Below are 72,089 nucleotides of genomic sequence, written 5' to 3' on the forward strand. Positions count from 1 at the left end.
GTCATCTCTTGGATGCAAAAAAAAAAAAAGTGTCCTCTTTCAATGTTTCTAACCAATGCTCGTCTGTTTGCTCTCATAGTGATGGTTTTTTGGGGTATATCACGGGTTGGGAGTGCTATCCTGTTAACAGAAAATTGTTCTCACTCCCAGTCCATGTTATAGTATTTCTACGTTCAAAATGTTCCGACACAAGTCAGAATACTCCATTTCTAAAACCTTAAATAAATATGTATACAACTGAGAAAGATGCGACGCCTTTCTTCAACATTAATATTCTGAACTGTTTCTTTAGTTGCTGTTCAAAATTCCTCTGCCCTGGGCCGGTGCTCTGTAGGGACAGTGAGAGTAAGGCTGTGCTTTTTCAAGGAGGGCACCCCGCCGGGAAAGAGGTGGTAGGCAGGGAGAACTCGGGACATCTCAAGCACTGGAGCATTGAAGCAGGGTAGTTTTGGGAAAGAATATGTACACAAGTTGAAGAAATGGGAGCGGCTTCCCCAGCCGTTCCTGCACCCCCAGGACAGTTTCATGGACTCAGCGTATCCACACCACGGTCTGAAGACTCTGGCTGTGAACTAAAGCAGTTTTTGAAGGGTAAAAGATTGAGAGGCAATGGGCTGCCGGATATTCCAAGAAAGATACACTGTTTTCTGCTGGAAGAGGGTGAGAGTTTCCTAGATGGAGAACAGAGTGATATCTTCGAGTGGTCAAATGTGGTTCACCATCTGAATTTCTCCAAGTCTTGCTGATGAGAGATTTTAAGGCATCAGTACCATCATTAAAGTGTTTCTGTCTCTGTCTTTCTCTCTCTTTTTTCATAGAACGTGGTGGTGATCTTATTGATAAATACACATAAAACTTTTTTATTATTTTAAGTCAGATGTCGCCATGCTGTTTTTTAAGAGTTTTTGATTCAAGTTCCCCTAGTATGATTTTCCTGGGGGACAACTTCAACCTGTATCAGTGGGACACCTAATTATTAGAGTATTTAATTAAGCATTTCTTTCAGGGACTTTTTGAGGAACAATTTAACATTTGAGAAACTCCACCTTATTTCTATCTCTAGAAGTGAACAGCAAAGACATGTTGACAATTATCACAAAGACCCAGATAGACCAACCGTTACAAAAATTATTTCCATTTATTCCAGCCTTTAAAATAAAATATTCATTTAATATGATACTCACAGAGGCAATAAAATACATAATTTAATCAGCTTCTCAGACTCATTTAAAAATAGAGTGCTTTCATTTTGAAAAGTTCAGCTATTTTTCTTCCATCTAGCACAAGAAAAAACCCCACAATTCACAAGATACGGCAACATGTTAGAGAGCCAGATTCCGTTGTCTGTATCTTGATCAGCATGGAGGGAAAAGCTGCTTGCTGCGCCTGCTGCGTCCAGGCCCTTGACTTCGGGGGTGTTGAAATGATGATATGAATTCACAGTGTGTCTTTAGTGCACCTGCCTGTGTTCCATTTGAGGACAGTGTAGGAGGTACTTGACAGATAGACTGAAAGTTCTCGTTTTGTACTGTTGGAAGGAGATTGTTTGGCCTCCGTAATAGGAAAATCTGGACCACCTCTCCTCTACGATCCTTTAAAAAAAAATCCCTAGTTTCTTTTAATGTGTTTCTTTTAACGCGTTTGTCTAATGATGGAAAAATATAGAAGCTTTACTCAATGGTAAATGTGAACCTGGTATAAAAAGGTACAAGTGCCACATTTTAAAAGAACATGCCTCCTCCCTGTCTTGGAAGAACTAAGTTAAGCGTTGACGTTCGTGTTCCTGTAACGCTGAGGGGCACCAGCAGGACCTGAACTCACATCATCCAAATGCAAGAGGCTCTCTGAAGCCAACGCAGTTGAAAGGGAGTCTATGAGGCAGTGACAGTGTCCGAATGGAAAATGGAACTAAACCACTTTGAACTGGATTAAGAATGCTCCGCCTCTTGCCGTGGAGTGAGGGGAGGGAGGATAAATCAGACCTGTCATTGAGAACCCAACCCTCTCCAGCTGTTTCTCTTTTGCCATAAAACTGTTGCCATTGTTCAAATCCTCTCTGCTTCCTCTTGATACACCTACTGACAGCATCTTAGGAGCTCACTTGGCAATGCACTTCCGCCTTCTGGGCCCTGGGCATGTCCTCTTCATCCTCGAACACTGTTTAATGCTTATGTCTCCCATGGCTCCCTGACCTCATTCTTCTGCACATCTAATTGACTCTAGTCTTGCCCTTCAACCAAATTGCTGTTATTTGTACTTTTCCGTGTATTTTCCTTCATCTCCCATTGACTGGGATTCACCCACTAGAGTCATCATGTTTCTTCCAATACTTCTCTTGTCTTTGTGTCTCCTGCCTTTGTGCCTCCTGCCACCTCCCTGCTCTGAGGTGTGAACCAGAGAGCTGTCGTATTAGCTAATGTGGACCTGCGACTAACAGGCGAGCCTTGAGGCAATCTCTCTCCAGGGCTGAAAGAGCGTTGCCAAATACAAGCCATTTGAAATAATTCTGTTTTTCCTAAAAAAAATCAAGTGGGCATCATTGGACTCAGGAGGCAGAGCAACGGATGTACAAAATCCCTGATGGGATCTGGGCTTGATTCTAATTTGGTTATTAAATTCTCAGTGTCTCCCATGTCAGCTTTAGCCTGAGGTCCAAGAATACTTTTTGGGCTTATTTCAAAGACGGTGTGTGTATATATATATATATCTGTCACATGAAAGATCTGGACCAGTCACTTGGTAGCAAAACCAATATATGGATTCAATTCAAACTTAAATTTTTTCTTTAACTTTTTTTTTCTGACAAATATCCCATCAAAACAAATAATTAAATATTTTTTATAGCTGAAGCATGTTCTTTAGAGTTCTTCTTTTTGGTCCACTGGTGTTTACTTTTCATCTGGTTGAAATGCTTCATTCGCCTTGCTGAAGGATGCCTTAGGGAGTGGTTCGATGTCTTTGCCGTCTGGAAGTTCCACATTGTTTTTTCCAAAACATTTCTTGTGTGCTACATACACTAGAAAACAATACACAGCAGGTTAAGCAAATTTCATAATAGGAAGCTGCAGACTTACTTTGGACAGTGATTATAATCTATGACTCAAGAAGCAGTTTGTATTTTGTGTAGGCGGGAAGTTCCTTAGGGAGCACCACCCTCATTTTTATTTCCACGGCCGCTCGTAAGTGGGATGGCTACACTTCAGGAAGACCTGGCCCACAGCTAGGGGATATCTGCTCACCTAGCCTCCGCTGATCAGCCCTGCAGGTGGTACTCACCAATAATGACAACAGGCATCTATTCTGTCCCTTCCCTCTCCAGCTAACGTATCAGTCCTCAAACAGGCTACAAGCTAAGCTGCAGTGTCGGTACCTTGGTCTAAAGGTCTGTGGGGGAGGACTTGAGCTGGAATAACGGACTTTCCCAGCCCTCACTCACTCCTTCCCACGATGGGGGAGCCTTGGCTGAGGGGTGATCAGCCCTCATCTCTTCCACGAAGCTGCTAGTCTCTGGGGGCGGCCATTTCTCAGTGTATTTCTGAGGTCAGCTCACCTGGCCAGACTGGCCTGCAGTCTATGTGTATCTGTGGATGCTACGTGCACAGTGGGAGGCCACGGAGCAGGACGATATCAACAAGCCCACGTGGTCACAGTTTTGAGCCATATTTTCTAATTAAGTTTTATCTATAATAAAAGTGCAATTTTGTTATCTAAATATCTGATTTTTTCCCCCTTCTACCTCTGATCTGGTTCCAACAGGGGAGGAGAAGGTATTATTTATTGGAACCCTCAGACTCCAATACCTCACACTTAAAATTGGTATAAAAATACTGCCTATCTCATGGGGCAATTGTGAACACAGATGAGCTAAAATGGTACAGTGCCCACCCCTGAGAAAGCAGTAAGGGCTCAGTCAGCACTAACGCTCGCGATGATATGCAGCTGAGAGAGACGTGATCTTGCTTCCGAGATCTGAACATTTCAAGGTCAATACCTCCTTGGATGGCTCCTGTACATCTACCAGTATATTTGTTTTGGTTTTTACATTAATTTGCTTTAGTTTTTTCTTTCTTTCTTTTTTTTTTTTTTGAGGGGGGAGGTAATTAGGTTTTCAAATTTATTTATCTTTAATGAAGGTACTGGGGATTGAACCCAGGACCTCATGCATGCTAAGCACACACTCTACCACTGAGCTGTTCTCTCCCCACTCAGTATATTCACTTAGAAGCCACTAAGCTATTGACTCTATTCAATTGAGCTTGTGGTTCATGAAAATATCCCTTTTATTATACTTTTATTATAAACTGTTTTAAGCTTGAAATCCCTCAGTTTATCACCAATTTTATTCAACCAAACTATTCTCCTCTCTTCTTTCCATCTTCCATCCCTCCCTCCCTCCCTTCCTTCTTTCCTTTCCTTGTTCCAAAAAGAAAGCATTTAGACTTCTAATCCTTTCACCAAAATATGTTTCCTGGAATTGCACATCCTTAGTAAATATGCCTCCTTGTTCTCATTCTTGCTGCTGAAATTGTGGGAAAGGGTAAGACTGTTGCCCACTTTCCCATCATTCCTTCAATTTTATATATTAATTCCCTTTGAATGAGTTATTTAACTAGTAAATCTACTTAATTGTCCTCGCTCTCAACTACTTTCTCTGGCTTGTCTGGTAGACACCATTAGCTAATTATTTGGGAAAGTCCCAAGGTGCACCAAATTGGGTAAATCTCCATGATACAGGAAAATGAGGTAATTAATTAGGCCATGCAACCCTCTCTCCTGCACAAGTGATAAGTCAGTGGAACGTTTCTAATGGATCCAGAGAGCCCTATACTAGAAAGGAAAACTCTGCTTCGAGAATGACATTCAAGACCGTAGCACAGAGAATGAACAGTTCCCAAGGGCAAGTGGAGTACCTGATGGAGCTAAGTGTAAAAACAAACCTTATTCTAAAAAAAGCTGTACCTAGGGTCATTGTGCCACTTAAGAGTCACATTATCTTTTCATTCACTTTCACTACAGGATCCCCATTAAAATGTCGTGAAACTTAAAGAAGTTTTGTTATTAAAAAAGCCCCAGAATTTGAAAATAGATTAACCATCACCAGTCCTTAGAAAGCAAAATTAGAGAAAAGTTTCAAGTAGGTGAAGGCCATTAGGTGGCAGGGGCTCGTGGACCAAAGCTATATGCTACGTCCCAGTAAAATGAAAAGCCAGGTTAGCTATTCCTAGCACTTGAAATAAAAAATGTTTGCTTCAATTGTTTCAATTGTATGGTTATTAAAAACTATATACATACACAAGTACATGCATGCATATATCTATCATCCAATATAACTTAGCCTGATAAATATCCTTTTATACCAATTTTCTGAGAAATATCCTATATATACTAAGCATACCAAGGTGATGTTTGAATTAAAAATTGACCAGTTCAGGATTCTTAGAAGCAGGTAGGAAGGGACACAATAAAATGGCTCTAACAGGTTAATATGCCTCCTTAATTATTGAGAAAAAGAGAGTCAGTGGAGAGAATCAACCTCCATTATTTTTCACTTAAAAATACTCTTTACTAGAACCTTTTGGTAAAATTATAATCTTCTATCAGCAGTTGGCATGTCATGAGAATATTATGGGTAGCGTTTCCTACCCATTTATTTCACTGCCAGGAAAAGGGAGTTTGGTTTAATGTGTACAATTCATTAGCAGAAAAGGGGAATTAAAAGATGTCATATTAGCAACTCCAGGATTTCTCAAAGAACATCACAGTGAAATGTGATTATAGGTGTTCCTTACGTCCTAAGAATAGACCTGCCACGACCAACTGGAAGATGCTGTAGATGAGTGGGAAGGTGAAGATGACGTTGAGCTCCTCAGGGGTGAAGGACAGCTGGACGATGGTAGAGCACAGCTGAGCGTTCTGCATCCCTGTTTCCAAAGCAACCGTTCGGCACCTGAAAGAAATGTTACAAGAACACACGTTTTCACTGGTCTGTTTTTGGTGGTGTTGTTTTGCTTTGTTATTGTAGAAAATTAAAAGCAGATAGGAGAACAAGTACCGAAACATGTCTGAATACACACGTCTACTTTTCATGTATATATTTATTAAACTCTATAGTTTTATTTATATTCAATAAATATGCATTAATATATTATCAGATAATACATTATAATACAAACATTTTCTCTTTTTCACTACATATATAGAGATAAAACTCTTGCCCTAGTCATCTTTATAACTGTTATGATAATAAGAAAATGGATATAAACCCCTGTAAAAGTTTAAAAGTCTTATGTAAATAAAAGCCATTATTATCGTTTCTCTCCTTTTCACATTAAAAAAAAATTGGGGATTATAATGTTTTCTTTTGTCCAGAGGAACAAAAATCACCAAGTAGCTTATTTTGCCCTATGAGCAGTGGAAGCTATCAATGTCATCTATGTCTATATGCATAACTATGTATATATATATATATATATATATACATACACACATATGTATGTATGTTATATTTAATATATTGGATAATATTTATTAATAAGTAATATATAATTATTCAATATAATATTGAATAAATTTATATATCTATTTATAAAATAAAATTATGCATTAAAAGCAGATACATATATATATATATATAAATTTTAAGAACTCTGAAAGGAGAGGCTCATTTATGTTAATGTTCCATAAACAGCAGAGGGGGATGATTTCACTTTGTTCAATTAGGTCCTTGGCATCAGTGCAGAGCAGAGCAGGGGCTGAGAAAACACTCAAAATAGAGTATTTGCTATTGTTTTATTGTTAAATTGGTTTTGTTCTTCTGATTAAATCTTGATCAAAAATCTGCAGAGTAGTTATCATTGTCCCCATTCTACAGATGAGGAAAATCAGAGAAAGAGAAAGAGCCTGGCCTGGGTCCTACAGTGGGTGAGTGGTGGGTCCCAGTGCCAACCCCAGTCAGCCTGACTCAGCCACACCCTTCCCACCGGCCTGCGCCTCTCATCTTGTCCCCAACCTCACACGTGCACCAGCTCCTACACCTGATTTTCCCTCTGCCTACTGATTCCAACATGCTAGAAGCAGGAACGCCTTCACCCTGTCCCAAGCCCGTACACGCTAAAACAAGTTCTGCTCTTCAGAACTTTTTGGATTGTGAGTGCGTCCTGTTTCTGGCTGGAGGAATCCTTGTATATTACAGGACCAACCTGAATTCAGCTCTGGCTGGAGTCACTCTGCTTGGAGAATTAAGGACAAATGAGCACAGAGGAGCCCAACCTGTACTACCCAGGAGGAAGGGCCAGGAGAATTTGAACAAGAAAGAGGCAGTCCATATTTTCTTTCCAGAGGACTTGCATCTTTCAGGAATGAATGAGTCTATTTATAATGATGTATTCAGAAACAGAGTGAACGTTATTACAGGTGAAGAATTGTGAATTTGTCCTCAGTGTTTACAGCGATTATGGGCTGAACTGGATCTTCTCAAATGCACACGCTGAAATCCTAACCCCCAGCGCCTGAGAATGTGCCTTATTTGGACATAGGGTCACTGAAGGTCTAATTAGTTAGGACAAGGTGTGGTGGACATACGCTGATTCAATATGACTCGCGTCCTTCTGAAAAGGGAAAACTTGGACACAGAGACTTGCATAGAAGGAGGGCGATGTGAAGAGAAATAGAGAGGAGATGGCTTTCCACCGGCCAAGGAGAGAGACCTGGAGCACATGGCCCTTCGTCCCTCAGAAAGGATCAGTCATATTGACATTGACCTTGGACATCAAGACTCCAGAACTGCTCAAGCCACTCAGTTGGTGGTACTTCATAACAGCAGCAAACGAACACAGCAGCGATTACAGAAGGAAGTTCCTCGTCTGATTTACCAAAACACCATACCTGTTCCAGGGCTGGCCAGCTATTCTAGCCAGAAGAAAGCCCAGGGAGTAACCGGCGAAGGGAAATATGATTCCTATAACCCAGAGTTTGGGCGAGATGATCCAGGCACTCTGGTACAGGAAGCCTCCGACCACGGCTATGAGCACGATCAGAATGATGCCTGTGATGGACCCGATCTAGAAGGAAGACAAGCAGATGCAACAATCGCATGTCAAAGCAAATGCAAAGATTCTTGTAGGAGAAGAAGTCTAAGCATCTCCTTCCCTCTGGGGAAGTGATGATTAGTGACCTCCCTGTGTACCCCGTGCCTGACGCCAGGGTAGACCCACTGGAAACGCTGGTGCTTGTCCCACGTTTCAATTTTTAAGAAAATTAACAGGACATGGAGGGGCTGTACTCAGTTAACCTGAAGAAGATATTCTAGCTCAAAATTATCCTTGTCAGAAAGGAAGAAAACCCACTCCAAGAAGACGTGGCTGCCAGATTCAACTCCTCCTGCCCTCCTTCCTTCGGTAAGTCACAAAACCTCTCTGAATCTTTGATTTTTCGTCTGTAATTGAGGATGAAATCTTGCCTTAGCCACCTTTTATGATTATAATGGTGAGAAAATGGAGATAAAACCCTATAAAAGGTAAAAAGGCACAGGCAAGCCAAAGCCACTGTTATCTTTTTCCCCTTTTGACATTAAAAAGAATTAGAGATTTATAACTTTTTTTTTTTGTCAAAGAGACAAAGAACACCAAGTGGCTTATTTTGCCTTCTGAAACCTATCTATATTATCCATCTCCATCTCATCTGGCAAGGATACAGTTGATAAAAGGGAATGAATGGTTACTAATTACATATATCATCATTTATATAAATGCAGTTATATATATTATTATATATAGTTATATATAATTCTATATCTATAAATATGTGTGTGTATATATGTATTCACATGTATGTGTGTATGTGTGTGTGTGTATACATACACATATATATAAAATCTACCAATTGCCGGGCACTGAATTGGCCATATGGATACAGAGATAAGAAAGATATGACCTATTTTCTAAGACAGCTGTCTAGATATATTTTGGAATACAAACCCACATAACAGGGATAAAAGCAAAGTGCTGTGGGTGTGCAGGGTAAAAAATCCTGCCCTTGAATTCGGGCTCTCCAAGGGTGGATAGAAACTTGCTCTGAGGATGGGACAGAGGAGGGTGCTCTAGAAGAGTGAGCTGCGTGTCTGATAACTTTAAGCCGCCCTAGATGGGGCATTATCATCCAATGTGAAAAACCCGGTCCAGTAGATGGAGAGACCCACCGTTTACGCGCGGACACTGCGGAGCATGTGACGATGCTATGCTATGACTGGGGACACCTACCCTGAGTATGATCTTGGCTTTATCGGGCCATTTGTGATTAACAAATATTCCAACGGAAACAGGAACAACCAGAGCGACCAAAGACGTACCTAAAAGTGACAGAGAGCAATCTGATCAACAGAACACATAGCACAGGGAAGAGGAAAGCAAAACAGCCCGCAGAAGGTTTAGGTCGTAGCTCTGTCTCTCTTCTTAAATACATGAAACAGAATTCAAAAAACAAACAACAACCCCCAACCCCAACTCTACTTCTTTACCTACTCCAGTAAATAATTCAATATTGCTGCTGGAAAATTGATAATGTTGATGATATAAATCCTTTCCCTAAATCCTGGATTAATTTTTTTAGAAGAATCCTTATTCTACCAGTCAGTCTCTTTTAGTTTCGATTTGTCAGAAGCTTGGCTTCTCTGGTCTTGGGATCATACGTTTCCAAAGTCTCTGTGTGTGTCTGTGCTCCGGTGGTGTATAAAGAAAGACGGTATTTTACATCTGTCTGTTACTTCATGGTAGTAGAAAAAAAAGAAAAAAGTTCAAAATTCTCCAGGCATTCTGTGGGCTAATGACTTCTGGTTAAGATTGAGTTGGGTTATTTAAATCTGCAGCAGAGAGGTGGGAGAAAAGGTTGAAAAAGCATGCTTTAAATTTTCCGTGAGATAAAATATTTGGCGACCTCTCGAGTAATTATAATTCTTTGCAGGAATGAGCTCACCCAGCCAGATGAAAGAGTCATACTTCAGTTTCACTGTGTTAAATTTACTGCTGTTCTCATGACATGTGGTTTGTTTCTCCATATTATTTAACACTCATTTGTCCAATTGCTGCTTTTGTGTAACACAGCACCAACAACTTCTAACTTCTCATGGGCTGTTTCTTTGTCAAATATCCTTTTAAAGCAGTAGGAGAAAGTGGAATTGAATAATGAAATTCTGAGAGTGGATGTTGCTTGGTATTGGAGTAGATTGCACTAGGACTGGGAAATGGATTCCAGATTCCAGGGCCATAAATATCAATTTAAAATGAATATAATAGTGATGAAAACATAACGTCTTTGTAGCCTCTGGCCCTCCTGGCAAGATACGGTCAGCAATTACTTTTTCCCAGAAATTACTCAATGAGATTAAGTAATAGTTAAGATACCAAGAGGAAGAAGAAAAAGAAAGATCAGGGAGGAAAAGGTGAGGAGAAAATGGTGGAATAAAGGATGTGAAATAAGGACATGGATGGATGTACTCATAAGAGCCCCCAGAATAACCCCCTTTGGGTATTCTTACCTCCTGCTACTTTGAGAGGAGAATTTTTCCCCTGGGTCTCCAGCCTGTTCTCCAAATTGTGAAGTTTGTAGTCCTTAAATGAAAACCATCTTGATACAGATTTGTTGTACTGTGGCCGCTTAAATCTGGGTACCAACACTGAGACTGGACTGTGAGCGTGCTTAGGTTTTGGTAGTGTATTTGTAATGTATTGGAGCTGTGGAAAGTCAGCTCAGTTTCGTGTTTGGCCCCTCTTTGCCAGGAGTCTTTATCTCTTTGGGGCAGCCCAAGGCTACAGGATAAACACACCAGCAGGACTGGCTGTTGAAATCCATGGTGGAATTGTATTTCCTCTCTTGACCAGATGAGACCAGATAGTCTTTCTGGGACACGATGCTGACTGGAAAAGACACTCTTTGCCCTTCATCACCCTCAGAGTGTGTGGCTTCTGCCTGAAGAGGTGGGTTGTGGTGATTCTTTACTCCCGAGTGGGCTAGAGATCTGCCTGCACTCTCTGTGGCAGGTGCCTGTCTATTTAGATGAGAAAGCATCTGCTTAGAGTTTCCACAATTTGAGCACCACAACTTGGTCTTTAATCAAGTTTACAAAGAATATATACAGGTGGGAAGAAAGGTAGAAAGAAAAGAGAGAAGGAAAGAGTGGGAAAGGGAGTCACACGGTGCAACTCAGAGCCGGACAGACTCGGAGCTGGACCTGATTCACAAAGTGTGAGAATTGTGAGGATTATTGATGCCTCTGAGCCTTGCTTTCCCCATTTGTGAAATGGGCAGAAAGATGTCTCCCTCATGGTGCTGTTGTGGGAGTCAGATGGTGACGTGGATACACAATTCGTGGTCCTAGACACACTCAACGGCAGAGTGGGGAAGAGAAGAACAGCAACTTGCTGCGGTGTATTCAGTGGTACCAGCTGTGTAAGCTGCCTGCTCCTCTGTCCAGATGTCATCATCTGAGGGGGCTCAGCGGCTGTTTATTGAATCACCTGAACATGGTGTGCACTGTATGGAAACTGTGCCAAACAGCCCTGCCCCCGGAGCTGAGTGGAGAGCAGACTAGAGGGCTATTTCCGGCTCCCTGTTCATCTTGGACAAATTCAACCCTTACCCTGAGCCTTAACTTCCTCAGTGAAAAACATCTTGTGAATGAATCAGGTTTTTTTTTTCTACATTAAAGGACTAGGAAAACCAATAGTGAGAAGGTTAGGTAGGAAAATAGGCCCTGGGCAAAATGGTGAGTTAAGCAGAGTTAATATCTTTGCTTTTCAACCTTTCATTCAAAAATGTCTTATCTCTTCCTCATTTCTCTCCCTTTCTGTTTTCTGTTTTCTTTTCTTTTTGTCCTTAAACTCTTGCATGATGATCTTTTCCTCCTTTGAGGTACTAATTACTCTTTCTCATTCTCTTCTTTTCAAAATTTATTCATGTTAAAGGATGTGTTATCAGTCATTCACACTGTAGTTAGAATTTCTCAATACTGCTTTGGGGCATTTTCTAGGAGGGAATGAATATCCAGAGGAGGCTATTTGAAGGTTTAACTTTTTTTCTTAAACAATAAGTAATATAGAGTTAAAACTCCTCATTCAGCAAACAACTTTGAGAGGCCTAAAATAAACACTCCTCAAGCAAACTGCACCCTTTAACTTGAAGGAGAGCGTCCTCCAAGGGAGCAGACTGAGAGTTAAGCAGCTTGAGGCACAGGCAAGGTGGTTGCCCAGGGTCGCCTCATAATCTGCTTGCATGAGATGATTTCTGATATGGAGTTCCCTGGGGTCTGTAGAAGGACCTTGTGAGGGGAAATCCCGTACTGAACAAGGTGTGCCAAGAAGGACCACTTTTTTGGAGGAGGGGGCGTGTCTAATGGCGATGGTAGGCGTAGAGAGAGGAGAGACTATCTGAAAATACTGCAGCACCGATTGTCCCCGAGGAAGGTTCCCTTGTCTGTTCTGATTCAGTTGTGTAGATCCTGATGCATGTTTTTATCACAGAAACAATCCTTCTTAGAAATGGAAGTGATTTGAGATGCCATCCAGTCCAGCTTCCCACACCAACAGGAATCCTTTCACAAACATCTTTCTGAGTCATCATTTAGTCTTTGCTCACGTGTTCCCTTCCACGGGACACCTGCAGCACAGCCCCCCGAGAAGACACGTGTCTCTAAGGTTAGCCTTGGGAAAAAGACGACCTAGCGTGTCCTGTACCTGGTGATGGTACCACGTACTAGTTCACCTACCTCTCACCTTTGGTGATCACAGGGGTTTCGGCAGACCAGGAACTAGCTTGTCCTGTCCTTGACCCCATGTTACACCAGTGACTTAATCTCCTACCCTCGTTTGTTCTGCCAGAAATAGAAAAGAGCCCTTTTGGGGTGGGGGTGGCCATCTGGGAGCTGAGATGAGTGGAGATAGAGTTATAACCAGCACTTCTGACTCCCAGGACATGATCACAGGCTGCACCAGCAGATCGACTTCTGAGTCAAGAGTGTCATAAACAGGGTGTTTCATCTGGAGGTCTCCTGTTGCCACAGTCATCACTGCTTACCGGGTGCCCTATTTTAAAATCATTAGCGAGATGGTTTTTGTCTTTCTTCAATTTGAGTGTTCAGGAGCAAACTTGTGTCCCCCCTAGACTAGTTGTGCTCTGCGTTAAGGGAAGGATGGAGCCTCCAGAGACTCCCACCTCCTAAGGTCCAGATGGCTGTGCCCAGAGGTCCCTTCCGTTGCTCTGTCTCCCTGGTGCTTTCAGTGGAGGACGAAACCGGTTCTCCCATGGGGTCAAGGTTTGAATTTCAGAGTCTGCCAGCCCTCACTCAAATACAGGCGAGACTTGTCCTGAAAGCCAAATGGGGCACGAACTACTGCTGGTGTGAGAGGTAAAGGCTTGCTGGGTCTGAGCCTGGCCCGAGAGCTGGGCAGGGACGAGCAGAGAGGAGGGCGGCGATGCTTAGAAGCCAGGGGCAGGAATGACTCACCTATGCTATCGTAGGGAATGACGATGTCCCCGGAGTCCACCCACATCTTGGTGTAGATTAGGAGGCACAGCGGCATCATCCCCAGGGCGAGCAGCGTGGAGCACGTGGTCATGCTGATGCTGAAAAGAAATGGGTAGGTTGGCAGACCACCTCGGCTTTCTTGGGGAGAGTGGTTTCAGTTTTCAGTGCACGATTAGAAAGTCGTGCAAAAGACTCTCTCAACCAGCAACACCATTCGGTCTGATGGACAGAAGCACACAGGTGCCCCGGTCTGGGCAGCGCCCTGCGTGGGGCGGGATGATGAGATCAGTATTTGGTGTCTTTCTATTTTGTCTTGTGTCATCCTTCCCTCTGCATTGGTTCTCAAGGATCGGAGAAGATATCTCATGACTGTTTAAACTCATTATTACACAAGGCACAGGTGCTCGGACATGCCACCCTTCATGCCTCCAATCAGAGACCAGCAAACACAGTCACACTGGCCGATACTTCACGGGCTTTGCTGCGTCTGTCCGGCTTGGGGTGAGACAGGCCTCCATGGCCCTTGGGGGAGAAAGTACGTCCAAGGGAAGAAGCCTCGGCGTCTCTCGTTAAAGCAGACACATTATTCCCCAAACACCCGTAGCTTGAGAAAAGGTTAAAAACAAAAAACAAGAAAACATGCAAACAGGCAGGGTGGGCCTGGGTTCTATTTCTGCTCAGGAATTTTGCAAATGGTGCTCAGAAGAATCAGGGCCTGGTGGCATTCCTCCTGAGAGCAGCAGTTTTATAGGGCAGACCTGGCTGGGTAGGTGGACTTCGGCTCCCAGCGTGGAGGACTTCACATGGAACGATGCTATTTTCAGCACTGCCACAGCAGATGGAAGACAGGTTTCTGGATAGTGAGTCCTCTGGTCCCTGCAAAGTGCCCTGGGCACAGAGCCACTTTCTCTTCCTGGGGAACAGAGACCTTAAATGACTGGGCCAGACACTGCTTGGCTTGGAAGCCATCTACGTGACTCTGGTGATTTATCTGATTTCTCTTTGCCAGTTTCCTCATCTGAGAAATCACGGCCACCTCACAGGCTGAGAGGACCGAGTGACCCAAGGAGTCCAATACTTAGAATAAGGCAAGGCGCTCACTAAAAGCCAGTTACGGTATTATCTACCCAGCCACCGTGTGTGTGTGTGTGTGTGTGTGTGTGTGTGAGTCTGTGTGTGTGTGATGTGCTCCAGAATAACACAGCATCAGGAAACTAGAGAGATTTTTCTGAAAGGCTCTTTCTCTAATAGCTGTAGCACTGAGACAGATGATCAGCCTAGTCACTCCTTAAAGGTATTTAACGTGAGCTTGAAGGAAAAGATTAAATTATTTACACCACCTACTCGCACCCCCCACCCCACAACAATAAAAACAACCACCCTACACATTGCTAAGGAAAACTCTGGAGGTGAGGAATTTCATTTCAGTGTATCTAACTAAGCACAATTTTGGTAAAATAAAGGATGGGGCAATGTTTATCAAAGGGCTTAACTTCCCTAAGTATCATTAAAGAAAAACCCCAAAAAACCAGAATGACCTCATTTAAAATCTGTTTAAAGAATCCAGATAAAAATACTTGCTATAGTAGAGCTAAAATAGTGTAAAAATAATCAATGGTAGAGATGTATGTAAAGCATTTCTAAGACATTCAGCCTATTATGGGGATAGGTTAACTTAATTTGGGTGCACAGTAGAAGCTAAAAACAGAGTAATAATAAGTTAATTTGTTACAAACAGTGCTTTGTCCTACTTATAGTTAAAATACTGGAGTTTGCAAATGACTTTACCCATTCTCTCTTCCATCACCATTTTCTTTTTTTATCTTTTATTTTTTCTAAATAAATTAGCATGGCTTTTAAGTTATCCCCGTAATAAAATCACTATTACTCTGATGCATCCAATATGTGTTCCTGAGTGGAGAAGACAGGAGGGGTTGAAGAAGGACAGTGTTCAGATCTGGACCACAGGGAAGAGAAGGCCAAGAATTATTTGCTTCAAACCATGAAAGCAACTTTTAGAAGAACGTCTGTTTCTCTCCTTGTATTTTGTTTATTTTTCAATTTCCTTGTGAAAGCTTAAATTTTGTCTTATTGCTAAGATAATTTATGAAGTTATATCCTGGTTTTGAACTTGGCAAGACTAGCTTCTCAAAGGCCACGAGGAGGGACAAGACAGGAGTTGGAGTTGGAGAAGGGACTGGTTTAGATCTAGTGGGTCACCTGGATCACGAGGTACAGCCAAGGGGTGGGAGTACAGATGGCTGGAACCACTCAAAATGAGATGAAGCACAATTCACAGATAAATAATTTTAAGGATCAATACAGGAGAATAAATTAGCAAAAGAAAAAAAATAACTTTATATATTAAAAAAACCCCAAAAAACTCTGAAGCATAAGTGTCACCAATAGAAATACTATACCATGCATTTATATTGAAATAAGAGGAAACACAAGAAAAGAAAAAAAACTCTTAGTTTAAATTCTAATAGAGCCTTAGCTCTATTAACTTCCAGGAAGAATATTTTTTCCTTCCTTTTCTTTTTGGAATTAAAAGAAAGCAATAAATGAGAATTTAGTGAATGTTGAGGAATTTGGTCCAGGCAGTGATGAGGAATGCAGAAGACTGTAACCCTATTAGAAGTGAAACATCAAATTTGAAAGATCGAAAGAAACGTGTCTAGTGGGGCTGGAAAGTGGAGATGTGACAAGTGATAGAAACAGTGTTGAGCCAAGGTTAAGACTCTGGACAGAGATGAGTGGAGAGGTCTTGGGCTCTAATTCTGACTCTGACATGCACTGACTATGACTTCCGTCAAGGTTAAGAGCTTTAATTTTCTCACCTAGCAACTGCAGAAAAGCAGCCCTAACCTTAGAGGATTAGTCTGAGGATTAAAATAGACGTAGCATGCTTACACTGCGTGTGGTTCTTACCAGTGCCTCCTAAACGTTAGCTAGTAAATAAAAAGTAATGCTACAGAGAGAAACATAGCTTGGTTACTCTGAGGGAAAATAAAGGGAAATCCAAATAGCATTGGATTAGTTCTTAGATTAGTGAGGATCTGGACATTTATGTTGAAATGAGAGGAACTGCTTTGAATCTGCAATAGGCTGGAGGGTCAGGGATCTTGAACGGCTATAATAACAGTCAACACAAAGCTGGAAGATGAAGAAACAGCATTTGGATGAAGAACAAAGGATGTGGTAGGAAAACCCAGAAACTATTAAATCTGGAAAATAATAAAAAGGGAGTGCAGACAGGGCAGAGCAGTGAAGGAAAGGCTGCATTGGCAGGGACTCCCCAAAGAAGAAGTCAAAGAAAGGAAAACGAGAAGGAAAACCCTCGTGTGGTGCGTGCGGCGGAGGCCAATGTTGGCAAAGAGAGATTCAAAAATCAGGAGCCTCTGGGGATAGAGCGGACACCAGGTGGTGGGAGTTCTCTGCGATCCCTGACCCACAGGGCTGGGCCACCAAGAAGTCACCTGAAACCATCACCTGCGTTTCTTCCTGAAACATTTTGTGCATAATGGGGCCACGGCACAGCTAAGTCAGGTGAAAATGCCTGTTCACTGATCAGATTCCCACGACAACTTTCTAGGCTCGAGTGGTCCAGGAGGGAGCTGAAGTGTCACTCACTGCATGTCAGTGAGCAAGGATTCAATTAGCAAGGTCGGTTATTTTGTTATGTGTGTGTGTGTGTGTGTGTGTGTGTGTGTGTGTTTAAGTCACTAGAGACTGCAAAATGCATTGGTTTCCCAGCTTGGGAAGAGATGATAGGGTGAAGGGGAGGTGATTTGGTTTCTCCCAGGAACCACATCCAGGAGAGTTAAAACGAGACGGAGATGGAGTGGTTTAGCCAGCGTTGTGTGCTGTCCGCTCAGCGGGTGCAGACACCTGTTGGTATAAACAGTCACATCTCGGCCGCCATTGCTAGAGTTCAAGTGGAAACGGAGATGGTAACGTTCCAAGAGGACAGAATCGAAAACATAAAGGAGAGATAGGATTGCATCTAACTAATCATGAGACTGCAGTGCTCACTCCAGAGGAATAGAAAAAGGGCTGCAAAACTGTTTCCTAATAGCTGAGGTGTTACTCCCTTAGTTTGCTTTAAAGAAATACTTCAAATTTTTCCTCTAACATATGCAATGCATAATGTCCCCAGTCCTCCCTAGTGGCATAATCTGACCTCTCTTCAATGATTACGGGCTTTGTGGTAAATGTTATTATCTGCTCAGCTGAAATACAGTGATGTCTTTGGGTAATGCTCTTTCAGAGCCGTTTGTCCCTAAAATTTGTGATGCAGAGGCACCTGTGTTTTGTGAATTGTCTTTTCTCACTTCAGAAGCATTTTGGTCTTTTCTCTTGGGGGTCAGGCTCTTGTGGCCACTTGCTGCTAGGGGACACAGGCCTGCCCATCTAACACCTTGCCCCCCACCCCCACTTCTTGTTTCGCATCCCCCCTGCTGGGAAACAGCGCAACAGAGGTCTAGAATTGGGAGAGTAAATAGGTCTTGTGTGAGGAAGGTCTCAGAGATTAAGTGGGATTTACATCGGACTAGACAGGTGTTGATGTTATTCACAAGACAAGGGATATCAATGAGTCCACACTTTCTAGAAAGAAAATAAAAAATTTTCAATGCTGTGCGTTCCACTGCAGGATTTACTCTGACTTTCTGATGCAGTCACATACACTGACTCAGCTGGCTGTCTCTTGCCAAGGTCTCAAGTTCTACCTTTGGTTCTTATTTATAAATACTTTTACTTCTCACAGGAATTGTTATGCGAGATAAGCAAGTTAATATAACCATCTCCTATTTCCAGAGAAATTTCCAGATTTCCATAAAACCACAGAAGAGGTAACTTAGAGCTTTTAGATGAGGGTTTTTTTTTTTTTTTCCAGTTTTAGCCCATGGAAACGAATCTGTTTCAGCAGCCAAACAACCCAGCATCACACATGCTTTTCTGTCTTCTGGAATGATTCCACATGTGGCATGATAATGAGGTACACGGCTCTTTGGTTTCGTTAAAAAGTTACAAATGTTATGTAAAAGCTGCTTAGTGAGAGTCAAAGTCCTATATTCGATTCAGTTCACTCCCCTCAGCCAGCTCCTAGCTTGCAGAATTCTCACCGGCGTGCCTGTGTGCAGGTCAAGCTGAAGTCTAAGAAGACCTTATTGCCACATGATGGTTCACAGATTAACTAAACCTGAACATCCCTGGCCATCCTTATTCCTCACAGGACCTTCCTTGGGAATAAAAAAATCTATTTCAAGGAAGAGACAGGATTTCCTTACGTGAAAAGCATATAATGTGAAGATGTATTGTTGGCAGGCTTTTCTAAAGCTTCTGAAGAAATCGGCACCAGCCAGGATGAGGTGGTGGGCTCCCAACGGCCCGCAAGATGCTGGCTCAGCCTGGAGTCCAGTTTCACCTTCTGCTGTGGTTACATTTCTACACCGTGAACATCTCTCTTTTGAGTTTTGTAGCTGGTGATTAACAGAGTCCATTGCCTACTGGACAGCATGTAACAAGCACACATGACATCAACACCTGGCTGTGTCCAGAAATGCTTATCTTCCACAGGAAATGAAGAGCAATGAGGTAAGGAAAAAAGACATTTGTCTATTTGAGTGGCAGCATTAAAATTCTCAGTCTCCCACATTAATGCTTCATCTTATCTCCATTAGTTTTTTCTCCTCCAGTGCTAGGTCAGACTGGCACAGGAGGAACTGGGCAAACGCCGCAGTTTAGATTATTCTGTGGGAAGCGGGGAAACCATTTTCTGCTTATTTTATAGAAGGGTAAGCATAATTTTAAAAACACTGTTGTTTGTTTTTTTCTTTTCGTTTAATGCTCATAGAAGTGAAGTAAATGTACACCATCTTTCTTCGCCTTTAAACCAAGAAAAAGCTTGTTCAAAAAATCTGGTTATGTTTGGTCATTGTCTCATCCTTGGGGCTACCGTTTAAATAAACAATTTAGTTCACAATTGCATTCAGAGCTCCTCACCACCACAAAGAGAGTTTTTTTGTTTTTTTTCCTGATATTAACAAGGAAAACTTTCTGAGCTGCTTCTTATGGCTTGGATAGGATTCCTTTTTTTGAAAAACTTGGACTTTTCTCCCAAAGATAAATGGCAATGATACAACTCCTAGTTAATGGAGTTAGATTTAAAGACATCAGCACAAAACAGAACCCCTAAATTCGCATCACCAAGCGGCTGCTCAGGAAGGCGAGGAAATGCATTTCTCCTTGTCCTTTTTATTCCTCCGTTGTACCCTAGATCAGTGGCGGAGCTCATGGGCATTCTCAACACCACAGGCTTATGAGAAGAAGAATTCAATGCGATTGCAGTATTTGGAGGTTTAGATATCTTACCTCAGGTCCATGTCGCCATCAACCCAATAGGCCAAGACGTTGGAGGAGGTTCCTCCAGGACAGCATCCCATGATGAGTACCACCACGGCTTGGAGGGGGAGGATGTCAAAGGCTACTGACAGGATGAACCCCGTGAGGGGCATGATTCCAAACTGGCAGAGGAAGCCCACACAGATGCCCCACGGCCGCCTTATGTGCCCTAGGAATTTCTTGATTTCCACATTGCATCCCATAGAGAACATCACCAGTGCCAACAGGGTAGTCAAGACGGCGCTGAGGATCACACTGAGAACGGCATTGAAGTTGCTCTCCGGTACCACACAGGACGTGCCATTGCAAACTGTGGCATTGGCCAAACAGACTGCTGAATTATCCATTGCTGGGTTGCTGCTCAAAGGCTCACAGTCCACAGAAGCACCAGTCCTCCACTCCCCACTAGATAAGTTCTGTCTACTCCAGCCGCATCAAACTTTTAAACCCTAAACATGCCACCTGGTGTCTCCTTCAAACGCCACCTCAAGGGGCCATAAAAAACAATAAATGCTAGTATGTCAGTTTCGAGAGGTAACATTACAACACAGTACAAATTATGAATCATAAAAGTCCTGCCAAAGTATTGGTCCAGACAGAGAATTAGAATTAATCATTTATTGGCATGATAACGAATCGTGACATATAAAAAAAGCCATGTTAATGTTTAATGCTGGGTAGGTTTTCTAAATAATTTCAGTTAAGTGACATAAAATCAACTCAGAAAATGACAGAAGATCGTAGGGGTTAAGCCGTGGGAAGGCATGCATTTATCTCATCTCCTTTAAATGGGGTCCTGAGAAGTCCAGTGACTTGTGACAAAGTCAAATTTCCAAGTATCAGACTCTGAGCTGGAGCACTGACGTCCTGTTTCCTCCTTCACTAATTTCCCTATTGTATCAAGCTGCCTGCTTGTACTGGTCTGTAGTGTCCATAAAGAATATTTCAGTTTGAGAAACTTGTAGGGGCTTGATGCCAACCTACGGGACAGTAACACGCAGAAGGGTAGGATGTTTTCCGTGTTGTCTGGTGGGAAGGCGTCTGACAGGGAGAGCCACCCTCAATTCCTCACACACACAATTACGTGTGCGTCGCCATAGTAACAAAGTGCTTCATGGAGAGAGGCAACACAATTATTCAGAGGGATGAGCTGCAGAAGATTAGGTCAAAGTGACAGCAGCTCTTTGTGCTTGAAGTCAGGAATTGAAATTAGAAATTTTTTGGAAGGGGGGTGCGAGCTGAGGTTTCCAGGGAGGTTGCTTTTTGTTATCTGTCAAATGGTCAAAATTATTATGGGCAGAACGCTGTACTCAGTGTACTGAGAAGGTGAAAAAAAAAAAAAAAAGAGGTAGAGGAGAGATCTTTCCTGTTCCCAGGAGTTTATAATTCAATGATTGAGTCAGGATGCAGCCTAAGAAAATAGCTGAGTATTTTGATCACGATCCATAATTTTTAGGACAATTTCTAATGTATTATTCAATTTAATCACAGGCTCTGAGTCTGGAAGTCGGGGGTGGGCTCCAGAGGTCTGCGTTTCCGACAAGCTCACAGTTCACGGTGACGATGTTGACCCCCCTGGCCGGTGCTTGGAGCATCCCGTCTCGGAACACCGATGTCAGCGTGACGACAGTTGCTCCCAAGCCTGGTGAAACTTGAACTTACTGGTCACTCACCTCTTGAAGAACCTACTGAAAAGAGCGTTTACAGAGCAACTCGATGGGGGAAATTAAGCTTTTTCGTAACTTGCGTAAACGCGAGCTGTGGGCAGCAGGGGCGCCACCAAGCAGAGGCGTCAGCTGAGTCAAGTGTCCCAGCTGCTGCGAGACCCTGAGCCACGTCCTGAAAGGGTGACAGCGACTCAGCTCACTGCTGGGGCAGCGACGGTCCCGGCAGCGTTCTTCGTCAGCCGTCAGCTCTGCCGCTGCCTTGCTTCGCCTGGTGGGCGACCATCATCTGGCTGCCTGCCAGTTCCCGGGAGATGCCCCCTCTCTCTGATCACCCTTCCCACTCCCACAGCTAAATGACTAGCTGCCTCCCATAAGGGCTCCCCTTCCACTCCTAGGAGTGGAATGACCCGGCCCGGCCCTGCTGGCTCGCTCCAAGCGTCTCCTGACCTCTGGCCCGCTTGTCTGCTCAGGTGCCAGCCAGCCAAGGGCAGCTGAGCTGAGTGCGCCCCCTGCTGCTTCACCTTGGCACCTGCAGCGCTGGCTCTGCTTCCCCAGGCGCCCCTCGGGGGGTGGGGGTGCAAAGCGCAGAATGCGACCTTGACAAAGACGCAGCGTGGGTCCGCTTTCCAAGCAGCTACCCTGCTCTAACCTCCAACATCACACCTGAAAGCTAGCCCAGGACCTCCCCGCAGACAGCCTCTTTGCCTTCATCAGGTCTGGTCTGGAAAGGAAATTGGGGTCCAGTGGGTTGGGAGGAAGGACTGGGAGTTTTCCTGGGATGGGCTTCGTGCTCTGGGGGAGCGTGGGGTCGCCAGGTGCAAGCGTTACTGAGCCTTTCCTCCGCAGGAGAGAAAGGGGTCAGAGACAAAGCAGGGTCAGAACAAAGCCCGTCTCGAATTTCAGACGACTCGCTAAGGAGATCTGAGGCTCCCAGGGGCAGCATGCTTTGCATATAGACAACTTGCAAATGAGCAGTCTGTTTGACTCGACAGAGTGCTACAGTTCTGGTTAAAAAAAAATGTGCCAATGCATTTCTAATTTTCACATTGTTTTTACATAAATTTGCACATTCGACTCATGAGGCCTTATATTCAAGTATCAGAGTGATTCACAACTAATTAATACCCTTCACTTCAGCTGCATTCAAATTCGGGCATCAGACCAGGATGAATAGAAAAATATCTAAATATGTAAAAATCATTCTCTTTAATTACAACACGGGGACAGAGGCACGCCTGAGTGCGCTGCTGGGAGGTTGGACTTGAGTTCCATTGTCATCTTTCTCAGTCTTTTCTGCTCAGTTTCTTCACGCCCTGGGCTCAGTACGGTCTTCAAGAAACCAGCAGCAGATTTTGTTTCAGGGCCTCCTGGGGGGAGAAGCAGAGGACTGTGGGTCAATCGGACCTCTCAGGCTCTCCTTTGGTTCTGGTGTATTGCTTTGGAGAAATGAGAGTTTAATAGCTTTTCAAGGTGTTTGCTCTGAAGTTCAGATGGTAAAAGATGAGCTTTCTGTTTCCTATTGTGTTTCATCAGGAAGGGCTCTGTTCACATCACCGGTCTTTCTGGACCCGAGAGATTCTTTGAACAGTTCCCTCCGACTGCAATGCTCTCTCTCTCCTCTTTCCCATCCTTTCCTATGGACTGAGCTTTTATGGAAACTGAAAGTCCCACCATTGGATTTATTATTTGGAGTCTCCACTGACCCTCTTTGAGGCAAAAATACCCTGAGGAGAATAGTCCATGAACCATTAGCTGTCCAGGCATCCGAGTGGCATTAAAGGAGAAAGGCAGTGAAGTGTTGGAGAGAGGAAAGTAGCATGAAGGGCTGAGAATTTACTGAGTGTGAAAAGCACTGGACTTGGAATCAGAAGCTCTGAGTTCTAGGTCTGCTTCTGCTGGAAACACTAGACCAACTGTTATGTTAAGGCTTTTATAATGAAGATGAAGCCTTATTAAAAGTCTGGAGGATGGTACAACCACTTTCAAAAATGGCTAAAGCCAAATATACACAGCTCCTATGACACGGTCATTCCATTCCCGGGTAAAGACCTGAACACGCCCATAAATGGAGTTCCACGAAAGACATGAACTATAATGTTCATGTAGCCCCATTCACAATAGCTCCAAACAGGAAATGATCCAAGTGTCCATCAAAAGTAGAATGAGCACATAACGGTGATCTGTTCACCAATGTCATCTGACACACAAATTAGGATGAATGAGCCACCACGGCAGAGTTAATGTTGAGTGACAGAAGCCAGACACACAAGAACACGCGCAAAAACAGGCAACAGTCCTCTATGATGTTAGAGTTCAGGGTGCTATTACCCTTGGATGAGGGAGAAAAGAGACCCATAGGGGTCAGAAGTGTGCCGTACTTCAATGGAGAGTTAAAAATAACAACACTTCTAGTAAAAACAGAGTAGGGGATGATCTATGTCCTGCCGTAGAGAAGGCGAGCGACACACGGTAACACTTGACTTGAGATGACATCATGGAAGAATAAAGCAGGAGGTAGAAGCGGGGGCTCGGGGCGGGTAAGGACTAGGTGAGAGGTAGGGAGACGGACGTTTCTCCTTCACCATCTAACAACGGTTGGTTCTGTTAACCATCCAACGGTTACTAACTAACCATGGCTTCGTAATTTTGTGATCAATTTAACATTTCCCAAATGTCTAAAAACATTAATCTTTGTGGACCTTTAATAAAGTACTTTTGGGTTAATCAGTCCTAGAGAAACCTCCAAGCCAACCCTCTTTACAGAAGGCAATGCTGGTGTTCTTTTCGCTTCCTTAGTGACCCATAATCTTAACGTGGAAAATCAACTTGTGTATTTTGCTAGTATCTCCTATTGTCGTTCATGAACTGGATAAAGACTTCCTCACTTCCATTTTAAAAAATTTTTTAAGTTTTATTTATATACTTGTTTATTTTTATTGGTGTACAGTCGATCCACAATGTGTTCATTTCTGGTGTACAACACAGTGATTTGTTTATATATATATATATATATATATATATATATATATATATTCCTTTCCATATTCTTTCTCACCATAGGCCATTACAAGGTATTGAATATAGTCCCCTGTGCTGTACAGTAGGACCTTATCATTTACCTACTCTATGTACAGTAGTTAGTATCTGCAAATCTCAAACTCCCAGTTTATCCCTTCCCACCTCCTTTTGCCCCTGGTAACCGTAAGTTTGTTTTCTACACTTGTCTGTGTGAAATCTTACTTACATTTGACTTTGCACTTAGAACCTTGACAAATGGAACACTCCACGGAATCTGTGACATGCCTCGTGGGAGACTGTAATACTGATCTCAGTGAATTGCCTCCTGCCCTCCCCTGAGGTGGGGTTGGACAGCCACCCCTGTTCAAGTTGACTTGCAGCTTCCCTGCTGGGGGAGCACACTCAGTTGTTAAGCTTGGCTCGGTGCACGTTAGTGATGATGATGGTTTGAGTACTTCCAGGCAGAAGATCTTGAGAGTCCTTGTGTGTTTGCACCACGTTTTTTCCCCCGGTCTTTTCCCTTTGCCACGGGAATGGTAGGTCTTACCTAAAAGCTGCTCCCTCATCTGTTTCTGGAATGAGAAGACACATGGAGTGACAGCTGTCCACAGCCTGTGTGAGTAACAGGCAAGCCGTCATGTTATCAGCCATTAATGTTTGGGGAATTTTTATTACATAATACAACTGGGTAAAACTGTTACTTATCTGCTGTAATTTTCAAGCCAATCAGATAAGTGTTTCCTTTGAGTTTTACAGGAATTAACCTCTGTTATGGGCTGAATCATGTCTCTCCCCACTTCACCCTTCCAATCACTATGTTGAAATCCTAACCCCTAGTTCCTTGTAATGTAACCACATTTAGAGATAAGGCCTTTAAAGAGGTGATTACGTTAAATGAGGTCCTAATCCAATCTGACTGGAGTCCTTAAAAGAGGAAGTTTGGACACAAAAGGAGACACCAGAGGTTCCTGTGTAGAGAGGAAAGGCCCCATGAGGACACAGATAGAGGACGGCCGTCTGCAAGACAAGGAGAGAGGCAGGGAGGAGACCAGACCCAAAGACACCTTGATCTTGGACTTGCATCTTCTGGAGCTAGGGGAGAAACACTTCTCTCGCTGAAGCCTCCCATCCTGTGGTGTTCTGTGGTGGCAACACTGGCAAATGGACACAGCCTCTTAATGAATTAAGTGTTTTCAAGATTGTATGAAATTGGAAAGTTGGCACTAGCTTTAAAAAGAGGGAGAACTCGTGCTCCCACCTGAGCCCTTTCACTGTTTGCCAGAGTCTCCCCGAGTCTTCAACCACGTGCTCATGTCATCAGGAACCGGAGGAAACGCAGGTGCATCATTTCAAAGAATGGTGACACTGTGGTCTCGGCTCTTCAGTTATATGCCATCAAACGATGAAGTAAAATTTGGCTTCCTGGAGAGGATAATAGCTAAATTATCATCTGTCAAGTTAGGAATAGTAAGATCATGCCATCGTGTCAGAGAATAACAGTCTATGACATTGTGAGGAGGGTCTTATCACCCCAATTTACAGATGAAGTAACTGAGGCTCAGAGGAATCAAGCGACATGCTCAGATCACACAGGGAGTATGTGGAAGACCTGGGGGTATCAGCTCCTTTTAAAAAATAGTGACCTTTCTCAGAGCCTTGGATCAATTTGGACACAGGGTTCGTGTCAAACAAATACTAAGTGCCTCATGCCACACTGTCTCCCCAGAACACTTGCCATTTGCCCTTAGGACTGTTAACCCCCTCACTTCGTTTAGGTCTTCCTCAGATGGACTTCTTCGGAGAAGCATTTTCTGATGACCCTCCTTAAAAAAGTGCCCCTGCCCCCATGTGCACCCCATCACCCTGCTAATCCTTGAAAGCCCTTACTACAAGTGGGAATCCACTGCATACTTATTTGTTCACTTATTTATTGTCAGTTTCCGCCCACGTTCGTTTGCTCCTGTTGCCATTACAAAGCACCACAACTGGTATGCAGAGTTCTGAAGGCTAGAGGTCCAAGATCACGGTGTTGGCGGGCTGGTTCCTTCTCAGGACCCTGCGGCAGAATCTGTTCCACGTCTCTCCCCCGGCTTCTGGGGGTTTGACGGCCATCGTTGGTGTTCTTTGGCTGGTAGAAGCATCACCTCTGTATCGTCCTTTATCTTCACAAGACGGTCTCCTTGTGTGCATGTTTACCTCTGTGTCTGAATTTTGTCCTTCTCTAAGGACACAGTTATATTGGATCTGGATCTGCCCTAATGGCCTCATCTTAAACTGTTCACCTGCAAAGACCTTACATTCCAAATGAGGCCACCTTCTGAGGTACTCGGGTTGGGACTTCAACATATGAATTTGAGGGGACACAGTTCGGTCTTTAGCACCACCCCCCCAAGGCCCTTCTGGAGAATGGTTCTCTCTTACTCATTACTATGTTATTCGGCACCAGAATGGCATCGGGAAAGATGTCCTTGCTAACTAAACGCATGAGAACGTTCTCCTCCTGCACACGTTCAAGCGGACCTTTGCTTAGCACTCTGTATCAGGGTGTGAAAACCCCTGTCATGGGGGTTTCCGAGGCTGGCGCCTGTATGCAGTTTCCTCTGCCCCGACTGTGCAGACCATCCCCGCCTTTCCTCCTGCCTCACCTATCAGTGCTGCTATGTGATTGGGATTTACTGTCCTTGCTCAGCAACTCTCTCCCACCCTTCTTTGACCTCAGATTTATTGCCAGCCCCAACCTTGCAAGTCCTTGAGCATGGTTTCACTTTGACCTCTGATGCCTCTCTTCACGGGCCTGGATTCTTATTGCCTCTCTGGTCCTCAAGGAACTGGTCACATCCACCACAGCCCCTCATCTCACACATGAGAGATACCCTGGGAGGTGGCTTCATGGCCTGCTGGCTACTCAGAGGGGATCAAAAGCCTGGCCACTGCCTACCAAATATACATCAGTCATGTCAGGGGGTCCACGTTCAATAGTACTTTGAAAAATGAAATTCAGGGTACCAATCTCGCTAATAAAACATATAACCTCCAAAAATGGAACATAGCACCCTGGCAATAGAGCTTTCCAAGTGGAGGGACAGCTGAGTAACCACTGGGAAGTGCCCTTCTGTGTGTCTTCTTCTAGATGTTCTCCTTTGGTTTCCTCCCTCGCAGCACGCCTTCCCTGTCTCCTCACCATCTTCAGGTGCTCCTTTCAAATCCCTAGGCTGGGGAAAACTAAGACAGAGAAAAGACAGACAACATTTCCTTGTGTTCCTCTGTACTTTGAAACACATTCAGCTTTTTGAAGGAAACTTTATTAAATACAGAGAGAGAAGAAAGTAGAATTAATAACATACAGGAAAGCTTAAATATAGGCAAGTTGCCCAGGCTTTTAAGAATGCAAGAGGGGTGTCTAGGCCAGGGAGAGAGAGTGGCTGAGGTGGGAAAAGCAGTCAAGGACAAATGAGCAGATATTTGAGTGATGGGGGAAGGAACTTGAACTTCTTCCTGCTCAGGGTTTTTGATCACAGCAATGGAATTGAGAAGCAGAAATGGATCTGAGACACTAATTAAAATTAGAAACAAAGAATGCTTAATAACTAGTTGCCTTGTTAAGACAGAAAGAGTCAAAGATAGATTTAAATTTCAAGTGTAATTCATCCTCAGTGAAGCAAAGGAAAACAAGCTTGGGGTGAAAAGGATGAGGACAGGTTTGCTTTTTTTTTTGATACATGTTGACTATGAGCTATTTGGGGACATTTGGGTACATATCTCATTAAGCAGTAAGAAATTTATCTTTTAAATTTAACTTTATAATTTTTACAACTGATAAATATTAATTATAAAGAATTTGATTAACGCAAACAAATTCAAAGAAGGAAGTAAGAAAAATGTCCAAATACCAGCCTCCAGAAATAACCTTTGTTAATATTAAGTGAGCGTGGGGCCAGAGGTGTCCCTATGCGGATAAATGGAAGGAAGGATAAGGTTTTTCTGTTGGCATAAAGATAAGCTTATAAAAATGGGATCATGTATGCACACTTTTGTAAAATCTTGAAAAAATCATACGAGTTTATCAGAAAAATATCAAATAAAGAACTTCACATAAATATTGAGAGGGTATTATGGAAAGCAGAAGACATTGAATGCATTTAAAAACACATTGAATTTTATGCAATGTTGACTCCCTAGCATAAAAGATAGGAAAAGTCAGCATTCTCACATTTCTTCTCTGCCTCCCAGCTTCCAAACTGTATTAACTCATATATGTTTGAGCATCTGCTAAGAGCCAGGAACTGTTCTAGGTGTTTGGGATACATCAATGAATAAAACGGTCAGTGAACAAAATGACAATGAGTAAAATTGCCCTTGTGGAACTAATAGTAGAGTCAGGGGGAGACAGGAGGTAAATAATGAAGGTAAACATGATGATAATTTAATAAATAAAAATGAATAAAAATAGCAAAAAAAAAAGGGTAAGCAGGAGCAGGGGTGACAGGTGTGGGAGTGAGAGAAGGTTATACTCTCAAATAACTCATTATGAAGGCAAGATGGCAGAGAAGAGGTGAGTGGAGTCAGATGCCTGGGGTAACCATTCTAGGCACAGGAAAGCTAGATCAAACCCATCAGCCAATTCTAGGAACAGCAGGAAGCCATCAGGGCTGGAAGAGTAATAGAACAGGACAGAGGTTTGCAGGGTGGGAGGACTGACCAGTCAGAGCCCTAGAGGCCGCTGTGAGGACCTTGGCTTATAGTCCAAGTGAAGTGGGAGCTATGATTAGTCTTACTATCCTTTTTCTCATTGCAATCATTATAATGTTTACATCCTGCCTTATAACTATAAGCTTCATGGATGTTTAGTCTTTTAAAATGGATTTAGTGCTTACTATAAATTCCTCTATTTTAGCATTTTAGTTTTTTTTTAATGCTGTGTAACAAAATACCCCAAAGCTTAGTGATTTAAAACAATATCCATAACACGGATTCCCCTGAGTCTGTGAGTTAATTAGAACATCTGAGATTGATTTCCTGTCATTTCTAAATTATTTTTTAACATGGAAATGATACATCTTTTTGTCCTTAAATTATTTACTTACTACTGTAACACCCATTATGTAATTTTAGCATTTAATATGTTAAATTTTATCTTACTGAATTTATTTTTAGTTATTATAAAGTCGGAAGTACTCACACAGAATTTCCTTCTGTTCCTTGATTTAGGTTTTCTCTCAGAGTGGGTTGACTGTCCATGACTTGCACACTGTTGTCTTCTTTCCTCTCTTTTCCTTCCCTTCCCCCTATATTTTCCTTTCTCCTTTTTCCTCCTCCCTCCAACTTTCTCACATTTGTATATTTAATATGCAGTTTCTTCTTGTTTTACTCATGTCTGAATATGAATATTTAAGAGTTCCTGTCTTATGTAATAATTTTACTAACTTTTCTTTTACCTTTTGATACTTTATCTGGCACATTTTTCTTTAATTTTATGAGAGAGAGTTTTACAGGTGGTTTTATTATTATACTTTTTTGTGATCATTAATGCACAGGAGAACTTAGCTAAAGTGTGTGTTAAAATACTTGGGTTTTATTTGCTTTTCAGATTTTGCTAAATATCCTTGCCAGATTTTATTCCACTTGTTGAAGAAGGAGTATTCTGTCCTTAAGCTGTGGCGTGCTCTCCAGTATACTTAGAGTGTGTAAAATATAGACAATGACACAGCCCCAAGTGGTTCACACCTCATAGTCACCTCTTTCTCCTGATTGAAAAAATCTGAAGATAAAAACTGTAAGGGTATCACTTGTGTTTGCTTGGCTCTATATTTTGGAATATATAGACCAATTTTAGGATATCGCTCCCTCTTTATGAGAGAATGGTGGCGGTTGGAAGAGAGGCTTAGGAGCCCTGCTGCAAAACAGTCCTGTCTTCTTTTTCTTACCTCGGGTACTACATGTTGGATTCTTAGTTATGTATCTCAACTTGTTTGTTTCTAGATGATTTTTTTTTGAGCAAGGATGCTGGATTTTACTTTTTATTAAGACAAAATGTCACATTTTGAGGTTTTTTTCTAGATATCATAACTTTTTCTCTCGATATGGGTCACGTTTTCCTGTTTCCTCACATGTCTAGGTTTTGTTTCCTCAAGTGTGTACTGGGTTTTGTGCATTACACATTGCAGTTACCTTAATTATGGAATCTTCCTCTAAAGGGTGTTGTGTATTGATCCAGGGGGCAGTTAAATCACTGGCTTATTACACTGGACTTGTATGGGCTTTTCATTTTGTAAGAGTGAGCCTCTTGGTTTTGTCCTTAGTCTTGTCTTACGGCTAGACTCTAAGCCTTGAGACACAGATTTTATTTTTGAGGCAGGGCTCTGCTTTGATTTTGATGGGAATCCTGAGGTGTTCACAAAACACCTCTAATTTATTGGAACTCAAAGTTGTTTCTTCTGCGGTCAGCAGAGGCTGAAACCTATGCCCAGCTCTTTCAAACATCCAACTCTGTCTTTCCGCTTTGCTGCTTGGAGTCTCCCCTGCATATAAGTTGCTCAGGAGTCTACCAAGGATTTAGGGGAGATACACAGAATTGAGGAAATTTCCCTGTATCTTTCTTCTCCTGGGATTTTTTTCCCTTAATTTTTAGATTCTCTGGCAATCCCAAATTATTTTCTCTGACATCTCAAGCTTGTGTGGCTCTCTGCTTTAATTCCACCATGCCATGCTGCATGGACTGAGAAAAGCTTTGTAATCATAGATCTCACCTAGGAGGTTCTTTTTTTTTTTTAAATAAAAAATCAAGCACCTTTTGGTTTCTTTCTGCCTTTGGTGACTATTCATTACCCTCAAATAGTTCTTTTTAATATTTTTGCCAGAGTTTACAATTGATAACTGTAGGAGGCTGAGCACACCCTGAGCCACTCTGCTATTACTGGAACCAGGAGTCTGTGAGTCATTTATTCAAAATGCAAAAAAGAAGCAAAACCATACTATGGTCTTTAGGAGGGTGTGCTTAGGTGGCATTTTTTTTTTAAAGCAAAGGAGTGATTACTTTGAAAATCAAGGTCTACTTTGCAGAGAGGTGGGGAGTAGTGGTTAAAAGGGTCCACAGAAAGGCTCCTGGGTGCTGCTGTTGTTGTACTGCATTTCTTAACCTCAGTAGTGGTTTATGAATGTTCACTACTGAACCGTGGTGGAATGGGGACTAAGTCCATCTTACAGGGCCTACCCTTATGATCTCAACCTTAATTACCTCTCAAAGCTCCCTTCAAACAGTATCCCTTTGAGAATTATGGCTTCAGAATATGAATTTTTGGAGACACAAATAGTCAGTCCATAATACAAAAGTGCAGACGGTGAAAATAAAAAGAAGGAAGACATATCAGACTAGTAAGCATAAGAAAGCTGGTGTGGCTCTGTTAATATCATCTAAACTAAATTAAAGAAAAGGAGCAATACAATCAATGAAGGAAATATTTCATAATGATAAAGATTCTATTCATTTTGGAGATGTAGTAATCCTAAATGTGTATGCATCTACTAACAAACTTAAGAACACATGAAATACATATAGAACAAAAGAAAGAAATCCAGAATCATACTTGGTAATTTTTAACATCTCTCTCAGTAATTGATAGAACGTACAGCCAAAAATTAAGTAAAGATGTAGGAGTTTTAAATTATATTATCAGCCATATTCACTTAATAGGCATTTTTAGAATTTTACACCTAGTGACAACAGACTACACATTTTTTTTCCTAATGCACATGGAACAGTAACTAAGGTAGATCACAAAATAGGACAATTTGTAAATAAATTTAAGAAGACCAAAATCTTCTGTAGTACATTCTCTAACCACAAGAGAATTAATTATAAATACCAATAAGATAGCTAGGGAAATTTCAAATATTTGGACATTAAAAAAATTCTAGGTAATCTATGGGTCAAAGAATAAACCACAAGAAATATTTTAAAATATTTTTTGCGGGGGAGGGTATAGCTCAGTGGTAGAGTATGTGCTTAGCACACAAAAGGTCCTAGGTTCAACCCCCAGGACCTTCATTAAAAACTAACTAAGTAACTAAACCTAATTACCTCCCTCCCGCAAAAAATAGTTGGACAAAATTTAAAAATTAATTAATTAAAAATAATTTGAAATTTATGCAGTTGAAAATACATAATATCAAAAGACAGAATGCAGCAAAAGCAGTGGGAAGTGAATAGCTTCAAATGATTATATTAAAGAGGAAAGGCTGAAAATCAATGAACTAAAGTTTTAATCCTAAGAAGATAAAAAAGAAGAAATACTACAAATGATAAGATACTGATGAAAGAGAAGGAAACCATAGAGAAGACTAGATTGGTTCTTTGACGAGATTACTGAAATTGATAAACAGGTAGAATGCCTGATCAGATAAAGGGAAACTCAATGACAAGTATCAGGAATAAAGAAGGCAATGTCACTGCTAATCCTACAGACATTAAAGGGATAATTATCAAAAACTATAAAAAATTTCATGCCAATAAATTAGACAACTTAGATGAAATGAACACATTCCTTAAAGAACATTACTTATCAAACATTACTTATCAACATTACTAAGTCAAGAAAAATTAGAAAATGGGAATAGTTCTGTATCTAGTAAAGAAACTGAATTTGTAATTCACATCTTCTCCCAGAGAAAAATTCAGACCCATAGGGTCTATTGGTGAATTAGTTAACATACTTAGAGAAATATTCTCCAACATACTTTATGAAGCAAGAATAAAAGTAGCTGTAATTTTTTTATTTGTAAATTTTTTGTCAGTTTCTCCATTGCACTGCTCTGTTTTTTCTTCATTTCTTGAGACGGGTATGTAACTTGATTTTATATATATGTGCATCATATATAAAAATCGCATATATAAAAACTATCTCTTAATATATGCATTTTCACTCTGAATTGCTTTAGTTATATTACACAAGTTTTGATATGTTATATTTTTCATATCAATCAGTTAAAATATTTTCTAATTTTTGTTTTAATTTATTCTCTGATACAAGGTTTATTTAGAAGTATACATTAATATTTGCAAATATATGCAGTTTCCTAATTATCTTTTTAAAGAAATTTATAGCTTGAATTGTGGTTAAAGAATATGTTTTATTTTACTCTTTCGAATTTGTTGAGATTTTCTTAATGAATGAGCATTTGTTCCATTTTAGTAAATGTTCTGTGTGCACTGGATAAGAATGTGTCTCCTGCAGTTTGGAGTATGGTATTATTTAAATTCCTTTGTTGGTCATATTTTTCAAATATTCTGTATTTCTACCATTTTTTGTATGCTTGTTCTATTAATTATAGAGAGAGGTATGTTAAAGTATCCCATGATAATTGTGAATATATTATATCTTCTTTAAGTTCTATCAACTTTGCTTTTATGTATTGTGAGCTATATTATTAAATTATAGAAATCTCAAATTATGTCTTCTTACTGATTTAAACCTGTCGTTAATATAATTGTCTCTATCTCTGGTAATACTTTTTGTCATAAATTAAATTTTATCATTTTAAAATACAACAACAATAAATTCCTCCTTGTTAGTGCTTCCATAGCACATCTATTTGTATTCTTTTATTTGCAACCTTTCTATTTACTTATATTTAAGATATCTTTCTTATAGCCACTTAGAGTCCCATTTTTAAGTTTTATGTATTCTGAAAATTCCTTTCTCATATTTACTTGGCTTTGAATCTTCAATTTTACTAAATGCTTTCTGTTTGAACATATTCAATGTTCCCTTCCTTTCTTGCCTCATTTTGGGTTTATTATTTTCTATTATTATATCTCCCCTCTGTGTGAGACTGGGAGCCTTGTGTTACCATGATTATTTAGCGGTTGCGGTAGAAATTACAACATGCACACCTGAATTATAAACCCAGTTTTATTGTTATGTCTGTCCTATCCCCAGATAATGCCAGTAACCACTCCTGACATGTCATGGTTGTGAATTTTATCTCTCTGTCTTAAATAAAACATTATTATTTCACCTACATAGTCAGCATTCATTAGATCTCATTAATATACTTACTATTTTGTTCCTCTTAATTATTTTTGCATTTCTGAGCTTCCATCTGGGGTGATTTTTTTTTTTCTGTCTGAAAGCAGCACTGAACGTTTTCTTTAGTGAGGAGCTTCTAACAGAAGATTCTTTGTTTTTGTTTTCATCTCCATTCTTGCAGGATATCTAAACTGGATATGAAATTCTATTTGAGCAGTTACTTGCTTTCAGCTCTTTGAGGTAATTCCATTTTCTTCTGAATTCCATTGTGCTGGTTGAGAAATTAACTCTAAGTCTTATTGTTGCTCCTTTGAAAGTATTTGTCATTTTTTCCACATCTCCCTGATGTTAATATTTTCTCTTTATCTTTAGTTGTCAGCATTTTATATGATGCATTTACATACACTTTTCTTTCTATGTATCTTGCTTGGACTTCATAGTATTCCTTAATATGTTGTTTGATATTTTTCCTCAATTTTGGCAAACTGTCAGCCATTATCTTTGTAAATATTACTCTGTCCCATTTTTTTCCCAGACACAAATTACATACTTTAGGCCTTCTCAGTGCCTTCTGAATGCTGATTCTCATGTATTTTCTATAATATTTTCTCTATCTCTTATTTTGAATCTTTCCTTCTGGTCTCTCTACCAGTTCGTCAGTTCGCGTTCCATTTGGCTGAGTTTATTCTGCTGCTAAACTGATGCATATCATCTAATTGCAGTGACTGTGCCTTTGGTGCTAGAATTTTTGTTATTTTGAAACTGGCCAGTTCTCAGATCATAACTATCGATTTTGTTTGCCATCTTATTGAAAACAGTAATCATCCTTTTAAAATGTAGACTCTCCAGTATTTGGAGTGACCGTGGGTCTGATTCTGGTGCCTCTTTTTTCACTCTGACTAGGTTTCATTTATGTTGTTCAAATGAAGGTTGTTGAGTTCTTGGTTATTTTTCATTGTGTGCTGGACTCCAACCACTGTATTCCACCCATAAAAAGGTGTTCCTTGTGCCACAGATCCTTTCTGTATACTCCCTTCTAGAAGTCCAAGAACCTCAGGGGAAAAAGATCCCAACACTTCTTTAACCCCCTCACTTCTCTGTATCTCTTATCAGCTCTTTTATCTTCAAATGGATCTTTTAAAGCTGTTTACACTTGTTTTATTCTCATCGGAATATTGGTCAGGATTGCTTACTGTGTGGCAACTATCGTACTTTTATGTTGATGAGTTATTAAACATTCATTTAGTTTTCCCTTCATTTTGTTCTTCTCTTTTCTTGACTAATATTCATACATGAGTTTATTTCTGTCACTGAATTGGTCAATTTGGAATTGGTAATTCATGTCTAAACTTCTGAAAATAATGTAGCCGTGTGTTGTATAAGTAGGTCCATCTCAAACCTCACACTGTAGTTTATTTGTTTTCTTTCTGTCTTTCATTCTCATCATGATATTTTGCTTCATGATCATGAAGCCACTAAGTGTTATAGGCATGATTATATGTAGAGTTTATTTTATCTTATACTTCTTATTTGATAGAACTAGAGGTTGCTATTACATATCTTGAAAAGTATTACATTTCATCTTTTCAAATGGCCCATCTCTCATCCTCATACATGACCTCTTCCAGGAAGGTCGATTTCAACCAGGCAATTGACAAGAAAGAAGGATGGGGTTCAAAAACTTCTGTCTTTTATTATGAGTTGATTGTTCTGTCTTCATACTATATAATCTACCAGTAAACTTGTCTTTTAAAAAGTTGATATGTATGACCCACCACAAGAAACCATAATTCTCTAGGTTCCTAAGAAGGAACATTAGAGAAGTAAAGAGGAATATGATATGTAATTTAATGCTACAGAGAGCAAACATTTTAATTTTTGTACATTAACTGTAGTGAACGTTGTCACTATTGCCAAGCCCTCTGGCGTTTGGGACATGTTAATTGAATCTAATTATAGAGTGACTGAAGCCAATGATACTGTGTGAGAAAGCCTTGTTTAAAAACATCCTTGAGTTCTGGTAAAATGTATACTTTCAAAAAAGTCTATGGACGTCAATTCCCATAAAGAGATGGGAGGCACCACAATTTACTCACATCTGAGCTTGATTTTCCTATGGTGTATCTTGTTTCTATAGACAGAAAATTTCAGTGACTTGGAAGTCATCCATCAGAATACCCCTCCCTGCCCCTCTCCTAATAAAAAGAGCAGAGCTTCTCCAATGTGGTAAGAACTCCAAAAAAAAAAAAAAAAAATCTCTGGTACATCTTGAGGAATACTACTCTGGAATTTTGGACTATCTGGAAAATTGTGAGAGCCCCAGTGAACATTTAAATATTGAACTCTAATTTATTCCATCTGTTTCACTGAGGATTATCTTAACATTTGATAATTACTGAGGAGAGCATTTTGAATTTTTGTTGCGTGTGTGACAAGATAATTTTTGAGAGATTGTGTTTGGTTTGTTTTTACTGCACGAGTTCCATCTTTATTCCAGACAGTCGGCTGCTTTTTGGGTTTCTGTAACTCAGGAATTGGTAGACAGATTACACTACTAAGCAGGAACCCAGGTGATGGTTATGGACAGAGGAAGGTAAGACAGATGGTCTGGGCCAAATTTTTTTTTAATTGAAGTATAGCCAGTTGCAATGTGTCAATTTCTGGTGTACAGTACAATGTCCCAGGCATGCATATACATACATATATTCAATTTCATATTCTTTTTCATTAGAGGCTATTACAAGATACCGAATATAGTTCCCTATGCTCTACAGACGAAATTTGCTTTTTATCTGTTTTTTTATATAGTGGTTAACATTTGTCAATCTCAAACTCCCTAAGGTATCCTTTCCCACCCGCTTTCTGTGGTACCTAATGAACTCACCTTCAAAAGAAACACTCCCAGACATGGGCCAGTTTTTGTCTGTGGCTCTTGTCTATCCTCTCGTTTCCTCAAAGCTGGCCTTAGGACTACATTCGTTCTTTCTTTTGGCATGCTTTTCCCTTGGGCTCATCCTTCTGTGAATTTTTAAAGTAACAGAGAACAAAGATTAAAATAGATGCGTGTAGGATCGGGGCTGAGGTGGTGCATTGAGTTTTTTAGATTACGGGCTGTGGAACAAAGTATTAAAGTCATACAGTGTAATTCTGTGCATCCTCGTGTTTTGTGTGCCTGACTACCCCGGGCCGTTTTGAAGGTGGCTATAGACACTGGATTCAGAATCCTGGTCATCCCTGTCTATGTTCATCTTAAAGAATGATCGTCAAGCTATTGAACAAACCAGAAACCACAAACACAAAAACCCAGAAAACAAAATAAAAGCTGCAGTCAGTGACTGATGTCTGCTACAAAATCCAGCCAGCGAGGTCAGAACTATTTCTAATCTGAGCGGCTGACTTGCCTGGGATTCTCATTCTGAGAAACCTACCTACCGTGGCCCAGCAGACCTGTGGATTACCGTACTTGGTTTCCCTGCTACCTGACCATTTAAGTCACCTCCATGGTTGTCTCCAGGAACTCAACTCACCATGGTGCTTATTTATAGAGGCTGAGGCTTAACATATGAGTAATTGTCAGAGCCCGCTGAGTGGGATAACATTCACCTTAAGGTGTAAATGACAGATTTTATGTTTATTTCTGAGAGTTGCACCTAAAAGGAGGGCAGAAGAGAGGTTCACATCAAGTGATAATGGGATGAAGATGGCAGATAGGATTCCTTCGCTGATTGGGACGGACTGAAGGGTGTCAAAGTCACATCTGTCCTGATTTATGCTATTGCTCCTTTCCAGCCTTGCCTGTCATGGCTTGGGACGATCTAAATTATTCCTTCATTTTTATTGGGTGTCCTGGTTTTAGCAATTGTGCCCATTTCCCAACTTAACTGTACTATCTCAGTTTCTATCCTTTATCTTGGGTTGAAACAGATTTGATCTTTACAACCTGTGATAGATCTTCCCACTGAGATTCATTCTTTACTACTGCTGGATATATAGATAGATAGGTAGATAGATAGATAGATAGATAGATAGATAGATAGATAGATAGATGATAGGCAGATAGGCAGATAGATAGATAGATAATCCTTTGCCCCTGCATGGAAGTTAGATCCCAAAGGTAAACCTACGAGAGAGCTCAGCTGCTCATGGAATAGGCCTTTAGTGGCACAAGTTTGGAGGTGTCTCCCTGGGAGTGACTTATCTTCTGGTTTTCTGGTATAGAGAGGCTGGAGTTTATCAACTTTCCAAAGACTGACATCTTCAAACAACTCACAGGTGAGTTATGCATGAGCCATGAGGACGAACTATTATCAACTGAGAACGGTTAAGATGGTAAACTTTATGTTATGTGTGTTTAACCACAGTTAAAAAAAAAAAAAGAAAAGTCTCTGATAACATTACTTTTCCCTGGCTCCAGACCAAGGTAAGGACACTTGACTCTGCACTGTCCTCACTGACCTTCAGCACCTGTTCTTGATCTTCCTCTCCTTTCATATCAATGTTCCCACCCATGGTTCTCAGCTCACTCAGTCTTCCTTCTCCAAGGGCCCAAGTTCTCTTTCTAAAGGTTGGAAGATTAAGTGGGTGAAGTTGAAAGAGAGAAAGAAAGAGTTGTTTGTTGTGGAGTTGGTGGAAAACAAGTGTTTTCAAAGTCCTTTCCCAATCTTGGCCCCATTTTCTTGCTCTTTCTCAAAAAGTCAATCTTAGTGATGATTTTTGAGTGGAAACATAGGTTATGAACTTCTGAATGATACTGTACAATCACTCACACGTAAGTCAGAACTGCCTAGATTTGAGAGAAGACACTAGAGAGTATATTAAAACTCAGGGTGAGTAAACCAGATAAACTTTAAAGGTCTTTCAGCCTCTGAGATTCTATTATTCCCCCAATTTTATTTGTATTTTATTGTGATAAACACAGGCCTTTGTGACATGTTCACTCTAGATGTCTCTGTTGACATTTAATGTTTTTCTAAATGTCATACTATGTATTGTCAGTTATCTATGAAGTTCACATTGACTTATATGCTGTAAAATTTCCCCAAAGGAAGAAGATTTTGTATATTTTTGGGATTTTGAAACTTGTGATGTACATAAGTATCGAACAAAATTTTGTTTGCTATCTTCCCATTTCTGTGCTGTCTTCTGACTCTGAAGGGAACAAGGCCATAGATTTTATTTCACAGTTGGTGAGGTCTTAGCTTTTGTTATCAGTATGTCATCTGGGAGAAACAGCTCTTCCCAACAATTTTACTGATTTTAACACCTTAATTTATTAGCAAAAATTATACTGAGCTAACCTTCCCCTGATTTACTACATTAAACTAAGTGGGACATAAACACTGAGACCTGCGCACAGAAGCCTCTGTTATTCATAGAGGAAGATGATTTCCTGCTGATAAAACTCTCTTCATCTGAGTATTGTCAGTTCATCATCCTTTTTCCATAGTTAAAAAAAAATGTTTTTTCCTCTGGTTCCTACCGGTATCCCAGGTAGCTAAAATTTAAATCATGACGTATTTGCTAGAAACCCCAGCCATCAAAAATTGGGAACATTCAGTACCCTCCTTAGAGAATGGAGGTTTGGAGTGCTTCCAAATTAATCCCTCGTGTTTTAAGCATCCTCATGCTATGCAAATGGAAAAATGGATATTGTTAACATTCATCACATAGCCTTATAAGGTCACCTTTTGAAAGTTACTAAGACTTTAGAGCATTCAGCATATTTAAGTGTGTAATTAAGTCTCAATACTCCATCCTAAGTACATCTCTCTACACCACTTTTGGTTTGCTCTGAATTTTTTACCGAATGGGTAAGGATGTTTTACTTATTTTTAATTACATGATAATTAACCATAAACAGTTACTTTACAAGCTTTCATGACCGTACTTTCTCAGGTCAGTCAGACCTGCTTTTGTCCTGCAGTAACCAGGGATGTGAAGAGCATTTGCCCTTGGATAAGGCACAGATAGAAGATAAAGGGAATGGACCGCCGGCCGTCCTACCATGAGACTCACTTGGGGATTTCCCCTGGTACCCTGTGCCTTTCTCTTACAGGACTTATTCCGCTGTATCACTGTTGCCTGCCTTCCAGGACATCCTCTGGCTTTTAGCTATGGACCCTTTGTTTTATCCTCAGTGCCTGACACAGTTCCTGGAGGAAAACAGGTGTTCAATGTATATTTGTTGATTAGGAGGTGATGAATAAATGCATGAATCCCTTCAGCATAAGATAGATATGGAAACAGTCACTGAAGGAATAGGATTTGATCTGGGCTTGAATAATGGAAGATTTCACGTAACAACCAAGTTGCCCGATAAAATTCAGGAGCTCCAGCTCAACTTGAGCTTCAGATAAACACGAAGTAATTTTTCAGTGTAAGTATGTCCCATGCCATATTTGGGACATATTTATACTAAAAAAATGATTCATTGTTTAAATTTGAATTTCAAATAAACAATGAGTCTTTTTTTTTTTCAGTATAAGGCTTCTCAATCTTGCATGGAGTGTACTTATACTAAAAAAATTGTTATTTACCTGAAATTCGAACTTAACTGCATGTCATCCTGGATATTTATTTGCAAAATCTGGCAATGCTAATAAGAGAAATAGAGAATAGAGGAAACAGTAAGTTAAGGAGATGGCAAAAGAAGAAGAGGGAGGCATTTTGCTTTTAAGAGAATTTGAGTCTTGGAGTAGGAATGTCTGAATAGAGAATTGTGATGGTGGAGTCCCTTTTCTTCCTCACTGATTTTCTTTAAAAAAAACAAAAGGTATATTCCAGTTTCCGAACACCCCTTACCCATCTCATTCTCTTTCCTTCAGTACAAGTGCTATTATCAGGTAAAGGACAAGGGTTTAGCCTTTTGGTCATTGAACTGGAAAGATACCTTCCATGTCATTGACTATATAACAGCTGGGTGCATGCCTGTGCGTTCAGGGAAAACGTGAGTCACAGTAAACATACATTTAGACATTTCAGATGGTTTTATTGGAGCTCTGTAATGTAGAAACTGACCACATTGTTTTCTTCAGATAGACTCAACCTTGGACTTTGACAGGTGCTGTGTAAGTTAGTTGAAAGTCTTTCCTTTGCTCTTTCAATTTACTTATTATGAAAGAAAGCTTATGTTAATTCTCCCATGTCAGTATTTCTTTTTTTTCCCCCTCCTTTCCTTTTCTTGTCTTTCCCTTTTCTTCCTACCTTCCTCCCCCTCCCTTCTCTTTCTTTCTTTCCTTCTTTCTTCCTCCCTTCTTTCTTTCCTTTCACCTTTCCTTCTTTCCTTCCTTCTTTCCTTTTCCTTTACTGGTTTAGTGATTCAATGTCTTTTAAATAATCTGGAAACAAATGTATTGTCAGTTTTTGTCTTTCTCACTCTGTATTAAATACCTTTTGCACATCATCGTGTGCAGAGCCATGATGGGTCTCATAAAAACCTATTTAAACAGAAATAGCACATTCTTCCAGGTGCTCCTGTTGAAAAACAAGATGAAACATTCAAGCTGGCTCTTGAATTAGCATTCTTTTGCTTTGTACTTAAAATACTGACTGCAAAGTCACAGTACCCAATTGTCCTCATTAACGGTAATTCTTCTCATCTTTTCCACTTTTCAGCTTTTAGACCTTTAGGCATTTAAGAGGCACAGATCCAGGAAGAAGGAACCACAGAGACCAAGAAGCAAAGCATGGGGAGGATAAAGAGATATGATTTATTTGCTATCAGCAGTCATAACTTTCCATTATTAAACCTAACTTCATTATTCTGCATTTGTGAAGTCAATTGTTTACAATGGAAAAGGGGAGAGAACACTAAACTTCATGGGGATGAAAGATTATTTAGACAAAAGCCAAAGGATAATTGAGAAGTATGGTCTCAAAGAAGAGTAATGTAACCTTGCTTTTAAAATTTTATTTTTTTATTTCAGTGGAGCCATAGCCTCATGCATTATGCAGGTTAGCTGAGAACATGGGGTGCTGTTGGACTTTCATCTGGAAATATAAAACAGGGAGTTTAAACGCAAGACTTTGTTTACCATTTTCTTTCTCTATTTTTCCCTCTCTCTTTTTTCTTTTTTGGTTTTCATGCACACACTCTGTAGAGAATATTGTTCATTGTCAGTAACAGGGACAAAAGGGAAAAATAAATACTAAGTTGATAAAGTCAGTAATATTTGCAAAATGACACAAAATAAATTTAAATAAACATAAAGTAAATCAAAGGATATTTATCCATAATACAATCTTCAGTTCAACTTGGAAAATATCCCGCCAGGGCTTCCAGCATACCAAGCTCTGTTTTAGGCATGGCTGGGGCTACAGTGATAAGTCTTCGCCTTGAAGGTGAAGATGGTTTGATGGAGGAAGGAAACAAATTCAATATGTGGATGATTACAATGTAGAGCAGAATGGAAAAAGCTTCTCTCACGGCTGCCATCCTCCTTTGGGAGTGAGTACCATCTTCCGGGAATCCAGGGGGCGCAGCTGGGTTAGTGGCAGTGCGGTGCAGGACATGAATGGTCAATGGCAGCCTACATACCAGAAATGGAAGGTGTGGTTGGCCCGAAGGTGAGGCTTGTATGAATTAAGTGCGCATTACAGATATGAAAAGGTTGAAGCACTTTATTATGAATAAAGCTCTTCTCAAAAGCCTAGACAAAGTGAGCTCTGCCAGCACTCTCCCTCCATCCATGTCCTTGATTCTGCAATCTTTCTCATCATGCACCTTAGATTGGAGTTGGTACGTGAGATGAACACTATGTATTAGTCAGTGAAAAACACTATTTTTTGATTGATCACACATCACTTATAATTACCACAATGTAAATTTCCCCCCATTCTCTTATAATAGGAAGTATAGTTGATTCTTACTTATCTGGGGATGAATATTCTTTTGTGAGTGTGCTAATCTGTTTTCTTTTGTTCCTCTAGTTGAACTATTTGACTCTTGTCTGCTTATTAGCGTTTCATCTATAAACATGGGTAGTAGAAACAGAAGGAGATCAAACTTAAGTGATTTAAGTGTGGTAGATGTTGTGGCAAATATAAAAGGAAAGGTTTTTGGAAAATGGGATGGGGCTATTGGATCATTAATTTCAATTATGTTGCTACCTATTAGCACAAATAATTAAAAGTTGGCCAACACAGGAACTTAACAAGAGACCTAAACTTCTTTAGTGAGTGGCTACTCACAAAGCTTACCACGTTTAAATGCAAAGTATTCATTTTAAGGAATAATATATCTAAAGGTTTAGTTGTGATTAGCAATTAGAATTTATTTTCAGTTAAAAGGTTAATTCTTTCAGCAGCTAAAGGGAAATATCTTGAAGTAGGAAATTTGTGACAGAAGCCACTATCTCACTGGGTATGTGGGCTAATGACCTCATTAAGGGTATAGTGTGAAGGAGATTCACTTCATGTTTCAACAAGGTCAAAGGCAAAGAGATAGGCAGAGTGTGAGAAGGCGGTTAATTAAGACTGCTCAACTTGACATGTTATTACTTTTACATATTTTGTACCAATAAAATATCCATTTAGGACCAGAGGGAAAAAAATCAGGATCTATGTTCTGGAGCCTACAAGATCGTAGCTGCGGTGACTTAAACAGCAAAAAGCCAAGAGCTATTGGCTTATTCGTGGTTAGTTTTGATTTTTTTTTTTCGTTTTGATTGAGTGAGGAACGTTTATTGAACATCTACTGTGCCAGGCACTACCCTATGGCAATTTTTCACCTGCTAAGTTATTTGATTCTTCCAATAACTTTTTGATTGCTGACAAATGAGAACATTTGTTTTTGCTAATATTCATTTGCAAAGGCAGTCAATACTGAGAGCAGACGTAGTCAGTATTGACCAAATGTTGGGATCTTGATTATAATATGCAGACATGGATCTGAGGAAACAAATAACAAAGAAAGAATGGACTAAAATGTTTCAATGAGTTAATAGATATTCAGCATTTGTGACAGTGTCTAACACAGTAAGTGTTAGATAAACATTAACTCTGAGCTAATATTATTGACTACTAGGAGCTCCTGTGTAGGGAGAATAGACAGACAACTGCAAAAGCATAAAACAAGAAACTGAAAAGTGACAGAAACAATGGTAGCAAATGTAGGTCAAAACCAGATAAAGAATTTTGCAAATAAAAGGCAAATTAACCACTCACTGTTGCTGGTAACTTGTAGTTGGGGATGCAAATGTGGTAGATTCTTATAATCATTTCTGTCTCCATGATGGCTGATTAGTTGAGATTATAGAAATAATAGCCCATTTATCAGCCACCCTCCACGTGCCAGGGAGCGCTTCCATTCTCTTATATATTATTTGATTTGTACACAGCAGCCGGGGGAAAAGTTCACATCTTTCTGCTGTCTGACTAAATCAGTTGGACTTGGGATAAAGTCTAGTTCAAAATCCCAAAATCAAAAATCAAGTAAAGAAAATAAATAGGAATCAGGGTAGATTTATCAGATTGACTTTAAACTACACAGCTCTCTGTCTGAAGGAAGCAGAGGCGATAATGAGGAAACAAGGTCGATGAAGAAGAAAATTAAGTCAGCCTGCCAGTCACACCTGGAAAACTGGAGGCTGGAGGCTGGAATGAGGAAGAAATCACATATATCAGTTCAACAAATATTTCATGCCGAGGCTCGTTACATACCAGGCATTTTTGAAGGTTCAGGTTCTAGAAATATGAAAGGCAAAAGTTCTCGACCTCAGTGTGGTCTAGTGGGGTGCACAAGATCAGTTTCAAAAATGACTGCAGCTCAATGAGAAGCTGCATAACAAATGTGTGTAGAAGTTGGTAGGGCCTTCCAACCATGGTAGGAGAACTGATTTGGGACGAATCTCCCTTGAAACGCTGGTCAGTAAGTAACAAATACTGTTTTCACATAGTTCTCTGAGAGCTGAACAAAGGAAACCAACAACGTGAGTCCTATGGTTGTCCCAGATTCCTGCCTGAAAGCACCGTTTGGACCTTGGAGGACACACAAGCAGAGTATGCTGGTTGCACTGAGCTGAGAAGACGGAGGAGGAGGCTGGAGCTCGCAGGGCAGAGTGCTGGAAGGAAGAGAGCTACTCAGAGGCACAGCTGCAGAAGTTTGCACAGGATGCCCCTAATCTGTGGCTGACCACCAGGCCCCCTGTGCACAGGGTGCAACTCCACAAGGCTAGGCAGACGACAACTACCCTGGGGCTGTAAAAGGGTAATTCCTAGAGCTTACGGCACTGGGAGACGTCTAATTTCTGACAAGGCAGGTGGAGAGACCATGTTGAACTGAATACTTGGGGCATTCAGTTGCAAGTCCAGAGGTCATGTCCCAGCAGAGACTCCCCCAAATTCATGCTTCAGAAGGAAAGTCCCAGAAAAAGGCTACCCTATACTTGTAATAAAGTCTAAAAACAAGTATCTAAAGGGTCATGCTGATAACTAACTTAAATATCTGCCCAAACAAACTCAACATGCCTTAAGGGAGATAACAAAATACAATAACACAGTAGTCACAAAATCCACCATCCAGTGAAAAATTATTGGACATGAAAAGAAGTGGAAAAAATCTGGCCCATATTAGAGGAAATAAATCAATAAAAATAGGCCTAGAAATGACAGAAATAATGGAATGAACAGACAAGGATTTTAAAGCTGGTAATATAAATATGCTCAAAGATAAATATAGTGAGCTTGGAAATGAAATTTATAAGAAGAACCCAGTGTAATTATAAAGTTGAAAAATATAATATCTGGAATAAAAAATTAACTATTTTTTAATCAATCAGTTGGACTCACCAACTGATTAGACAGAAGAAAGGTCAAAGAACTTGAAAACAGCAATGCAAACAGAAGCACGGAAGACTATGATTTTAGTAATAATCACACATCTGTGAGATTCATACCAATATTATACCCATTGTAGAGGTGAGGAAGCTGAGGCACAGAGAGGGGAAGAATTTGCTAAAAGGTTACGTAATAGTGTAGGGGGGCGAAAGTGTATTGGGACTTGGGGTGAGAGAGAAAGAATGTGGAGGGGACTTGGGAGAAATTACAGGGACAAGTGTTAAGTGCCCTCGATCTGGAAGGACAATTTTGCTCACCAGGGAAGGGAGGAACACCATTCAAGTTGAAGGAATAAGCACAGATGGAAAGGCATGGAGATGCAGAGGGCTTTTTTTTTTCCTCATAGTTTAGTTTTCTGAGAGTTAGTTAGTTAGAAAATCATGTAAATTTAGTAGAGAAATAGGCAAGTTTTCCTCAACTCAGTAAATGTTCCTTGCCTCCTTCTGTACTCTCTGTGATGTGAATCTTAAAGCATTCCCCCTCGCTGCTGCAGTTGCTGGAGTGTTCGTTGTGTTGTATCTTTGGCTCTGTTACTCAAACCTCAACTTGTACAAATATTCTCACACAGTGAGTCAAATGTTGAAGAATTTCCATGCTTCATATGTCTCCTTCTAAACCAAGAAGAAGAGAAATAGATTTTGTATGAGATTTTTTTCTTCTCAATTCATAATTTTAATTTTTCTTAGTTGACTGTTTATAATTTGTAAATCAGAGATAATATCAGAGTTCTGATCTCATTATTCCAAACTGCTCCGAGTACGTAAAATCTGTGACGACTTGCTGTGGACTGCATTGTGTCCCCTTCCAAATTCCTGCGTTGGAACCCTAACCCGCAACGTGATTGCATGTTGGAGACAGGGCCTTTAGGAGGAAATTAAGGCTAAATGAGATCATAAGGGTGAGGTCCCGGTCTGATAGGATCAGTGTCCTTAGAAGAAGAGACACCAGAGAGCTCGCCCTCTATTTCTCCGTCCTCTCTCTTGACCCTGGAAGATGGTGATTCTGACCACCCCACCTTTCCCCACGTTCTATAAAGAGGAAACTATGGATCAGGGCAGTTCAGTAACTAGCAGACGAATTCATGGCAGAAGGGAGTCTGCTGGAGTCTAAGGCCTGTGCTTTGGGCCATCATGCTACACTGCACCTTAACCACAAATCCCAGTTTTGGAAGCAACTTTTCATTGTCTGCTGTTTATTTGCAGCTGCCACCACAGGACAGCTCCTGTATCCTGCTTTGTGTCTGAACGTTTGCTGTCCCACTTGGAAGCCTGCAGGGACTGATGCTGGTGACAGATGTCATCTCCTCCCAGTGCCAGTTGGCCAAGCTTCCTCAGAGGCGAATGACGCACAGGCAGCCTCTGACAGTCCCGTGACAGAGCGGTGAGCTGCGTGAGACAGCCATTTGTTTGGAAACTGATCTCAGGGCCACGATGCTTTTTCATCCGTTTGAGACCAGTGCTGCTTTGGTAATCAGACTGTCACTTCTTTAAGGGCAGCATGGTGACACACACCTTCCACTACGGTTACCTGTTAATTTCAGTGGTGACATTAACAAGTCTTCTCTGATCGGCACTGAAGACGGTGCAGACGCAAATGACACAAAGCACTGCCAACCTGGAGATGAAGACAAGGATGTGGGGACACGAGGCCAGGTGCTTTTAGAAGTATTTTCAAGAGTAGAGCCTCTTCAGTTAGCTAGGGCCTGAGCGCTCCCCAAAATCGCGTGCAGACTTCTGTGTGTGTCCCGATGCACCTTTCTTATTTTGAGTCTTAAAGCTGTCTGTAACTCCTGAAAGCTAAAGAATTCCTGCTTTAGCAAGAAAAGTTGTAGATTCTTCGCTCGTCACACCTGGATTCAGGTTCTACGTGCCAAGTCAGAGCGGGCTGGCCTTGGTTGCTTGTTCAGTGACAGACATTTAGAAACAGACAGGCTCGGTTTCTACTGGAACCAGAAAAGAGTAACTCTTTAAGACTATGTGCAGTGACCAACCTGAGCCGGCACAGTTCCTGCCCTCGGATGGGTTACATCCTGTGGTGTCACAGCTCCTCTGGAGCAAAATTTGAGACTCATTCCAAGGCTACTCTTACTATCTTTCTAATCCGTGTAGCTGTACACTATCTATATAAAGACGCCGTGTACATACTTATATATGTCATATGGATGTATGCGTGTGTGTGTGTGTATAGTATATTTGTGTGTGTGTACATATATAAGTATATACACACAAGGGTATACTTAGGAAGTTGTGGTTTTATGCTGTCTTTTTTCCCCTCTTCTATTGGTTTCAAAACTGAGCAAAAACTTCCTGGGAACTCTGCCTCCCACCTCATGAAACTGATGGCTGGAGAGTTGGCTAGAGTGTCTGCCAAGATGTGAAGTAACCAGTTCAAAGTCACCTCTTAGGTCTGTCTCCATCATTGAAATTCTTCATTTGTAAGGTTGGGTCGGCCCCCTTGGAGCCAAACATTTCAGGGGACAAATGTTAAGTGACACCTGGAATGATGGTGCTTCAGTGCTGCTGGTCCGCGAGCATGTGCTGTGCAGGGTGAGAGGAGTTATTTCTCCGAAGGACCATCTTTAACGTGGGCACTGCGTCCTGAAGATGCCTTACAAGGGCAATCAAGATTTAGCCACAGGCTAAGTGGGAGGAAGTGATAATGTTCAAGGTGAGTCTTTGGAGATTCTGAAAAACCCATTAGCAGAGAAGTTATTAATGTCTTTTTTTTTTTTATGCAGCTACAGTGCAGAGGCAGACCCCAAAGAAACCAATCCACATTATAAAACATTTCACAGAAATCCATTTTTAAAAATAGGAGACTACTATAAATGAAGTCTCAAGGTGGGAGCTGAGTACGTGCCTGGCCTCTTGGGCTGGCTGCGATTTTCTAAAGATTAAAGGGAAATTCTCCTTCAGCCTTTACTTTGAGATGAAGAAATTGAATGAAATTTCCTCCTGTAAAATTTGATCATCTTTTTTATTTTTCTTGTTCTCATATTTAATTTTCTTTCTTTCTCCCTTGTACTCCCCCCACGCAACCCTAATATCTTTGGGCCTCTGTTAACTTGAATTTAACTTTCAAGATATCAAATTATTAAACCTCCATTAGGCGTGGACGTGATATAGAGCTAAGTGAGTTCCTCTAAGAATCACGGAGCACAGTGGCAGAATATAATGGGTAGGATATTCATCCGTGAACATACCTCAGAACTATTATCAGAAGGTATAAACTTAGGTATTTTTTCTCCCTAGAGGTGGCAGCCTTGCAGTCATTTTCATTAGACTAAGAACTCTTTGTAAATAGAACAGTGACTTACTTATTTTTGTATCCCTTCCTGATAGCACAGACCTGGTACACAGTAGGTGATCAATAGATGCTTCACAGATGAATAAATTCTAAGTCCATTAAAACTTTTGTTCAACCATTATACCATCAGAGACTTCCTGCAATAAGCAGACCTTCTGCCAACTGCTGGATCTTCTGAGATGAGGAAGATGTGGTTCTTACCTTCAAGCACCTTAGGGTCTGGTGGGGTGGTGGGGAAGAGGGGGCCATCCTGCCACTGCTGGGGTTAGGGAGAAAGGGGAAATATGGGCAGGTGCTCGCCAGGCGGACAAAGGAGGAAGGCACTCTGGAGAGAGGGCGCATCAGGACCAAAGGCAGGAAGAAGGAGAGTGAGGGCAGCCCAGGGTGTGTAGACACTTGACTGGTCAACAGTCCTCGGGACCACGGCAAGGAAGCTGCTGAAGATCACCTGGAGACTGTGAGTGTGTGGCGTGAGGGACCTGAGGATCCTGGGACCTCGAGTGGCCCTGATACCCCAGCCTGTTCTGCCCAGGTAACTGAATGCTTTTGAAGAACATCTTTTTAAACCATAATGGCACACATGCGCTGTAGAGGTGCAGGAAACAATGGAATCAACTTAAGCAAATGCAAACATGTTTCTCAAATCCATTTCTCTCACTTCCCAGGGCACAGTGAGAGGTAGAAAGAAAAGTGATAAAACCAAAGGAATATCACCAAAGAAAATTATTTAGATCTTCACTTGCATTTGTTCCACGTCAGTCCAGTTGCCACTACAAGCTTTTGTGAATCCACAGCATCTTTAAAGGCAGACCCGGAGGGAAGCATCGTCTGTAAGGAGCCCGTTGATGACCCAGCAGGAGATACCTCAGTGTAGTGACTCATCATTACCCACTCATCCTGGTCAGTTACCCTCCTGCTGGTTTTAAGATGCAAGAGGGAGTGATCAGGCCAGAGTTCAGTTGTTCGGTCTTTGATAAGTCATTAATTATTTTCACTTATTAAAAGGGAGTATTGGGATAAATGATCCTTCTAGCTCTCAAATCCTTGGACAGTAGCAATTTCTTATTTGATCCTCATTTGATCTCATTTGATCTCTTTGTCCTTTACTTTTTAAAAACATTTTTCTAGCTAGCTAATTTGCTTTATGCTCCAATTTTTGTTTCCTTCTTCTTTCCTTCTTTGCTTCTCCCTTTCCTCCATTTTAATTTTCTTTGCTGGACACACACACAAAATAAAAAAGGAACAGAAACTTCCTTTCGGTTCCCCCTGAAGTGAAAACACAGATATGAGAGCGATTACTTTTAATAGTTTGATCTGCGCTGGAGAGTTTAAAGAGGGTATTTCTGACTCAATTGAATTTTAAATCTTACTAAGAGGGGGTTTTGCCTTTTATTGAGAATCTAATAAAAGCTATTTCCACCTCCACTCACCCCCTACCTCCCATAATTTTGCATCTAATAACAGGAAACCATCCCTCTCCCAAAACCCACTCAGGGACCTCGGTTAGGAGCCCTTTGCGGATCCAGGAATCAAAGGTGGGTGTGGGGATGGAGATTGTCTCCCCATATGTTGATTTCATTTTAGGCTCAACCTGCTTTTTTATTTCTCTTTGGCTTTTTCTAACTCCTCCACAACCTCCAGGCCTCACGTGGGGACAGTTCACAGTTTTGTCAGGTGGCTGGTTGGAAATAGCACATATGCTGTCCTGCGTGCTTCTTGGAGAAGGGCCATGGCTCCTGCCGTGGGCCACTCAGCTGGGAAAGGCCTCCTGCAGATTTCAAGCTGCAGGGGAAACACAAACTAGGTTGCTGGGCTCCAAGAGAGCAACGGAATAGTCATAAAATGCAGCCAGGACTGCAGCTGTGGGTAGAGCTCCCGTCTCAACCCTTTTTATTTTATGAGATCTCCTAAGTTGCCTCCTCTGTGTTTTATAGGATGGTAAACCAGAAGTCTCCAGTTCTGCCTACTGTCTGGAAAAGATGGGGACGGCCAGGCTGGACGTGAGGGGGTTGTCTTTGGCACAGCGATGATTCCTCAGATGGTCGTGAGTGCTCTGGGTAGATGAAGTTTGCAGCCTGTGGATTCAGATACGGAGGGTTGAAAAGCCGGCTGTATTGGAGAAATCCGGTGCAAGGAAAGCGTGTGTGTGTGTGTGTGTGTGTGTGTGAGACTCATTCACAGGCTCGGCCGGCTGCTCAGGAAAGTCAGTGAGCCCTTTGCATCTTTGTTTTTAGATCTTTAAGTAAAAAAAAAAAGAGAAAACTTAAGACATTAAAATAGCATTAACATCACTCAAACATCTGGTTCATCAGGATGATTTTTAGGAGATAAAGATTTCTTTCTTGGGAACTAAAGGGTCTCGTTTTGCAACTTGAAAATGTCAGCTATCAGCATTGCTTACATCGCACCTCCTAATGCTTAAAATACTGCAAACAGGAAAACAAAGCCATTTTCTGCTGAGAGAACATCCTTGCCAAAGCTACATGTCACAAGGTCTTGGTGGAGAAGGGGCCTACTCCTCAAGGGTTTCACAGGACTATGATTGAGAGAAGAATCTTTTCCCATTTTCACCCCAGGGAATGGTATGATTCATACTCATTCTGCAAGTTTTACATTTTAATTTTTAAATGAAGAGTTCCCATGTGCAGACTTGTACTAGAATGGAGGATTCTAAGAGGTCAAGCGCATTCCTGTTCGGTCTATTGAGGGGGGCCCTCCCACCATAGTGAAGCTCTGGGTTCTGGACCACTGAGGATTTTAAGATGGTTCTTTCAGACTTCCTGCCATGCCACCTGCAAGTCTGGATGGAGGAATCATTGATTTGATTCATCAAACATCCTCATCTTGGTAATCTCCTTCAATCTCAAACAGTTACCATCTTGGCTAGGAACACTGCCATACTAGCAATGTGATAGGGATGACAGATGAGGGGAAACAATGTTCCCATCTCCTGCTTTGTCCATCCTCCCAAGAGGTAGTAACCTGCTGTGAGCCAGGCTAGGCAGATGTGCTAGTGTCCTACTGTTGCTGTAACGAATGAACACACACTTAGTGGGATCAAATAAAAACAAATCTGAACTTTGGTAAGGAGACACTTTCTTTGAAAAGGTTATTGCAGGAGATTGTTGTGATAGGGATAACTCTGGCCATGGAGGCACCCATGTCTCCAAGGTCAGGCAGAAAAAGCCTTCTCCTGTGTAGAGTGAATAAGGCTAGAATGAGCCCGATGTGGGAAGTGGGCTGAGCGAGAAGGGTGACATGATGGGACAGTGGACCAAAGGATGTTCCTCCCTGAGGTCACCCTATATTCAGGTGGGAACATTACGGAGAGCTGTGTGCTGGCTCTGGTAGAGGGTGGGTTCAGGGGCCCAGGAAAGGGGCGAGGGGAGAAACTTGATTGATGTTTGTTTGACAAGCATTTTGTTCAGGTTGACAGAATGGACAAAACAGTGCACGCTCATCATGTATGAGGTGAAGAGTGGGGGTTGGGAGGGTTGGTGCCTGGCCTCCTGTTAGGTAAACAGGGGGCATCTCTGAGTCGTATCTAAGCCAGAGGGCCAGTGGGCTTCTCTGCGGTGAGCCATTTCTCCAAGCTCAAAATGGCAGAGCGATTTCTTGATGTTGGTTCTTTTCCAAGATTACAGGGCTTGGGTGAAATTTGACATTGGAAATGGCTGAAGAAACACTCATTTATCACCTTCCAGAGGTTGGCATTTTGATATGGGTAACACTGGGTTAAAATCAAGGTGTGGGTAGGGCTGACTTTCTCCTAGGGGCTCCAAGGAAGGGTCTGTTCTGTCTGGCGTTTAAGCTTCTAGCGGCTGTGGTGTTCCTTGGCTTGTGGCCCCTTGGAAGCCAGCAATGGCTGGAAGAGTCTTCCTCACACCACATCATCCCAGCACTGACCTGCCCCCTCCCTCTTTCACCTGCATCATGTCCTCTGTCAAAGCCAGCTGATTAGTACCTTGCTTCACTTTGCCGCAGAAGGTAACGTGTTCCCAGGCTCTGGGGAAGTTAGACTTGGACGTCTTCCAGGGCCGTTATTTTGCCCAGCCCTGCGGGTATCTTGAATAATTCCCAGAAGGCACAAAAAGTTCATCTTACTAAATATTGCTTTTTTGACTACTTATAATTTTTTTTTTGGCTTTAGGCAATAGCTCTCAAATTGTTTCATCTTGCATCCCTTCTCCACTCTTAAAATTTCTTGAAGATCCCAAAGACCTTTTGTTTAGGTAGGTTGTATCGATTGTTATTTACTGCATCAGGAATTAAAACCGAGAAAATTGAAGCATATTTATTTATTAATTCATGAAAAATGTCCATCATAAACTCACTGCATATTAAGATGATTAACATTTTAATTAAAAAGTAGGTGATGGCCCAGTTCCTGGCAACCCCAGCCCCTTCCCAAAGGCAGCTGGACTAATCGTCCCACTTGTTAGCCTACGAAGTCGCAGCGCCCATAAAAACTAACCACGCCCACATCTCACAGTTGCCCTCACTTTTCCTAGCTCATCACATGCTCTGAGGCTGCCACTCTCCCTTCTGAGTAAGATGGCCCACATTCTGCCTATGGAATGTGCATCTCCTAGGCCTCTTGGCTGTTCTCTTGCCTTTCGAGACGGCCTGCAGTCTGTCTATGGAGCGTTCTTCTCTCTGAGTAAATCTGCCTTCACTCAACTATGGCTTACTCTGGAATACCTTCCCATGTGAGGCCAAGGACCCTCACTTGGTGGGATACTTCCCAGGGACTCATCTGAGACCTGGGACATGACCATTCTCTCATGCTTCATTTTTTCCTGCATCAGCAGGACCTAGTTGTGTATCTGTTTTGTACAATAAAATGCTACTCAGCCATAAAAAGAATGAAATGATGCCATTTGGAGCAACACGGATGGACCTAGAGATGATCATACTAAGTAAGTCAGACAGAGAAAGAAAATATCATACAGTATCAGTTATATGTGAGAACTTAAAAGTGACACAAATGAACCTACTTACAAAACAGAAACAGACTCACAGACACAGAAAACAAACTTATGTTGACCAATGGGGTCACAGGCTCTTTAGTGCTTCCTGGGTGGGCATTACCCCCTAGATCCAAGGGCAGCACAGCCTCCTGGTCTGCTGACTGGTGACTTTCAACCATCAGCCTGTCCCCGGGAGCAAGCCAGGATCTTCCTGGGCCAGTGTGTTTTGTACTCAGATCTAGGGTCAAAACTCGTCTTTCAATGATCGAAACTACTTTTTATGCCAAAGATTTAATCTTGAACCTATATTTTCCTCTTGAAGGAAGTATTAGCCAGATTTTAGGATTGCCATGGTAACTGGGCCACAATGACTACTCCTCATAACTCCCAAAGGACCAAGCTCTTTGCAGCAGTCATCGCGTTTAAACCTCCCAGACCCCCTGCAGGGATGCTGTCCCAACGCCCTTTCAACACAGAGCCCGAGCTTCTGCGATGCTGGTGCCTGGGTTAAAGCCACGTGGCTTGTTTTGAGGAAAGCTGGATTTCCACTTGAGGTCTGTCTCACTTTTACAACATGACGCTCCTTTTCCCAAAGAAGAGTATGTCACTAGGATTTTCTTCATCTACTTTGTACAATCACGATTAAAATTCACGTTTCTTTCCATACATAGCTTGTCACCTTTGTTAAAGCAGAGGTGTCCTGACATAATTTCTGATCAGAGACTCTCAATCAAGTTCTTAGCGGGCTGGGGAAGAATATCAAACAAACAAAAAACCAAAAAACCACCTTTCAAACCCCGATTTGCCACCGTGTGATGTCAGCAATGCACGTGTAACATGACTTCACTGGTCCCCTGGGCACATAAGGAGGTGATGGCGTCCTGCAGACACTGTCATGGCGGACTTGCTGCTTGGTCCCGGCTCTCAGATACAACATTGGCTCTGCTGGCCCGTCCTGAGCCCGTGATGGAGAGGTGGCAGTCAACTCTGGGGTCCAACCTGGGGATGGCCCTTGACCAGGGTTCATGACACCACGAGTCTACACAGGACCAAAGAGCCATCTCCCTGGGAGGAAGGAAGGATTGCGTAGGCACACTCCTTGGTGGATGTGTGTTTGAATCCATGGCTTCCAGCTCTTCTACATGGAAGCTCCTCTGAGAGCTTGGGTTTTCCTAAGAAAATATAATTCTTAGGCTCAGGGGGCCTTTTCCTTTTTGCATTTCCACCGACGTCCACTTAGGAGCCTGAGAAGGCTGCCGAGCACTGGTGCAGTCACCAAGCTCAGCCCCGCGGTGACCTGCTCTGGCCAGTCCCAAGTCAGATGCTCCTGTTGCAAGCAATACGAACAATGCAGCCCTGAAGGAGTTTATTTATTCCGGCAGCCAGGTGTTCAGGCCTCAATGCCTCTTCATGAACCGGAAAAATAGTATTTTCCTATTTATCTCTCTTCAGCTAATCTGAAATTCTTCAGGCATTATCTGTAACTGCTGAGTCTTAATGCTCCCTTTCAAACTAATCAGCTACACGGGGCAGATGTGCTGTCTCCTGCGAGTCTCTCGTCATTTATAAGCGCCAGTCTGTAGTCTTAATATCATCTCAAATGTCAGGGCTCTGCCATGATTTTAATTTTAGTATCTTTCCTCCATTGTTTATAGAAATGGCAGAAACACCCCCCGCTCAGTAAGGCTATGCTGCACATTCCTTCACATGTGTCTTAAAGCTCTGAGTTCATCTGGCTCCTGGAAGACTATTTAACTTTTTAATTTTAATCTCAAGGGAGATTACATTATCGACAAGAGGAGTCTGGTTGGTTCCTATGAGCAGATGTTGGAATAGCAGGCTATGCTCTGTTGTACAAGTTTTTCATGCTTCCCACTGCTTCACTGTTGCGAAGTCATGAAGTATTATTAAGTTGTAATTAATGAGCTGTTTGGCTTATTCAACGAAATTCAATAATCTGGCCATTATTGAATCACTATTTGGTTCTTCAATTCAGCTTAATCAAATAGTGTTTTATTTCTTCTTATAGCATGAAGTTCAGGATGGTCTGTGGATCCGTGATGACCCCTCCCTCCATCACCTGTCCTCCCCTCTTACCTTACGGCTTTGGTCTTCTTTTGGTCCCACAGTTGCAGGATGGAGGCTCCAGCTCCAGCCGCACAGTCACTCTTCACACTGGATGAAGAGGAAGGGCCAGCTGCTGCCTCCTTCAGAGGCTTCTGTCTGTTCTGATTTGGAAGAGGAAAGTGTCTCCAGGGAGCTCTGCCTGTATCACTTTGGCCAGATCTCTTGACCCTGTTCCCCACCCATGCACCCCCTGTTCATGCAAGGGAGGCTATGAGACTGAGTATTTCTACAAGAATGTATCACCGCCCTAAACAAACCTGGGATCCTTCAGTAAGCAGTTGGGTGAATATTTGGTGTACAATCCACTAAAGAGATCTGTCTAAATTCTCTTCTGGGTCTCGTGATCGATCCTTCTTTCATCTGGCCCTGCCTTTGAATAGTTTGGTGTTCTAGTTTCTGATACATGCTTCCCTTAACTCTCAGGTTTTTCCCAATTAACCTTATGCCATTTCTCACTCAGAGTTCTTAACAGGTGGTGTGGAACTCTGTACAAAAACTTCAAGTATCTTGACTCCATCATCAAGGCTGTGAGTTGCATCGCCCCAACTGGATCCATTGTTCTTCATTCTGGAAACTGAGATACATTCCAGATTTGTTTCATATCTATGAGTCTCCAGTTTTTCTGTCCTTATTTCCATATTCCTCCCCAGTAAATGGGTTTTTATGAAATTTATCCCCTCAGAACCTCAGCATGTCCCCCGCCCATTCTGAAACCGGTTTTGTTCTGTGGACCATTGGAAAGTTATACATCCTGTGGCTGATAAATACCTCTCAGAAAGTCTCAAAAGCTTTAAGCAGTGGTCCTCCCTAGAGATCCCAAAGGGAAGAACGCCCGCCAGGTGTTTTCTGTATTACGTGCATAAGCACTTGTGTGCACTCTAACCCCGTTCGTTCCCTGAACTTAATGTTCTTATATTGTCAGGGGAACGTGGGAGGGACTCCGGTGGAGGGCTTTCCCTGTAGTCACTGCTGCCCTTCCCGTGTCACCTGTGGTCAGGGAAGGACTGATGCAATTATTTGGACAGGAAATCTGAATTAGTAGTTTTTCTTTCCAATTAGGATCACTGCTGAGTAGAAATGTAGGATTCTGGAGCTGGAAGAGGATCTGAACACTCCTGGTCAAACGCCTGTGTGTCACAGGTGAGGGTGCCTTGCTTCAGGGAGAGTGGGTTATTGGAAGTCATGTTGGTGATCAGGGCAGATCTAGGCTTAAAATCCAAGTGTTTTCATGCTGGTTGTAGGGAAGATGGAGTCACTCAGGCTCCCTCGCCGGACATCCGGTGCCCCGCGACTCAGCTGTGTTATCCCGCATGCGCAGTACCCACGAGCGTTACACACGCGTGATTTGCACTGCGCAAGCGCACTGGTTAGATCCTCGGTAACTGCTGGCTGGATGCGGCTTTGTCTGCCTTGATGTATCAGGCACACGGGGTTTTCTGGTCTGCCTGAATCCCGAGTGAGCCTGTCAGGCCTTGAGGGCTTGCAATACACTGCCACAGGACTTTGCCCTTACAATAATTTTTTAGGACAAAGGTTTTATCTTTCTACGCCTGTCCCCTTCACTGAGGAAGGCTGGAACTCCCAAAAAGCCCGCCTAGCTAAAAGAGCAGTGGGTATCTCTAAAGACGCCCAGCCCCCTGGTACTAACAGATTCGAAAGTTTTTGTGAAGACATTAAAGGATCTCAATTAAGTCTTATACTTCCTATCATGTTGCGCACCTAAGTCTCCCCTCTTTCTGCACTTAGGAGGTATTTTGTTACTACACATTGTATCATTGCGATTGCTTGATACAATTAACCTGGAAGAGAAAGAAGTGTCGGGTTTCAAAGGAAAGTCATCAGAAATGTGTTTAATTGACCTTAGTGACTTTATTTAGTGCAAAAGTCTTCCAATATACAGCGAGATCAATCATCACAGATTTTCTTAATTGCACTTTACTCTTGAGTGCAATTAAACGCATCAGTGCCGCCCTGTTTAATGCTTATATTCTGAGGCTTCATTAGCAGTTACCATGGATGGAGCTCTGTGCTTTAGAAGGTACTTTTCAAACATCCAGAGATCTGGTCCCACTTCCCTTTTCTATACCCTCCAGATTCGGGATTAATTGGTCTCAGGTGTGTGCCGGGCATTGGCATTATCAGGAGATAAGGAAGCAAATCGCTCCAACAGCAAGAAGATAAACTCCCAGCGTGATGGTAAGTGCAGTCAGGGAAGAGAGGAATATTTTTATGTTTCTCAAAACATGAATTAAATTTAAGTCATCAGTTTTCATGAACTTTAACAGACATTTCATTTTTCGATGTGAAATGTTATGTGTAGGTCATTTAGTCTGATTTATCCGAAGACATACATATTTATGATATCTGCAGTAAATTTAGATATTGCACTCAACGGTATCTCCTCTACCATCACGGTTCTTTGATAACTGTTCTTTAGGGCAAAACTGTCCATTGCACCCTATGAGGGAAAACTGGACTGAGCATCAGAAGTGGTCAGATTTTATGTTATCCAATTATTCAAATTCTTATTTAACAAAAATAATTCATTCTCTGGCAGATAATGATGGTTTTCCCTCAAAATCTGTTCTCTCTTCTTTCATCGTAGAACTTCCAAATGCTAGCTTGGAAGCACAAAAATGCAAGTCCCTAATCTCTTTCACAGCTGGTACGGCCACAGTTCTAACCAAAGTGATGTGAGCAGAAGAGGGGGCAAAAATCGCACAGGTGCCTTCCGGGAAGCATCCTTAAAGGGACAGAGCACGTATTCTGGCCCTTTCTGCTTTCCTAGTGGCTCCTTCCTTCTGGATGCGAAGCTACAGCTAAGGCTGCCATTCGGATCAACAATGTCGGTGCCACATGGTGAGACCAGCATACATCTGAGTGATGGTTGAGACCTCAGACTTTGCATGAGGAAGAAATTAGTTATTTCCTGCTTCAGTCACTGTTTTTCTCTATTTTCTGTTTCATTACACCTAAACCGAATTCATCGCCCATTCTGAATTATAGTGGATGTCAGTGTTGACTAGGGGAGGAGCACGCTGAACAGGGGGTCCAAGTTCACAAACGGAGTCTGAAAATGGACCCTAAGAAAGCCCGTTTGATACCACTGATACTTTGCAGAGTCCCTATCCTTCATTCCTTCTCCAGTCTGTTTTAATTGTATTTTGACTTCTCTAGTTGTCTTAGTTTTTCCTCCTTCCATTTTGATGAGTTAGAATCAAAGTTGGCAAAACCAAGAGGCAGAAACGGTGATGAGACCTGCTGCCTCAAGTACGTGGAATTTCTTCCCCAAAGATCTCAGACACCACCTCCTCAGAGCCCACACCTGTCAGGTAGGCTCTGAGCGCACTGTGTCTCGAGAATAAAATTATCAATTGAAGGGCTCGGATTGAAGATGAACAGAAATGACTTTTCAAACTAGATTCACATCGTGAGTCCCTAAATGGAAGTAAACCAGTGAGATTTTAGTGCACGACATTCATGATTGCATAGTGGCTTTGATAAATTAGAAAAATTGTGTATTGAAAACAAAAGTGCATACATAGGGACTGATATCAAACTCAGTCAAAAGACATTGAAATTATCCAAACAACTGTGGCAAGAAAATAGTCAAATCCCAGTGCATTGTCAAATCATTCGCTCACTACCATTGGACAGGAATCAAATGTCTGTGATGTGGAGGTGGACAGACCAGCAGTAGAAAGAGGAACAAAAAGTAGTCTCCAGTACCATTCTGATAGTTATTCAAGCTTTTCCCCTACTAATCTCCCATGGATGGACACATGATACACTCAATTTGTATAGAAATACTAGATGAATTAATGTATTATAGAAAATGTTTGTTTCAGAATTTATAAAAAGATTGAAATCAACAGTGTTCAAGAGGATCAAAAAATGTGTTAAGGAGTAAGAAGAGTGGGTTATGTAAGAAATCATAAAGATTTCATACTCAGTTTGGAGAAAGAAAGTTTAAGACATGATAATGGTTTCAAAGCATCTGTTGGCATTATGAATTGAACAAAATATTATGAATTAAAATGCATCATAGATTTCTTAATTTACATCAGATAAGGTAAACTGGAAGACTGCACATGATGGAAGAAAAAATAAGGGAAGGATTTTACTTTCAACTGAATTTTAAAATTTAAAGTGACTAATCCAATTATTTTTGACAGTGAATGATTCACAATATTTTGATTGACTCAAACCTGTGGCTGAGGTAAACAGTTTATTACAGAAAATAGAAGACAGCAGAAGTTACTTCACTGAATCAACTGGATATATGTTCAGGTTTTACAAATACATAAGAAACTGCAAAATCCTTCTAATTTTTAGGAAAGGCAGAGTAATGATTAATTAGATTGGGAATTTGTCCCTGTAGTAAAAGATGATCTTGACAATAGGTAGAAATAATGGAGTTTCTATTCTAAGAAACATTTTCCCCAAAGCAATCTTGCCTTTACTGGGACTAGGTAAGCAAAATTTGAAGGTATTCCCTTTGGATTCCCAAAGAAGAGTGAACTCGTGAAAATGAAGGAATCTCAGTTTTAAATTCCCAGATAAGGAAATGATATGGGTAATGGACTTGATGAAATGCAAACCCATCAATTACCCCTTTGCTTTTATTTTACTGAAGCGAGCAGAATGATGTTCTTGCTTATGTCTATCCAAGCACAGGAATGAAGTAGAGTCAGTTGTTTAAGTCATATTCAAAAGCCTGTTTGGGGGCCACAATTTAGCTTGAGTGCCATTAAGCAGATTCTCTGCACAGTTTTCCTTTTAAAATTTTATTCTGCTGTATAATTGAACACTACATATGATGACAACAAACTGATTTGTTTTTTGAAAGAGACAAAATCAGTGATCAGGTTCTACAATAATAGATGTGAACTGGTGAATAACTCTCTGGTTAATTTTCTCCACCTGAACAACTGAATGGACACCATCTTAGCGCTCTCCTCTCCCTTTTAAACCTAAACCATAGGAATCTTTCTCAAATCCCAGCAAAGTCATGGACGTTACTTCCCCTCTTCTTTTTTTTTTTTTTTAACTCAAAAGATACGAGTTTTTCTCCACTTATACTTTGCCCATAGAGTCAGGCTCTATACAAAAGCTTTCTTCCCAGATATTTTAAACTTGTTTGTTAAAGGTAACTTGTAAGTCTTGCTTACCTAGTTGAAGAGTCTAAATAATTTGTAGAAATTACAGATTCTAGGCAATCAATTATTTCCATTCTTTACATCTTAATGTAATTTTAGAGTAAGCAAGGAACCTTTCTTCCTAGTTGACTTTACTGAAACAAGAAAAGTAAAAATGTATCATTAAGCTTGACTGAGGATACAGAGATTTAAAATTCATAGTAGGTCATCAGTAGTCTTAAAAATGGTTGAGATGCATATGGGTCCCTTGTACAGAAGTGATAACTGCAGAAAACTGCAAGCTGACATGATTACAGCAATGGGATAATTCAAACTGGAAGTCACTTAGAGACTGTCTATTTCAATTCCACATACTAATTTTAGATTAATTAAAAGTAATATTTATGTTAACCACATCATCATTTATATTAATAAATGCTCATTATAGAAAATTTGAGAAGCACAGAAATACAAAGAAAATAACAACAGGAGCTCACCACCCTGAGATGCTACAAATACTTTCTATATTTTTTCTTATCTCTTTTTCTCCCTCCCTTCCTCCCCTACTCATGTCCATGCTTCAAAATCACCATCCAGGTAGTTATTACACTTCCACTGGCAACAAAGTATTTTATCACAGCTTTACCAATATTACTGGTATCATATTTGCAAATTTAATAAGTACAAGTAGCATTTCATAGTTGAACACACTCTTGAACCACCTATCATGATGTATTTTCTTTTCAAATGTTTGGCCATTTGAATCATCTCTTTCATGAATTTCTGGTTATGTTCATTCTCCAATTGCCTATTGGAATCTTAGTATTTTTGTTATTAAATTTGTAATTTGTCATATATGTTGCATGTACTTTGCTAACATTGGAAACCCCCTCTTAGCTGATAGTGTATTTTATGGTCTAAGCAATAATGTCTTCTTTCATTGTTTCTGTTTATAAGGTAATTTTTAGCAGTCATCAATTTGTAATCTTGCAAAATTTTATATTCCTAAAAATAATTTTGTTAAGTTCCAAACTTGAGATTTTAAATGAAATTATGTTTAACCTACACATTGGGCTGCAAGGAATCCATGTCTTCTGTCTAGAAATATGGATACTTCTGGTGATTTATCCAGATTTTCTTTTACAATGTTTAGATATATGGTAAAAAAAAAGGTATTTTCTCAATAAAGTACCTATAAAAAATGTCAATAGTTTTCAATGCTTCTATAGAAACTACAGATTTTATTGAAAGATGATTATTGATGTATTGAAAAAACTATTGATTGTTGTGTGTGTTCTTGTGTGTATCTACTTTTCTGAATTCTCATATGAATTAGAAGAGGCTTTTCAGCTTTTTTAGGTAGATTTTCTAGATAGACAGTCACATCAGTCATTAATAAAGATACTGTTGTCTCTTTCTAATTATCGTCATCTGTTTTGAGTTTCATTGTAGCATCTGGAACAATGCTAAGACAGAATGATGATGATAACCTTCCTTTAACGAGGGTGACTCATTGATGGCAATGGCTTTTGGTATGAGATTATTACTCTGTCTCATGTTTTTATTCTTAGATTTTTAAAAATCTTATCAAATCAAGAATAATGATTGGACTTGATTAAATATATTTTTAACCCAAACCTGAGGCAACTACAAGATTTTTCTTGTTTGAGTTAATAATATATTTCAATGCTAAATTCCTTAATATTAAAACATCCAAGTATGTGTTCTTGAATTTAATGGATTATAAATTTGCTAGTATTTCAGTTAGGACTTTTTTATAGACCTACAGAAATACATGAGACTTATCTCTAATTTCTGTTTTGTTCATGATCAAACTTCGGTTTGAAGCTTATGGTGGATTCATAAAATAAATTGCTCAGTTCTTCTTTTTTCCTGGGTGTTGAGAAAGTGTATAAACATCTAGAATGATCAAGTAGTTAAAAGAGACATTGGGCCCAGAGACATTGGATGCAATTTTTTGAGGTTCCGTGGGCCAAGCACTGGGCCAGTTAATTTTACTTATATTATCTGATTTTAAGTTTCCCTGCAGTCCAATAAGAAAAGTTTTCTATCACATAGGTAAGGAACTTGAAACTCAGAAAGGTTATGTAATTTGCTTAATGTCAAATAGTTAAAAAACGAAGCACTGCTAGGATTCAAACTCAAATTGGTCTCACCCCAAATAAAATCACCTCATTTCCTGGTTTTATCTCTTGCAGCTCTAACAGTCTTTACTCAAGAGTCCCTACTGAGTCTCCAAGTTTACTGGTTCCTGACTCAACATAAAGACGAATGGGAAAGGATTAAATATTGGACTAGGAAGGTTCTAGATTATAAATGACTGTCTATCACTTTCCATCAGGGTAGATACAAGTCTACCTCTGGGCAGTTGTGTTTGCTGCATAAATCTGGAAGCTCTTTCCCACCTTGTCTGAGGTGGGAGAGCCCCATTTCCCACTGAAGGAGTGAAATGATGAGATTAAACTATTATCAGGTGAAACCACCTGCAGTCCCAATTTCAAAATGTTTCTGCTTTCAAATGACTTCTCTGGAGGAAAAGGGGCTATAAATCCCCTAAATAAATAATCATAAATGTTTTGGTCCGTGTATGTATCACAGGGAGATTACTTCGGCATGCTGGCACTTAGCAAATGAGAAATGTCAAAACAAATAAACGGCTTAATCCATATTGGATCATGACAAATTGATTTGGAAATCCTGTTTTCTCCTATCAGGTGCTGCTTCTGAGATGGATTGTTTCACATTTTTTATACCAGCTTTGAGGTCTTTGACTTGTGTTATTGAGGATAGAAAGGCAATTTAGCAGTTCTGGGAGGTATCTGACAAAATGCTTTAAAAAAAGTTTTTATCATCCTTTTCCTGAATTGATATTTTATATCACCCCTGTACAGAGTCATGGTTACATCAACTTTTTGTGTTGTGAAAAATACTCTATTTAAGTATCTATAACCATTTCCATCATCTTCCATTTACTATTATTCCATTCAAAGTAGCTATAAAGAAAGATCTGCTTTAAAATTATGCAGAATCCTAATAATGACTTTGGTAGTCATCGTCATTCAATTACTGCTAAAGAGATTTTTAACAAATTATTGTATAGAAACAAACTTGTAAGAAACTCTTTCCTGCTCTATCAAATTAAGACTTTTAAGTTAGTATTTATGACCATACTTTCAGTTATTTTCTTGTATCATTCTTATTTTAGCTGAACATTTTGCTGCATTCCTAGGAGATGTCCTCAAATGTTGAGCTGCCAATGGGCTAGAGGGGCAATCCTAAATGGAGGTGCTGGGAGCACTGCGGATGAACTGAGGAGGAAAAAGAAAAAGGCATCCTGACCCTCTGGGCAGGCTGTGCAGGTCGCCTACCGAGCAGACTTCATGGGCTCACCCCTTTGTGTTAAAACTAGATAAAGCAATGCACTCTGGCTGAGAAGCACCAGTAAGTACCAACCAAGGGCCATTGGCTAAAGTGAAAGACAAAGAAATGCAAAGGTTAACATATGGTGCCCTGGGGGCATGTGGAACTGGACTGTGGTGTCTGTCGGCCAAGGAAGTTGGTGGATGGGGCGGCTTGAGAAGAAGGGGAGAAGCCAAGGGGCTGGATGAGATTCTGGGGCTGAGATGGCCACAGGAGGTGTTGGGCTGGGGCCACCCATGAGCCCCCGGGAGAGCGTAGTGGTCTGTGTCTAGGTGAGAAGAGAAATACACCAAACGTAGGACTGGGTTCAGCTACTGAAAGCACCATGAACCAGTTCCCTCTCCCTCCCTGCCACTGAGGAGGGGAAATTGTTCCCAACCTTCTGTACATGTTGTACTTTTTGGTCCAGAAATGCCAAATCTTTTATAAGATGGTGTAGCTTTGAGTTCTTGGCTTGACTGTACAACTTGGAACTTCATGGCACATCCATTGTATTTGAAGACTGTTTGCCATAAATTTGAAGTTGGAACTTATGTATTTCAATTTGGCATGTTAAAAACATACTGAATTAATGTAACAAGCTTTTTCTAAAACAGGGTTGTCATCTCAGTTCTGAATTTAACTGAAAGTATAAAACCCAAATGATTTCTGTATAGTAAATTGAACTGTAAAGTAACTTATGTGTGATCCATGGTTTTATACTGGTGGAGACAGATAAAAATGTAAAAAAGAAATTAAAAAAAGATTAATTTCAGGTGGTGAAAACAGAGATGAAGGAAACAGGATAGTGGGACAGAGACCCACCTTACTGCTGGGCAGAGGAGTTAGGTTAGGGATGGCTGTTATTAGCGTGACCTTTCAGCAGAGACCTAAATGCACAGAAGCCTGAAGGGAAGGGTGTTCCAGGCAGACCGGCTGTAAGTGCAAAGGCCCTGAGGTCAGCAAAGGCGTTGTGATTTCCTGTGGCTAAGCCTGGTGGGTAGAGAGAGTTCTGGACAAGCTGACGTAGGGGAGGAGGCCATGCCCAGATATAAGACCCTGATGTGGAGTTTGGATTTTCTTCTATGTGACATGAGAAGCCATTGGAGAGTTTTAGTCAGGAGACTGACATAATTTGAAAATGGTTAAGAAAGATTACTCTGGATTGCAGGAAAGTAAAAGCACAGCAGAGAGCTTGTCGGGTAGTTAGGAGAGTCTGGGCAGGATAGGTTGGTGGTTGGGCTGTGGGTGGGAAGAAATGGTGAAGTTCAAGAAGACAGCGGAAGTGGAGCTGGAGAGATATGCTGGCAGATTGCACGTGGAGGGTGAAGGGAAAAGAGGAGGCATCGAGGGAGCTTCGCAGACTTGGGCATTTTTCTCTCCTCCCTGCACTCTTCCTGGACCATCTCACCCACACCAAGGGCTTCAGCTGTCAGTCTGATGACCCAGATATCTGTTTAGAACCCTCTCCCCATCTGGAAACTGGGTGTGGGTGGCCAGGGCCTCACGGACACCTTTTGTGACAACCCCATCTTCAATTTAATCCAAAGTAAGAGAGTAAGCCTCCTCACTCTCAGAACCTGCCCCACCCGTGGTCTGAAGGTTGGTAGTTTCCACCTGCTTCTTTACAGTTGTCCCCAAGCAAAAAATGAAACAGTGGTGATCTCTACCCTTACCTCTGATGTCAGGGGGGTCCTAGGTGTTGGTTCTCCCAGGTCTGGTCACGCCCCTCCCATCTCTCTCTCTCTCCACTGCCTGCTTTTCTAGTCCTATTTCTCCAGCACAAGCTGTAGCTTCACCAAACGACTTACCTTTCTATGAACAGGTTAAACTCTCAATCTTCCTGACTGGTACTTGCTTGAAATACTCTTTATTTCTAATTAATTCATTGATCAATCAGTCCATCAATTCATTAAGTCATCTACCTTTTAAATTTGTGTTGTTTTACATTTTCATTTATTTACTTTTCAACGCCAAGGCAGTGATCTGGAGCACTGATGGGAGAGAGCTACGAAAACCCTCGCTTTTCCTCTAATATTGAACTCACAGTGGGATTCTCGGTGATGCCTCTCAGACCGTCATCTGACTTTTAGGCTTTTCTGTGATCCCACATCCCTGCTACAGATCGTCATCACACTATCAGCACAGTTCATTACCGGTGATTGGCTGGTCTGAGAAGCCTGGAATTAAGATGCAGGGGTCTAGTTTTCATCTCTTTCCCAGCCAGACACACGGTAGCGGCTCAATATTAAATTCTGAATTTGTGAGGACAGGAATGAATGAAGAGATGTTTGGACAATCTTTTCACTCCCCTTTTTTTTTTCAGCGGCTCAAAAACAACAATGTTTTTAATGACCCACTTCTCTAGGTTTCCAGATAGCCTGCTAGAAAAGCACTGCTATTTGATCAAAGGATCAAGGAAGTAGATTAGATGATCTATTCAAAGTTCCTCTTAATTCCATTCTGGTAATACAGCCATGGACTTGGAGGGTTATCCAAGGTGAGGAGGCTTTCGAAAGATCTAATGCAACCCTAGGCTGCATTAATAGAAGAATGGCCCCCGGTTCACAGGAGATAATAAGCTCCCTGCACTCAGCACTGCTAAGCCCTCACCAGGCAAATCGTGATTAATTCCAGGTGCCTGAGTGTAGCGGGAGAGCATCTCTCTGATACCCCCGCAAGGCGTCAGTGGGTAATGAGCCTGATCTTATATAAGCAGTGCTTGAAGATGCTGCGGGTGTTCAGCGGGAAAAAGAGGCATCAGCAAAGAAACCATTCTTCATGTGTTTGAGGTCTGTCATATGGAAGGGGAATTAAACTCATTCTATTCAACTTCCAGGTCTAGTATTTCAGGGCAGGTATTATCCACACAATAGCTTTCAGCTAATTATGAGAAGGAACGCTTTAACAATTGGAATCAGCTCCCTTTTATATTACTAAGTTTCTCAGTGCTGGTGGCGTGAAGGAGAATCATTACTGTCTGGCAGGTAGATGATCTTTTCAGCCTCCTTCTGATCTAAGATTCTACTGTTCCAAGATGGCGACCTTATTTTCCTCATCTCCAAAGAGGATACAAGAAGAAATGGAATTTAAGAATGTTAGGGTAATTTGGGTAGCAAAGAAAAAGGAATTCCTGAAAGACAATGATATTTATGAATGGGTCCATCAGAAGTTTTAGAAAATCTCAATTGTAGATTAACTTCAGAAATAGTTTGGATAGTCATTTATGAAAATAATTTAGCTACTTGTGTTCAAAGTCAAGAGGAAGTAAATAGTCAGGCTCTCATTACCTCTGGCTCATGGTTTAATTTGATCTATCTCATGTCTTTTCCCACAGCAAGGCATTTCTGAGCATGGGAAATTTTAAATACAATAAAAACCAAAGGGCAACAACAGTAAACAAAAAGAGAAAGAGGAAGGAGATTAGAGGCCTTGCAATTCATCAATTGTATTGCTAACTAAATACGTTGAGAAACTTGTCTGTAACATGTCACAGAATCCAAAACTCCTGCTTTGTTTTTAGAAACTTACTCTTGTTCTGAAAGACCCAGTTTTTCATTTTCATCTTAATTTTTATTACCAAACATTTAAGGCTGAAGGTTTTTTTTCTTTTAACTAATTTTTATCCTGTGTGTGGCATTTATGCAGACCTTTTGTGAAAAGCAAATCAACAAATATATCTTTGATTTTGGTCTTGAGGTAAGAAATTCCAATTGCTATTATTTTTACAATTTCTACTGTCTTTGCTTACTGCATGCATATAAATTCCATTATCATTAGTAAGGATTATGCAATGAAAGCATATACTCATTCGTGTCTAATGCACTTCTCAAGGTTATTCTAAGGTGCAGGAGTTTAATGAGGACCTAATGAGAACTCCAGTATCACTGATGAAGGATATCTATCATATTTGTTTTGTATCTTATGATCGAACACTGGGAAGCTAGTAAAAAAATTTAAGCCCCAAATAGCTTCTTTTGTTATTAATCACGTATGTGAAAGACACTTTGTGTTGACAAGGTTATGATCTTTAATTTAGTCCATTAACACTTGAAATCTGCTAATCTCATAAGTAATTGACCACAATTTAAATTTTCATGCAGTATATGACACTTTTGTGATAAATAATGGCATATAAGACTGGAAAAAGGTAGGGTCATGTTTTAAAATAGAACTTTCACATCTTAGCAAACTGCCTGCTTAAAATTGAGTTGAATTTTTTATTATTGCTTTGAATAATAATCTAAGATGGAGGAATCAATAATCTGTAAATGTGGAGTGAGTGAGTTTAGTCTGGATAATTCAGACTAACTTTATCCTTTGTCTATCAACATAGGTTCTTAATTACATATCTTAAGGAAGAGAAAATCATTTCTAATTGTGGAAAATATTCTTAAGACCCTAATGATTGGTTTGATTTGAACTTTCAGTCTACAGTCGACCTTGAACAGTGTAGAGGTTAGGGGCGCTCACCCTCTGAGCAGTCGAAAACCTGTGTGTAATTTGCAGCTGGTCCTCTGTACGTGTGGTTCCTCCACATCCAAGGTTTCGAACCTGTGGATTCAACCAACCATGCATTGTGCAGTGCTGTAGTATTTACTATCGAAAAAAAATCCACATATAAGTGGACCTGCGCAATTCGAACCTGTGTTGTTCAAGGGTCAAGTGTTTTTTATTTGCTAGGTTTTACAAAGTCAGGTAAAATATAAGAAGGAAGTATTTAAACAGGCTTCTTAGCCACTTTATACATTTTCAGTTAAAGAAAGCTTTTGACATTTCTGTTGTTCTTGACTTTGTACTACAAGCAATGCTTCCCACGGTAACTGGTTTTTTTTTTTTTATTTTTAATCACTAACTGGAAAGTTTCTTTCCCATGGAATTGATAGATTAATGAATGTCCTTCTACGTTTATGAAATAGTGGTTGTAATGATCAAATGAGGTAATATATATAAGCATGCTTTATAGCCATAAAAGTCTTTATAAGTTTGTAACTTATTTTTGTTGGATGTCAGTGAAAATGGCCTATAGAGTCACTAGCTTCTGAATGGGAATTCGGTAGGTGAAACAGACGTGTGGAGTGATCAGTGTCCAGGAAACGGGGTTCGGGTGCTCGCTCTCTGTCTCTCTGTGTCTCTGCTTCTCTCCTCATCTGTCTTTCTCTTCTCTCTCTGTCTCTCTCTCTCTCTCTCACACACACACTCACACAGTTTAATCTATTGCATTTTATGCACACTTTCTGTAAGTAGACCTAAATCCCACATAGACTGAATTCCTTGATTAGAAAAATATATATACTGTCACCCAGATTGACACCTAGTGGATTTCTTAACCCATAAAGATGAAGAGAAACATGTGGAACCACGTAACAGGCGCCCCAGGAGGTGGAATCTGGGAAGTCCAGATAAATGAGTGAATACCACGGCAAGAACGGATTAGCTCTGCCGTCTCCCTTCTAAAGACGAAAGAAAGGAACAAATCAAGGGGGAAGTTCTTCAGTACAACATTCATAGAAAGAAAAGGGGAATCCACAGTACCTGATGGGACATTCAAATACGAAACAAATTATTATTAATAGAGCCTGTATCGGTGTCATCGTTTTATTTACAAACACTTCTTGAGCATCAAACAGATGAACGAGCATCAGAATGATTCGTGGAATCCCACTGATAATCACCAAGCTTCTCTTTGGCAAACATAGGTTGCCTCCTTTATCAAAATGAGGGACTTCTGGTGCACCCATTAGGGTAGCAAAGCCTTAGGTTACTTTGACCCCATTTTTCCTTCTCTGTCTACTCTCTGGAAGAGGATATACGAAGTAGAAAATAGTTTAAAGATGGGAAACAGAGAGGAAGAGAAACCACGTGCCTAAGTGAACACTGCACACACTAGATCATAACCGCCTGGGATGAACTGGCTGTGTGCTTCAAAACATACAGGATCCGGCACATCTCTCAGGTTGATCAGTACCTAAAACATTTCTGTCTCGTAGCCTATTTTAACATCTCTTCAATTAAACAGATGAATCACCCATGTCTTGGTAAATCAAAACAGTGGAGAAATAAAGTCACTAATGAGCCTCACATCGCTTATTAAAAAACATTTAAAATACTTTTTTGTTTATAATTTACATATCAAAAGCATACAAAGCATAAATACATGGCTCAATAAATGTTCACAAAGTGGACCCCCCACCTAAATGGGGAAATAGCAAACCTAATGAGGATACATGCAGGTGGTGATGCCTCAAGTCACAGGACCCCCTTCGCCACGAGAAGGGTAACACCAGTCTTCTCTCCATTCAGATAACGCTGTGATTCCTTTCTTTTTAAGTATTTTTTGGGGGGGAGGGAGGTAATTAGGTTATGTACGTATTTATTTGTTCATTTATTTTAACGGAGGTGCTGGGGCTTGAACCCAGGACCTCAGGCATGTTAAACACGCACTCTACCACTGAGCTGTACCCTCCCCCCCAATACTGATTTCTTTTAAAATCAAAGAATAAACAGATTTATTGGAGAAATTCATCCAGATAAGCCCACAGTTGAAGAAATGCAAGAGTTAACTGTGAAATGTTCCCAGTCAGTGACTTTTATAGCTGATACTTTCTGTATGTCTGCTTGGTCATTTACACGGTCTTTAATAGTTCTGAACGTTTGGCATT

The 72,089-nt window shown here is 41.0% G+C and overlaps 1 protein-coding gene and 3 long non-coding RNA genes across 5 annotated transcripts; 2 read left to right on the forward strand and 2 right to left on the reverse strand.

The window, feature by feature from the left end:
- Positions 1-2,888: 2,888 nt before the first annotated feature.
- Positions 2,889-20,277, reverse strand: SLC10A2 (solute carrier family 10 member 2). The gene is made up of 6 exons (XM_006208301.4): positions 19,892-20,277; positions 13,496-13,614; positions 9,258-9,346; positions 7,885-8,060; positions 5,790-5,947; positions 2,889-3,016 (listed from the first exon to the last, which is right to left on the reverse strand). Exons 1-6 carry the CDS (start codon positions 20,266-20,268, stop codon positions 2,889-2,891), a joined length of 1,047 nt encoding a protein of 348 aa, XP_006208363.1. The 5' UTR covers positions 20,269-20,277.
- A 4,682-nt stretch (positions 20,278-24,959) lies between these two features.
- Positions 24,960-42,321, forward strand: LOC140685554 (uncharacterized). The gene is made up of 3 exons (XR_012058814.1): positions 24,960-25,222; positions 38,850-38,903; positions 42,246-42,321. It is a non-coding gene; the product is annotated as an uncharacterized lncRNA (long non-coding RNA).
- An 8,737-nt stretch (positions 42,322-51,058) lies between these two features.
- On the reverse strand, positions 51,059-58,138 carry LOC140685555 (uncharacterized). 2 transcript variants are annotated; one of them, XR_012058816.1, is made up of 3 exons: positions 57,638-58,138; positions 56,840-57,443; positions 51,059-52,008 (listed from the first exon to the last, which is right to left on the reverse strand). It is a non-coding gene; the product is annotated as an uncharacterized lncRNA (long non-coding RNA). The 2 variants fall into 2 exon arrangements; XR_012058815.1 differs by having other exon boundaries at positions 56,840-58,138.
- On the forward strand, positions 57,762-64,701 carry LOC140685556 (uncharacterized). Its single transcript, XR_012058817.1, has 3 exons — positions 57,762-58,009; positions 58,963-59,065; positions 64,227-64,701. It is a non-coding gene; the product is annotated as an uncharacterized lncRNA (long non-coding RNA).
- The last annotated feature ends 7,388 nt before the right edge of the window (positions 64,702-72,089 follow it).

This window comes from Vicugna pacos, chromosome 14 (assembly GCF_048564905.1).
Source record: "Vicugna pacos chromosome 14, VicPac4, whole genome shotgun sequence".
Classification (NCBI taxonomy): domain Eukaryota; kingdom Metazoa; phylum Chordata; class Mammalia; order Artiodactyla; family Camelidae; genus Vicugna; species Vicugna pacos.

Excerpts from the sequence above, each read along its gene's own strand:
- SLC10A2 (XM_006208301.4), bottom strand. The coding sequence starts at position 20,268 with ATGGATAATTCAGCAGTCTGTTTGGCCAATGCCACAGTTTGCAATGGC. Across the intron at positions 5,948-7,884 it reads GCTGGCCAGCCCTGGAACAG|GTGCCGAACGGTTGCTTTGG; the intron begins GTATGGTGTTTT and ends CATTTCTTTCAG. Across the intron at positions 3,017-5,789 it reads GGCAGGTCTATTCTTAGGAC|TGTATGTAGCACACAAGAAA; the intron begins GTAAGGAACACC and ends ATTGTTTTCTAG.